At 46.4% G+C, this 72,089-nt stretch overlaps 1 protein-coding gene across 1 annotated transcript; it reads right to left on the reverse strand.

The window, feature by feature from the left end:
* Positions 1-6,283: 6,283 nt before the first annotated feature.
* Positions 6,284-48,865, reverse strand: LOC133345183 (uncharacterized). The gene is made up of 5 exons (XM_061555729.1): positions 48,804-48,865; positions 15,897-16,190; positions 14,984-15,331; positions 6,868-6,976; positions 6,284-6,658 (listed from the first exon to the last, which is right to left on the reverse strand). The coding sequence occupies exons 2-5, from the start codon at positions 16,188-16,190 to the stop codon at positions 6,516-6,518; spliced, it is 894 nt and encodes a 297-aa protein (XP_061411713.1). The 5' UTR covers positions 48,804-48,865; the 3' UTR covers positions 6,284-6,515.
* Between the last annotated feature and the right edge of the window lie 23,224 nt (positions 48,866-72,089).

The raw sequence follows: 72,089 nt of genomic DNA on the forward strand, positions 1-72,089 counted from the left end.
TTTCAGAATATTTTGTTTAATGTCATAATCCCGATGAACACCGCAACAAATTACTAAGTAAATATGATTGTTTATAAGTCATAAATAAAAAAGTATTTTTCAGGTTGGATTTGAACGCGTGACCTGGCGAATGCCGCCGCCTTGTGGCTACGGTAGAGTATTGCAGTCCGTGCTCATGGCGAGCCCTTTGGTGGCTTATCACAGTGCAGAATTACTGATATTTTATTTTAAATTCATTAACTTACATGTCATATGTGGAGACATGCATGACATAGCATGTGATACTGTACTGTAACGTATTTGTGTGTCTACTGCACAATAAAGTTTTGGCAGCGTGAGTGACGCTAAAACTAACGTTGCTCCCAGTAATCATTGATCCGTTGAAGTATTAAAATGCATTTTTTTAATACAATAACACATCTTGTATAAATAGTTATAGATTTTTTGTATTGTACGTAACGATGCCCAAAAATACTGCTACAAATGATAAAGTAAAGAAAATAATAGTTTATGAAGTGAATTTATTTAAATATATTATAACGGCGGTTGGATTTGAACCCGTGACCTTTTGACTCCTGACGCCTTGCGGCGAGGTTTGTAAGTACAATATATATAAAAAAACAATAATTTAATTTCGATTTAAAGCTTTCGTGACTGCAGGGATTCATATTCTTGGTTCTTTCGGTAAAGTCACGTAGCAGGGAAATAAAAAATAATAAAAATTAAATAGTACAATTCTTACTATTTCTCACTATTTAATTGTTTATTTTTTATTATTATTTCCTTTCTACGTGACTTTACCAAAAGAACCAAGAATAATTATTAAATAAAAAAGGGGCCTAAGGTCATCACGGTACTGAATGAAGCTACAGGCGGCGCGACACCTTCTCACCTCATGCTAGTGGATTGATTTTGAATGGAAACCCTCCTACGAATTTGGTGGTTCCCGGAACCGACGTTAGACCCCCTTAATAAAAAGTCGAGGGGCTAAGCCCAGTGCGCCACTGCGCCAGTTGATAACCAACGGCACCTCTTCGCCATATAACTGCTACATGTTCTCCGGCCGTACATCTTCGATGTATTAATCGCTAATTAAACAATAACACATCTGGTGTATATACTTTCAGAATATTTTGTTTAATGTCATAATCCCGATGAACACCGCAACAAATTACTAAGTAAATATGATTGTTTATAAGTCATAAATAAAAAAGTATTTTTCAGGTTGGATTTGAACGCGTGACCTGGCGAATGCCGCCGCCTTGTGGCTACGGTAGAGTATTGCAGTCCGTGCTCATGGCGAGCCCTTTGGTGGCTTATCACAGTGCAGAATTACTGATATTTTATTTTAAATTCATTAACTTACATGTCATATGTGGAGACATGCATGACATAGCATGTGATACTGTACTGTAACGTATTTGTGTGTCTACTGCACAATAAAGTTTTGGCAGCGTGAGTGACGCTAAAACTAACGTTGCTCCCAGTAATCATTGATCCGTTGAAGTATTAAAATGCATTTTTTTAATACAATAACACATCTTGTATAAATAGTTATAGATTTTTTGTATTGTACGTAACGATGCCCAAAAATACTGCTACAAATGATAAAGTAAAGAAAATAATAGTTTATGAAGTGAATTTATTTAAATATATTATAACGGCGGTTGGATTTGAACCCGTGACCTTTTGACTCCTGACGCCTTGCGGCGAGGTTTGTAAGTACAATATATATAAAAAAACAATAATTTAATTTCGATTTAAAGCTTTCGTGACTGCAGGGATTCATATTCTTGGTTCTTTCGGTAAAGTCACGTAGCAGGGAAATAAAAAATAATGAAAATTAAATAGTACAATTCTTACTATTTCTCACTATTTAATTGTTTATTTTTTATTATTTCCTTTCTACGTGACTTTACCAAAAGAACCAAGAATACTAATTAAATAAAAAAGGGGCCTAAGGCCATCGCGGTACTGAATGAAGCTACAGGCGGCGCGACACCTTCTCACCTCATGCTAGTGGATTGATTTTGAATGGAAACCCTCCTACGAATTTGGTGGTTCCCGGAACCGACGTTAGACCCCCTTAATAAAAAGTCGAGGGGCTAAGCCCAGTGCGCCACTGCGCCAGTTGATAACCAACGGCACCTCTTCGCCATATAACTGCTACATGTTCTCCGGCCGTACATCTTCGATGTATTAATCGCTAATTAAACAATAACACATCTGGTGTATATACTTTCAGAATATTTTGTTTAATGTCATAATCCCGATGAACACCGCAACAAATTACTAAGTAAAAATGATTGTTTATAAGTCATAAATAAATAAGTATTATTCAGGTTGGATTTGAACGCGTGACTTGGCGAATGCCGCCGCCTTGTGGCTACGGTAGAGTATTGCAGTCCGTGCTCATGGCGAGCCCTTTGGTGGCTTATCACAGTGCAGCATTACTGTGATATTTTATTTTAAATTCATTAACTTACATTTCATATGTGGAGACATTCCGCTCCCCACATACATACACATACATTATAGTGATATCAAATTTGCTTGCGTTCACAATTATATTCCACATTTGTTGGACTTTTCCAGTGCGAACACAGATTATACTGCTCCAAAGTTCCTTTGCCCTGCAGTTCAGGCAATCTAAGCCTCGTCACGAGTCTCCATCAGCATCATAATTCGTAGCACTTACACCAGACATGCTGTCAGTTACACTAACACCATTAGTTATACTATTTTAATTATGCTACACCATTGCGTTCATGACATTGTTTTTATTATTTAACGGTTATTGTTTATGCGAATCTTTCATACATGTGTTGTTATTATGTACCTATGTTGAGCTTCTTTCGCACCGTACGTAGCCAACCGTGCTAATCGGATATGCGGGGTGAAAGGACAACAAACTTAACACAAAAAGCAGTTCTAAAATGTTTACATTTTTATTCCAAATTTCAAAGTGCATAGCTGTTTTTGTTTGCATTACGACTGCATGTATTGTGGTCTATGCAAACATGACTCCTTGTAAAAAAAAGGTGTCAGTTTTGTTGCCAGATAAAAGGGTAAAAAAACAATTATCACATTTTTACACTGGCAAATGAGTTTCCAATGGTGCATAGCTGCAATAGCTTCCTAATATCGGAAATAAGAAAGGAAAAAAATTTAGAAAATCAAATACCACTACTTTCATTAGTTTAACCAAAAACAATAATCTTATATATTAGCGTTTTTTTTATATTACTTTCATTTAGCCACGAGGGGCCTGGGTGGGTGAGATGGATTACAACATGGTGATTGAGGACAACCATTAGTGCTACACAGCCCCGCGTCACGTTTGGACAATGCCCTCTTCAATGTCAAGGTCACGGTGTGGGGAAGTGGCACGCCACCCGTCTGGAACTGGGGAGGGGGAAACATGTTTGGTCGCTTAGGAGCAACACAATCAGCCCGCATTGTCACCGGCAAAAAACCCCAAACAGTGATTCGATGCGTGCAGTCATCTCTCTACAAGTCCCGCATTAACAATTGCATCGGCACTCAAGTGAACATAACTTGTTGTTCAAATCCCGAGTGTAATTGCAACATCACGCGGGCGGTTTATACTTTGAATGGGAAGCGAAGCTGCGTAACGCACCGCGCGCACACATCCCGAAGCGATGTCGTACTGTCTCACGCTGCTATTGCTGCTCCTGCAGTCCCCACCTAATCCTAATCCGCAATGATGAGGACACATAACCATTATCCCCGTTTATCCTTACAGCCATTTGGGTCACATTCCTTACGAGCCAAACGAGGCTGACTTCATGCCCGAACGCGGCGCACTGACTGAAGCAACACAGTTTTTGTACATTTATTGACAGCATCAGAATTTTTATTTTGTAATCTACTCTAAACGCGCGTTGAATCACACGGATATTTGTGTGTGTGTGCGATTCCTTAACGTGTTAATAAATAGAAGTTGAGACATCGCTGGCCTCAAACTCACGTGGCTGTTGTGACAGAGCAGACACCGGAGCAGCGAGTGTCTCCTTTGCTGTCAGCCACTGGCTTCTGGAGTTCCAATTAAAATAGCAACAACAACTCTTACTACTCCACTGATCACATGCTCGAGTCAATAACCTGACTGCCGTGTTATCAATAAGGTGTGTGTGAATTGTACTCTCAAAGGGAGCGGTGGTGCTGAGGTTAGCGCGTTGCGCTACGAAACTGGCGACCCGGCTTCGATTCCCGCTCACGGCCAGCACCGGTGACGATGATCTGATCCGGTCCTGGGCACCCCCTAGGTCGACTCAGCCTCAAATGAGTAACCTGGTGCGGTGTGCAGTAAACATCGCCACTCGGGAGACAAAGGTGGCCGGGCGTGGTGCTGGCCACCCACACGCCCTTCGTGTGCCGTGCCGCCTTCATAGGTGCTGCTCGCTAACAGCACTTGCTCCTTATTCTCTTGATGACCTGCAGTGTTGAGGCGATTGTGGTTCTTAGATTGTTGTTGTCATACCCATTGTGACTACAAATGTAGAGTATGTAAAAAATTATCTTCAAATAAATAGCATCAGATAGTAACTAGCAGTTAAAAATACAAAAATTAAGTTTACGGGGTATCATCCTGCGATGAATACCACAACTTTCAAAACAGGTACAACAACATCTGACAGCACATACGATAACATTAACCTTAATACATTAATACAGAACAGACACGGAGTGTAAGTGCGCAAGACGAGTTAAAAGGTATTGTCAAAATAAGATTGTTAATTTTCTTCATGTTCGATTGACAGATTATTGAAACAAATATATATTGCTCAATCTTGCATGAAAAAGCACAGCAGAGCAGTGTGGCTCCCTTGCAAGATCCTCCCAACAGCTGTATCAGTCGTGGGGAATTGTTTGACCATACTTCACCGCGGGGGTCCGTGTGGGATACTTCAAATGAAGGGATCGGGTCAGACATGGCTCGCCACTGGTGTAAGCCGTGGGTGCTGGGAATCGAATTCAGGTGTCACAGTCCACACATAGCCACTGCTGCATTATACCTGGTACAGCCTCAATGTCATTTAGTCGCAGTTGGGCGTAGAAGGGGGGCATTCGCAGCTATGGCAACAAACCTACGGCGTGAAACTACGAAGTGCAATCTTCATACTTCTGTAGTTGGTACAAACGCAGTGCAAAGGCGCCGGAGAATCACTACCAAAAATAACCGCGTCCAGCAAGGGCTTGGATGATGTTAGTTTTATAGCCATCCTTACACACTCCCTCCACTTACAACTTTTTTCACCAAAAGCATCTTACATCGGCTGTAATGGCAACAACAAGCGAGCCTACACACACGGCCGTCACGGTTGCTTCAGTGATACGACTTTGTGAAGTTTCATGTTCTCGGTGAAAACTGTATCGCACACACACACACTGCTTTGCTACTTTTCAAAGGTTATTTGCATCATGCACGGTACATCAATGGAATGCGGTGCGTTGCCACTAGAATAATTGTGAAAATCATGGGCTTATGGTCGGGGTGTAATCCGAACTGGTTGTTGTTGTTGAAGTGGCTACTGTGCCCAAATGGCAGTCACTCGTCGCCCTTGAGGGCAGACCCCAGTGACTTGGCGTGCCGACTGTTTGGCTCGACTCCAGGTTTCGGTGGTCTGTCTCCTATGGCGCTGTCTTCACAACATTCAGCGACATGCAACGATACCTATACATCTCGCCACGGTGGCGAGATGTTAACTACCTCGCCTGGTATGCAGGCGGTCGTGGGTTCAATCCCGACCCTGACGCCTGCTGTATAGTTGGAGTTTGCGTGTCTCTCTCCTCGTGGTCCGGTTTTTCCTTCCACATTTATAATTATGAACACGCGTTTCGAGTATTTGGCTGCGATAAATGTCTACGTGATAAGCCACTTTGTTGAGCTATCATTATGACCAGGTCACTTCTGAAATAGAGCTATATAGCTCAGTGGGCCTTACCTAGTAAAATATTTTTTTGTTATAGTATAGTTAATTATATACATTTTAAGTGCAGCATGTTAAGTAGCAAAGACTGAAATGTGAAATGTAATTACTCTGCAGAAAAATTGTATCTGTTAACTGTGGTTAACCTTCAGGGTATTATGTACGGCGTGTGTGTGTGTGCCTCATATAACACAGTGTACCTTTAAGTGGTGTATATGTAGTTCTCAGAGTCTCCACTTTGGCAGCTTCAGAACCCAAACCGGGTAACTCGCATGAAATGGATCGTGCAGTTTCCAATCACGAGCCAATCCGATGGTTAACATCCCCAGTAGAATACCACGCCATGTTCAAGCACTTTTCAAAACACGAGCCATTGAAGCCCAGGGGTAGAGAATACTAAAAATGTTAACCACATTCTTTATTCATGCTAAGAGCGGTGGTCTTAAATATATTTGCTGAAGACTTCTGCAAATACAATCACAAGCCTGTTTTATTATTGAATTGCACCCCAGCTTGACAGAAGGAGGCAATTCATGCTCTTGATTTTCTAAATCCCTTGTTTCATGCATCACACGTGGGGCTGGGTGGGGGGGGGTCACAGGGTGCAGGTCTACCGAGTGTGCCACTCGAACGGAGAGGCAGGATGCGTGGTGTGGCAGAGGGTTCCAACAGCCCCCAACGCTGGGGAATGATTCGCCTCGGATCTGTGAATGCGCAGAGGGTCCTGCAGTTTTTAAAACATTACTTTTAAAATATATTTTTTAAACATTTATATGCGTATGCATGTTGACAGCTTTTGCATCTTCAGGATTTACCATCTCTCTTTTACAATTCGTTTTTAAAGTGGTTTTGCACACGACCAATGACTGAATGTTGAGGGTAGAATGTGGGGGGGGGGGGGGGGGTGAGAGACCTCTTTCAATCGTGGTGCGAACCGAAGTAGCGTCTTGAGCCACGATGAGGTGGAGGTGTGGACTGGCGCCCTCCTGCACAGGCCCTGCTGCTGCTGCTGCTCGTGTCTGCTGCTCAACAGACGGACCACACGCGAGCAGCAGGACAAAGAGGCCTTGTGCCCCACATTAGCCCTTTACTCCACCCGACGATATTTGATCATGTGTGTTTGTCATCTCATTGCACAGTGGTTTTCAGATGTTGCCATTCCTGTTTTTTTAGTTGTATAGGATTGTACACTTATTAACCATATTATATGCATTTCTAACGAGCAGTATTTAATGTACGTTCAATATTTATTTGATGGTTGTCTCGTACGTGTGTATGTTGAGCTTCTTTCGCACCGTACGTAGCCAACCGTGCTAATCGAAGGTGTGTAAACGATGTCTTATTTCATGATTTATTTCTGTGCAGCTCCTCGAAGCGATTTTTATTGGTAAAAGTGCCAGATTTAAAAAAAAAGAACGTTTCATTGATTGTCCTCGTCACAAGGGAGGAGGCGACGTGGATCGAGATTGTACCACTGGTGGCTGTGTCATTTACACAATATTGTATTCAACACATTACATTGTAATCCGTCATACTCGTATCTGCCATCAGAAATGTTCAGGCTACACAGTGTGAATAATCTGCCCAGGTCATACATTCTGCAATCACATCCTGCTATATATGGTCTTCAAAACAGTGTACACGTATTTTAAGTTGTATGACCACATGCATTGACAGCAGCATTGGGTTATGTCACAGTCAATGCTTCAGTGGGAGCTCATTAAAGGATAATGCACGTTTCAGTTTCAAGATAGCTCACTGTGATATACAGCATGCGCAGAACCGTGAAGAACATTTAAATAATAATAGGATACTGGTGCATAATAGTAAATTAGTTGAGCTGTGAACACCGAAAACCTATTCTTATTCTGCATCATAGTTGACACTGGAAAAAAGGTCCCATCGATATAACTGCTGGACCCGAGCTAGAAGTGTTCTGATACTTCCATTGCCTTGGAACTGTTCACCCTTTGGCATTCTCAGGTCTCACACTGGTGGTGAGACCAGGCCATACCCCATGAAGAAGGCTGTCTCTGGTGTAGGCCAATTAGTTTTAAGGACAATGCAATTATTATCAGAGCATGTTTATTTGCATGTTTTGCCACAAATATCTGTGGTTAATGCAGACTTGATGCCTTGCAAAACGTATCTATTTTGGTGTTTGAACATCTTAACACCTCCTGTTTTATTGCCAGGAAAGATAAAATCTCTTCTTATTTTTCATCGTTTTGATACGGAAAAAAATGTCCCATAAATACCGACAGCCTCACTGATCCCCCCCACGTTCGCGATGCGTGAGGTCATCGCCGTCCTTGTACCACCGCGATGTCTACGGTGCCTCCCACTTAAGAGCGCGAAGCCACTTGCTGAAGAATGCGAAGCCAACTCATTCCCACCGCTCTGCCCACACCGCGTGCCTCAACATGAGCGTACATCCCGAGTCATCCTCATGGTGGTGGTGATAATTCCTTTAATATCCTCCTTTTGTGTTGCAATCACTCGCCATATCTCAAACACCTCTAGTCAAATAACAGCAACTTACTATTGAACGGCTAAGTTAGCATCTAGCTCCTTAATAAAGGTATTTTTTGGGTTAGATTGCATAAACATAAGTGTGTCGTTAAACCCACCACTACCCTACACAGCCAATGAAAAAGGTTTGTCCTTGATTCCCATATTAATATAGATACTCATGCATAAAATACCATTTTCTTTAAACTCACGAATTATTTATCTTCTCTTCTAAAGGAGTTTCCAAGCTCTTTATCTGTATGAGTGTGCTTGGTTGCCCAGGAAAGCCTCCCCCATCTCATGACTCTTTGCAGGAGGCTCCTGCCAGGGTTTCTCGGGGGCGATGCTCGTTTTGATAAATACCAATTGAGTCATTTGCGGGTATTTTTTTTTATTTGGCAAAATTTGGACCATGACTCTGGCACACACAATGGTCTACTATTGCAAAATATGTCACGGGAACTTTAACGTCCACTGTGAAAACAGATGGCGCTTCAGTAGTAACCAGGGCAGCCGCTGGAGTCGAACCGTGAAGCTCTGCAACAAAATCTTGGCCTGCTAAAAATCAATGTGCCTCTTGAACCCTATCTCATAGCCCCTCTCCATTGTGGACATTGCAGCCTGAAGATAGATGAGGACGGCTGGATGATGGTAAAGAGGTGAAGAAAAATAAATGAAAAAATGTGTAGAGAATAAGTGGAGAAAAGGGGGAGGCTAGCATTAGCTGGGATTGAGTGAACAATGGTAAGTGAATGAGACCAAGTAAGTGGATGTAAAGTATATATATAATAAAAATAGACGTGATTTATTATTATTATTTTATTTTACATTTTTTGTTTTTACATGACTGCATACAGGACTGTAACTGAAAGATACTCGCATTGCAAGCTCAGTTCCGACACAGTGATGCTCTTGGTGATGGTGGTGACAGCGGTGGAAGTGATGCATTACTGTTAATCATCACTTGATGAGGCCCTGGGCGAGGCTGGCTTCATCCAGAGTGTAGCTTACATTGCTCTTGTCAGTCAAGAGTGTGTCCCTCATTTTCTGGTCAGTACACGTGGGTCAACTGATGGTGTCTCCCGCATTGTTATAATCAGTAAATGTGGGTCCATTAAAGGTGTGTCTCGCATTGCTCTCGTCAATGAACGTGGGTCCATCCATGCTGTCTCCCACATTGTTCTCTTCAGCGAATTTGGATTGACCCATGGTGTCTTTCGAATTGGTCTCATCAGTGAACGTGGGTCCATCGATGGATTCTACCACATTGTTCTCGTCAGTGAATGTGGGTCCGTCCATGGTGTCTCCTGCAGTGTTCTCGTAAGTGAATGTGGGTCCATTGATGGTGTCTCCTGCATTGGTCTCATCAGTAAATGTGGGTCCGTCCATGGTGTCTCCCGCATTGGTCTCATCAGTTAATGTGGGTCCATCCATGGTGTATCCCGCATTGTTTTCGCCAGTGAATGTGGGTTCAATGACAGTGTCTCCCGTATTGTTCTTGTCAGTGAACGTGGGTTCATTGATGGTGTCTCCTGCATTGTACTCGTCAGTAAACGTGGGACCATTAATGGTGTCTCCCGCATTGTTCTTGTTAGTGAATGTGGATCCATTGACAGTGTTTCCCGTATTCTTGTCAGTGAATGTGGGTCCATTCATGGTATCTTCCGCATTGTTCTCATAAGTCAATCTGGGTTCATGCATCCTGTCTTCTAAATTGTTCTCGTCAGCAAATGTGGGTTCGTGAATGGTTTCTCCTGCATTTTTCTTTTCAGTAAACGTGGATCTATTTATGATGTCTCCAGCATTGTTTTCGTCATCAAATGTGGGTTCATCCATGGTGTCTCCCGGATTGTCATCAGCGAATGCGGGTCCATTCACGGTGTGTCTTGCATTGTTCTCATAAGTGAACGTGGGTCCTTCCATGTTGTTGCCCGCATTGTTTTCTTCAGCAAATGTGGATAGATCCATGGTGTCTTCCGCATTGTTCTCATCCGTGAACGTGGGTCGATTGATGGTGTCTCCTGCATTGTTCTCTTCAGCAAATGTGGATCGATCCATGGTGTCTCCCGCATTGTTCTGATCCGTGAACGTGGGTCCATCCATCCTGTCTCCTGCATTGTTCTCGTCATCAAATGTGGCTTCATCCATGGTGTCTCCCGCATTGTTCTCGTCATCAAATGTGGTTTCATCCATGGTGTCTCCCGCATTGTTTTCGTCAGTGAATGTGGGTTCAATGACAGTGTCTCCCGTATTGTACTCGTCAGTAAACGTGGGACCATCCATGGTGTCTCCCGCATTGTTCTGAGTAGTTAATGTGGATCCATTGATGGTGTCTCCCGTATTGTTCTTGTCAGTGAACGTGGATCCATCCATGCTGTCTCCCGCATAGGTCTCTTCAGCGAATTTAGGTCCATTGACAGTGTTTCCCGTATTCTTGTCAGTGAATGTGGGTCCATTCATGGTATCTCCAGCATTGTCCTCATAAGTCAATCTGGGTCCATCCATGCTGTCTTCTAAATTGTTCCCGTCAGCAAATGTGGGTTCATCCATGGTGTGTCCCGCATTCTTGTCAGTGAATGTGGGCGTGCCATCACCAAAACTGTATTGTCCGAGTGGGTGTGTATTGTCACCTCTGGGAGGGTGTGGTCTGTATAGTTGTGAGTCGTCAATTCTAAAAGGGCGCTGGCCCAGAAAGTGCATCATGTTGCCTGTGAGAATGTGTTGTCGCTCTGGATCTGTATTGTTACTCTTGACACGGTGTTGTCTGTGTGAGTATGTACTGTCAAGGAGTTGTTTGTGTTTGCGTGTACTGTCGGGTCCATTGATGATGTCTTCCGCATTGTTCTCGTTAGTGAATGTGGGTCCATCCATGCTGTCGCCCGCATTGTTCTCTTCAGCGAATGTGGATCCATTGATGGTATCTCCCGAATTGTTCTCATCAACGAATGTGGGCCTATGCATGATGTCTCTCACATTGTTCTCATAAGTTAATGTGGGTTCATCCATGCTGTCTCCCGCATTGTTCTCTTCGGCGAATTTAGGTCCATTGACAGTGTCTCCCGTATTCTTGTCAGTGAATGTGGGTCTATGCATGGTATATTCCGCATTGTTCTCATAAGTAAATCTGGGTCCATCCATGCTTTCTTCTAAATTGTTCTCGTCAGCAAATGTGAGTTCATCCATGGTGTCTCCCGCCTTCTTGTCAGTGAACGTGGGTCCATTGATGGTGCCATCACCATAACTATATTGTCTGAGTGGGTGTGTATTGTCACCTCTGGGAGGATGTCGTCTGTAGAGTTGTGAATCGTCAATTCTAAAAGGGTGCTGGCCCAGAAAGTGCATCATGTTGCCTGTGAGAATGTGTTGTCGCTCTGGTTCTATATTGTCACTCTTGACACGGTGCTGTCTGTGTGAGTATGTACTCTCAAGGAGTTGTTTGTGTTTGAGTGTACTGTCGGGTCCATTGATGATGTCTTCCGCATCATTCTCGTCAGCAAATGTGGGTCTATTGATGGTGTCTCCCGCATCATTCTCGTCATTGAACGTGGGTCCATTGGTGGTGTCTCTTGCATTGTACTCTTCAGTGAACATGGGTCCTTTGATGGTGCCATCACCTAAACTGTAATGTCCGTGTGGGTGTCTATTGGGACCTCTGGGATGATGTCGTCCGTATGGTTGTGAATTGTCAATTCTAAAAGGATGTTGGCCCAGAAAGCGCATTGTTTTGCCTGTGAGAATGTGCTGTCTCTCTGGGTGTGTATAGTCACTCTTGACACGGTGTTGTCTGTGTGAGTATGTACTGTCAAGGAGTTGTCTGTGTTTGTGTGTACTGTCGGGTCCATTGATGTCTTCCGCATTGTTCTCGTCAGCGAATGTGGGTCGATTAAAGGTGTCTCTTGCATTGTACTCGTCAGTGAACGTTGGTTCATTGATGATATCTCCCACATTCTTCTCGTCAGCAAATGTGGGTCCATTGATGATGCTATCAGCAAAACTGTATTGTCCACGTGGTTTTGTAGCTGCACCTCTGGGAGGGTGTTGTCCGTATCGCTCTGAATCGTCAATTCTAAAGGGGCGTTGGTTAAGAAAGCGCATTATGCTTTCTTTGAGAATGTGCTGTCTCTCTGGCTGTGTATTGTCACCCTCGACACTGTGTCTACGTGGGTGTGTAGTGCCACCTCTGGGAGGGTGTCGTCCGTATGGTTGTGAATCGTCAATTCTAAAAGGACGTTGGCCCAGAAAGCGCATTATGTTGCCTGTGGGAATGTGCTGTATCTCTGGGTCTGTATAGTCACTCTTGACACGGTGTTGTCTGTGTGGGTATGTACTGTCAAAGAGTTGTATGCGTTTATGTGCAATGCCATGAATGGGTCGGTGTTGTTTGTATAGGTTCGAATCAGCGTATCTACGGTGTTGCTTCAGAAAGTGCAATACGCTGTTTCTGAGACTGTGCTGTCTCTCTTGGGGTGTATTGTCACTCTGTCGTGTCTGTGGGTGTGCTCGGTCACAGGTGAGGCTATGTTGTCGGTGTGCATGTGTGCTGCCAAGAGCGAGATTGGGCCATGGATGATGTCTGAGTGGGTGTACTTTGTCAACCCTCAGAATGTGCTGCAGGTATTGTCTCGGTGTAAGATCACTATCAACCCTGAGAATGGGGTCCAGGTGTTGTATGTGTGAGTGTGCATCACCGCTTCTGAGATGGGATGGTTGCCAAACATGGTTTTGTGCTGAGTGTACATTTCCTGTCACCATTTCTCTGGAGGTCTCTTCGCTTCCAGTAATCAGATTGAGTAAATGTTCAGTGAACCTGTCTGTCGATTTGTCAGAAGATCTGTTCGAAGATCTGGCTATAGAACTGGTCGAATAGCTGGTTGTAAGCCAGGAAAAAGATCGGCTGGTAGGTCTGGCTGTAGTACTGGTGGTAGGTGTTGTTGTGAGTCTAGTAATAGAACTGGTTGTAGGTCTGGCTGTAGAACTGGGAATTTGTTTTGTGAGTCCAGTAACAGGTCTGGTGGTAGGTATGGCTGTAGATTGGTTGGTCGGTGCTGGCTCCAGCGAGCACACTGGCCGGTCGATATTGGCCCTGCAGACCTCATCCTAGAGGCCGGCGGGAGTATCGACAAGGGAGAGTGTCAGGGTTGGCAAACATTAGGTATGTTATAATTCATTAAGATAGAAGCTTACACTCATTTTTCATGCATTCATTTGTGTCTAAGGGCTATAAAATACGATTAATCATCATCAATCATTGTATAGCCACTGCAGGATGAAGGTCTCTGCATGTCATCTCCATCCGTTATAGTCCTACCATACCAGAATTAATCCAGCTCCCTCAACTTGAATTGTAAAAAGGTCTCGCGACGTCACTAAAGTGCCACAATGATACACCGCTTACTATAACTTGAAAATAAATGATGAAGTGAACCTCAAACTTGTGTGGGACATCTCGTGATGTACATGCGACATGTGCAGATCCTATGATAAGCACTGTTTTGAATTGGTCAGAATACTGTAAATTCTGCTTGTACAATTTAACAGAGCAGTTCAGTTAAATGGTCCTCCTGCACACATTGATTCACTGCAGTTGCTGTCTTACTTCTTTATCACTCTTTAATGGGCACGACCAATCATTGTGCCCAGGAAATTCACACATTGATGCCCTTCCTATCAAGATGACAATTTCCTGGTATCCCTACTGTGTCCAACAACTACACTGCAGGAGATTTAACATTCTCCTGTTCTCACCTGTTCGACTGAGGAGTTATTTTCTATCATCTCTTTCACCGAGTTTCTACAAAGTTGTTCAATAAAGTCTATACATCTCATCTTATCTGCTGTGCCCTTAGTTTCTGATTTTGGAACTCCCATTGTTTATTTTCCCAAGTTCTTATAGACTTGCTCTATTCCAAAAAGTCGGTCGGTGATTTCTTGCTCGAATGAGCATTGGGGCGATACTATGTGTTGTATTTATCATTCATGTTTTGTTGCTGGCTGCTTTGCATTATGGGGCTTTAGGCCTGTGTTGAATATAGACAATAAAATATTTTTGATTAAATTGTGCCTGTTCATGTAAACACCCGATGTGGAGCTAGAATTCGTTTTAAGTATTTTTAAAGATCACGTGCCAATCCAAAAACCCCATTTAATTTGCAATCCATACTCAGTGTGTGAATAAAAAAAATACTATTAAACTATAAACATAACAATGTTTATTTTCCCAGGTAAGGCCCACTGAGCTATATAGCTCATTTTTAGAAGCGACTTGGCCACAAATGACAGCTCAATGAAGTGGCTTATGTGGAAATTTATAGCAGCCAAATATGTAAATCAGGAGGGAAAAACCGGAGGACCCGAAGAAAAATCCACACAACCAAGGATAGAACATGAAAACTCCAAATATACAGGCGTCAGGGTCGGGATCAAACCCACGACCTCCTGAATACCAGGCGAGGTAGTTAATATCTCGCCACCGTGGCACCCCACGAGGTAGTTAATATCTCGAAGCAACCTGCACTCACCTGGGGGAGCCCGACCAAATCAGGCCGCACAGGTGCATCGCTGGCGCACATGTACAACGCCCGCTCACACTCGTACAGCACCCGCTCACACGTCGTGTTGGCCTCCCGCTCCACTCTTTGCTTTTCCTTCACAGTCATCTCCTTCAACTCCTCTGTCACGGCCTCCAGCACCTCTACCACGGCATCTCGGGTCAGCGTGGCCTCCGAACGCTCGTCGGCCTTGCGTGATGCCGCAGGCCGATGTGTCTTGCAGGAGGGCTGCTCCTTGAGTTTGGCCTCGAGCGTTTGCAGGCCACTCTCCGACTGGCAGTAGTCGAGGATTGCGGCGCGGGCACAGCAGTGGGCCATCTTTAGCCACGGGGATGAACGAATGGACCAAGGAACATGTGGGCAGACAGGCAGATGTTTTAGTATGAAATTGGTGAGAACCTGGTATAACTAAATGAACTGAAACAAGGAAACTTCGTTTCTTTCTCACAGCTCTTTGTCAATCCACTTATGGATGAAATAAATAAGAAGATAATATGCCTCCTTGACATATCGCTCCCTCCACATGAATATAAAAATGTTTCAACACATCCCATTATCTACACGGCATTCTGTGAGTGCGTAATTTAACCAGCATAGGGTTGAACACAAGCAAACTCTGGACCGGTCTAAACGTACAATGTATCACCACAAGTCACGCTGGCTTAAACCAATGCTGGTGATCTACCAGATGTTTATCGGGTAAGGATTTTTTAGATATGGGTCCTAATTCTATGAAAAATCATATAATACATAAATCTATATCGTGAGTGTTTTTGTGAGAGACAATCGCAAATGCGGTTTGGGGAGGCCTTTATCCATCGCCCCAACGCAGCATCGGTGCCTCTCTCACTCACTCTACGAATTACCCCCAGCCAAGCCTCACCATGCAGCACAAGTCCAATTCGTCCTGGGGCTCTGCGTGGCGGAATCTCGTGTGGCAGAAGCACCCGTATCCGGAGGAGAGGTTCTTGGCGACGTCCACCTGCTTGCACCGCAACATCGAGAGGACGGACGCGCGGCCTGCGCTCTCGCGCTGTGCCACGGCCACATTCAGCAGCAGCAGCAGCGGTGGCAGCAGCAGCAGCAGCAGCCTCAGCGACAGCTTCTGCGAAAAGATGGCGCCATAGCTGGAGGTCGCTTTGCCTCGGGTACAACTTGAGCGTGAGGACGTTTCCATCTGGAGAGAGAGAGAGAAGCGGCCACAGAGTGGTTAGGTCTAAGTCATTGGAGTGCTTTATTTTATTCCCAATTATATTCCAGTTGGCTCAAATGGCAGCCGCACACCCTGGTATACGCAGATAATTTTGAAGTTGTTGCCACACCATTTTCGATTTTACAAGGAACGACACGTCCAATAGTTGCTCGTCCTTAGTGAGCAACTGGGATAGAAATTTACAATCAGAGATCATGTGACCACCCAACACTGTGTACTCTTAGACCAATCCCAGGTAGTCAACACCTTTTTACCAATCTCCATTTGCCTCGGCTACACAGAACCCTGCTGCTCTACGCTATTGCATAGAGTTACCATAGTTGCTCATGTTTGATGCGTTGCTGGCAACAGTTGGCCATCTCACTGGCATGGTCACAGAAAAGTGGCACGTGCACAGGGGCTCACATAGTTTTATCTCAAGTTTAGAGTAAAATGACAGGAAAATTAACACACGTATTTCACGACACCAACAGCAGTATGATTAGGATGAAAACATTTACATAGTACCATTATGATAAAAAAAACATTTTTTATCGTATGGACAGGCTGCCTCTTATAACACCATTTCCTTACGAGGCTCTGTCCTGGAGGAAAATTCCTGAACGATTCAAAATTCCTGCGCGAGAACACGCGGCATGCAACACTCCCTGCCTTCTCCGAGCCGCTCGCTCAATCAGTGAAAGAGAAGCGCACGCTCAGTGGTGCTGAGCCAACCAGCGCTCCCGCCTCTGCCCGCCAGCCTTGAACGCTTCCCGTGGAACGTGTGTTTGGTTATTTGACCTTTGGTAACAGTTTTGTTGCTTCATCCTGATTGCAATTTTGACCCACAATGTCTGGGGAAAAAGGCCTGCAAGTGATAGTTCTGGTAATGTGGCTAAACAAAGGAAAGGCATCAGTATGGATGTAAAAAATAAGGTTATACGATGTGCGGAGGTAGGAGAGCGTCCGGTTAGTTACACTAGTGAGTACATAACTTCTTTATATTTTTATGTCATTGTCATTCAAAGTAATTTTTATTTACAAAATGCTTTAATACATGCATCATGTGTACAGTATCATTAAGGCTATTATTTCATGTCATCAAACCCATGTCCGATTTCAAATCTCGCAGTTTTATTTAAAAAATGTAGGGCAATTGTTGATGATGAAAAAAACATTTTACATTTAGTGTATGGTGCACTCATTGGTCATCAGTCTGAGACCCCCCATCGTCACACATCGTCACAAATGTCTGCCTCCCCCCGAGGTGCCCGTGGTCGAGACTGGCGAGGGAGTCGCTGCCAAAGGAGGTGCAGAGCCCCTGAGACGTCCACTGAGGAGATAGAGCAATGAAATTAGCTCGCGTACACCTGCTAGGTCGATTGTAACATCGCGGGGACAGGAGAGCTCTCGTGACTGCAGGAATCCATACTCTTTGGTTCCTTCGGTAAAGTCACGAAATAAAATAAAGTCACAAATCATATAAAACAAATCACGACGTTTCGATCGCTTGTGTTGCGATCGAAACGTCGTGATTTATTTTATTTCTAACTACGTGACTTTACCGAAAGAAACCAAAGAGTATGAATTTAACACGAATTTATGTAATGAATATATCACGTCGCGGTCTGCTTTTCGCTTGCAAGTTTCAAATTTACTGAAATACACCCGTCCTTGGACGGGCAAGAGGCTAGTTACATAGTTACACGGCCGTGATTGGATCCTAAAACCGTATTCTATAACAACTCCACGCAAAAATCTAACCGCTATGAATAATGGGCAATGCCAGAAACGTCTCCCAATATATTCTCTTGTGTGTTGAGTTTTTTGTACAATGTGATTTTTGTTGCAATGACTAATAAAAAAAAACGTTAAAGCAAGAGTGCAAGTCTGTGTCGTTACGAATGTAACTGAGACTTGACGCCCGAAATTAAGTAAAAAGTCGCGTGAATGGACAGGGGAGTTTGCATTTGAACGCGCGACCTATCTACTGCCGCCGCCTTGTGGCTACGGTAGAGTATTGCACTCCGTGCTTAATGTGAGCCCTCTGGTGGCTTATCACAGTGCAGAATTACTGATATTTTATTTTTAATTAATTAACTTACATGTCATATGTGGAGACATGCATGACATAGCATGTGATACTGTACTGTAACGTATTTGTGTGTCTACTGCACAATAAAGTTTTGGCAGCGCGAGTGACGCTAAAACTAACGTTGCTCCCAGTAATCATTGATCCGTTGAAGTATTAAAATGATTTTTTTATATACAATTACACATCTGTATAAATAGTTATAGAATTTTGTATTGTACGTAACGATGCCCAGAAATACTGCTACAAATGACAAAGTAAAGAAAATAATAGTTTATGAAGTTATTTTTTAAAAACATATTATAACGGCGGTTGGATTTGAACCCGTGACCTTTTAAATCCTGACGCCTTGCGGCGAGGTTTGTAAGTACAATATATATCATCCGGTCACTGACTCAATCACCCTATCACACACTCCTCCACTCGTTTACTCAAACACTCACCCATTTACTCACCCACACGCTCACCACCATGCAGGTCACCTCACTCTTTTCAGCTTTATCAGTTTACACTGCTCCACTCTGGAATCCCCACCCGGTCTTCCTATTTCCCCAAACTCTTGCAACAATAAACTTGATCAATTTAAGAAACGTGTTGCTATGTTTGCGAGTCCAAGTTGTAGGACTGCACCCTGGGTTGTGCGTGGTTCTCATTGGTAGGAGATTCCCTTCGCTGTGTTGCACGCCAGTGGCTGGGGGCTGCCTGGGGCCTTTGACGTGTGAGCCCTTCCCAATGTGCACCGGCAAACATTTATCGCTCGGTGACCCCAGTGTTTATTGCCCGTCTACGCGTGGATACCTGAAGCCCGTGTCACTCCACTGCTGGATGAGTCCCGCAATGAAGCTACAATCAGTACATCCACTTTGCTTTTGCACTCTACCTGTGTAGTGCCATAAGAGGGGAGGGACTGCTGGGGGCTCTGGAACCCCAGACAGTTAAGCCCCTTGGCGCCACCAACGGGGGAGCTGTGTGTGTTCTGTGGGATATCTGGGGGCGCACACAACCCCACCCCTAGTTGGGGACGAGGCATAAAAGGGCAGCTCCCTGGCCGGTCGGAGCCAGTCACAGCTCAAGACCCAAGACCCACCAGCCAGCCAGCTTAGGACCCTGGACCCCCTCGTCCCGCTTGTTCTTGTAAGGGCCGGGACGCTGTGAGGGCCAGTGGTGGGACTCTGAGACTCCCGGCTCTAAGTCCTTGTAAGGGCGAGTTCCGAGGAAGCCAGAGTCTAGACCCGCACCTTGGCTGGGTCGGGTCAGGTAGCCTCCCCTAGGGTAATTGTAGCCGGAGGATCCGAGAGCGTAGCCAGTCAGGCACGCTCGGAATAGGCTGTGTCCATAGGCTGTAACAGAGTATCAGGACTGTTGGAGTGTTGTATCGTAATAAAGAAGTTACCTCTACAAGTGTCTCCGGAGCCCATTACATATGTGCTCAAGTTCACTGGCTAAGTGACGCTGGTCGGAGATGCAGCGGATTATTTTTTTCTGACTGAGGACGACCGCTTGTGTTGCGATTAAAACGTCGTGACATATTATTTATTTTCCCTACGTGGCTTTACCGAAAGAACCAAAGCGTATGGATTTTTGCAGTCACGAAAGCTTAACATCAACACCCAAATAAGATTTTGTATATGAACAGCAACGACTTAACTATCTCCATTTTCCCAATGCTACCCACCAGAGATCCTTCCTGTATATACACAACAGCAAGCTAATTATGGCACCATACTTTCAGTCCCTATTCGTGACACACTTGACTCCCAATCCTCATATAAGATTGCAATATAATTTCTGCATGAGGGCCCATCAAAAAGTGTTGAGAATGGACACTTTTTTCCTAAAAAACTATGTAAAATTGTCTTAATTCAAAGTCCAGTATAGTACTATTCGTGGCACTCGTAAGTGAACTTCATTATTGCTCATGCTAATTATTACAATGTTAACTATTTATATTCTTAGGTTTTTTCGGTAAAGTCACGTAGGTAAAAAAAATTCAATTAATAAAAGTAAAATAAAATAAAAATCACGACGTTTCGGAGGCAACACAAGCTTCCGTCTTCAAGTGGAACCGTCACAGTCCGACAGCTGTATCAAGTAAATGAGAGATTACAGGAGATACCAGTCCGTATATATAATGGTTGGGGAGGGGCAGGAATGGCCCACTTTTTATTATTATGGTAAGGTGCGGTTTGAGACTATGAATAGACTGCATAACAAAAGACTGAGCCTTTATTATGGAGAGGTTCGGTTTGTGACTACGCCTAGCCTACATAACAAAAGTGTGAAAAAAGAAAGCTAAACCTGGTAGAAAGCTAAACCTGGTAAAACAAAACTGGCTGTCCATCAGTAACCTGCAATAGTTTTCTGTCAAATAAGATGGTCCAAATAAGTGTAGTTAAATCTTTTTTGCATGGTTAAGCACATCTTTCCAATGATTAAAGGTGTGGCTTGAGACTATGAATAGACTGCATAACAAAAGACTGAGCCTTTATTATGGAGAGACCAAGGTGCTCTGCAAACCTCCTGGCTACCATCAAAGGTTTGTACACGAAGCCATACAAGTATACAAACACAGACATAATTTCAACCGTGATGATGGTTACAAACTGAGTAATCATTGGAAAGATATGATTAAACATGCAAAAAAGATTTAACTACACTTATTTGGACCATTTTATTTGACAGAAAACTATTACAGGTTACTGATAGACAGCTAGTTTTGTTTTACCAGGTTTAGCTTTCTACCAGGTTTAGCTTTCTTTTTTCACACTTTTGTTATGTAGGCTAGGCATAGTCACAAACCGAACCTCTCCACAATAAAGGCTCAGTCTTTTGTTATGCAGTCTATTCATAGTCTCAAACCGCACCTTACCATAATAATAAAAAGTGGGCCATTCCTGGTCCTCCCCCCCCCCCCTCAACCATTATATATATGTAGTGGTATCTCCTGTAATCTCTCATTTACTTGATACAGCTGTCGGGCTGTGGCGGTTCCACCTGAAGACGGAAGCTTGTGTTGCCTCCGAAACGTCGTGATTTTTATTTTATTTTACTTTTATTAATTTTAATTTTTTACCTACGTGACTTTACCGAAAAAACCTAAGAATATGAATCCTAGCAGTCACGAAAACTTCAAATCTGGAGTTAACTATTTACCCAGGAAGGCTTCATTGAGTGTCAAGCCTGATTTTTGAAGGAAGTTTCCCATTGCATTGAGATATGTGGCAATTGCATTATTGAGCATTTGGCTCGGTGTGAGTAGAACCCAGAGAGACCCCCCCCCCCACCTTGCACATGGGGAAATAGCACAACTCTGCATAGATTATACCCACACTCGATAAATAATTCAAACCGAGTTGTTTTCTTTTTACCGTTGTACTGTATAGAATTATTAAGTATAAATGCATTTTTATATTAAACTATTCTGAAAGATGTGTCATTCATTTGCAAATGAGAATGTAATGTCGCAGATGCGACCACAGGCCAACTTGTATCTGTATCTGCATGTAGTTTCTGGGCCTCTTCCATTCACCAACCCGCATTCACCAGCGTGGTGAAGTATGATTAAACAACTCCCACGACTGACATGGTGTGGGGGAGGCCTCTATCAAACGCTGCATCGACAAGGGGCTGATATGTCACGACATTGTATGGTAAGACCGTTCTCTAGCCAACACAAGAAGTCTACGTAGAAAGACGATGCGGCACACGTGTACACGATGTTTGTGTGCGTACGTTCAGTGTGTATCACGTGCACAATTATATCAGGTCGCGATTATGCTCAAACATCACGAACAACTCTCGACGTCTCCAGAGCCTGAACATTTCAAGTAGACACTGACCCTTGCCACGATTTGTATTGTACCAGGTAAGGGCCACGGAACCATGTAGCTCTATTTCAGAAGCGACCTGGACACAAGTGAAAACTAAACGAAGTGGCTTATGTGGACATTTATAGCAGCCAAGTGCTCTAAACTCACGTTTCTAAATGTGGAGGGGAAAGCCGAAGGACCAGGAGAAGAATCTATGCGACCACGGGGGAAATAAAAATATACAAATACAGAGCAGGCGTCAGGGTCGTGATGGAACCTGCACGCTGCTGTAGGCCTGGCGAGGTAGTTAACATCTCGCCACCGCGGCGCCCCTTATTAAAAGCTTAGCTGTGTCTAGCAAGGTTATTGACGCATATCACTCGACTCACGCAACCACAAGCGATGTATTAAACAAATAAAACAATAATAAAGTAGAGAGGCGCTACTGACATTTAACAATGTTCTTAATTTAAAGCTTTCGTGGATGCAGGGATTCATTTTCTTTGTTCATTCGGTAAAGTCACGTAGAAGGGAAATAATAAAATAATATTCATATAAAACAATAAAAATTCTCACGACGTTTTGACTGCAACACAAGCAATCATCAACAGGTGTGAAATCCACAAAGAAAATTTGAAAAAAGTGGCAGTTTTACCTAATGTCAGCACCAAGGACAGCGATTTGGCAGTTTGCCAGATGGACGATTCCATCTATGTTCGGAAAAGAGGAGGGGGGAGCAGAAAATGGAATGCGGTCTGAAAGTCACCGTAAGCGTGAACACAATTGTAATATTGTGAATTACGGCGGGAGACCACTTGACGGGAAGCACACATTATTAACTCTTTCCTTGGGCACAATAACACGTGTGGACAACTACAGCTCACGCTACACGTTCCACCCAGCCACACACACACGGGCTCTCCAGCCCCGTAGCTTCCAGGGGAACCTACAGACCCACCCCAGCTTGGGTATGGGTCACGACCACTGGGTCCCGCAGCCTGGCCCTCACACGGACGTCCGGCCCCGGGTCCCAAGGTCCCGCCTCTGAGCCACACAGGGTCCCGGCCCTTACAAGGACAGCGGGACTAGGGGTCTCAGGGCCCTATCTCTTCCTCCTCCGTCTTCCGTCTTCACTGGTCACCAACTCCCCGAGCGCCCGCGCGCATCGCCTTTTATAGTCCTCCGCTCCCGGGGAGACGGAGCCTATGCGGACGTCGATGTGAGCACCACCCTAGTTGACCAATCACCACGCGCTGCCACACGATCCCTTTTCCCAGCTCGTGTCAGCACACACAACCAATCAGCACGCGCTGCCACACGATCCATCACTGTCAGCGCGCGTCACCACTATACAGCCAATCACCACGCGCTGCCCCACGATCCCTACTGCCAGCGCGTATCACCCCTACACAATCAATTAAGACCCGAAATGGTTGATTAAATCCTTCCAATGATTGCTAAGCCAGAATCGATCTTCTCGGTTGAAATTGTCTCTGTGTTTGCAAATGTGGATAGCCTCATGAACGAACCTCTCATGGTAGCCAGATGGCTTGCAAAGAACCTCCAAGACAGAGGTTCTTTGCAAGCCATCTGGCTATCATGGACTGGGTTAAGGTTAGGGTGGTTCTTTCTGTAAAGTAACGTCGATAGAAAATAAAAATTATCAAATAAAATAAAAATACTAAATAAAAATATGATATTTAAAATAATAAAAACTAAAAACCCACATTGATATTTTTGGTTCTTTCAGGAAAGTCACGTAGTTAGAAAATTTAAATAAAATAAAAGTAATGAAATACAATTTTTCTTTTAAAATAATAAATTAAAAATAATAAAAGCTTTCATTATTTTCAATTCATGATTTGTATTTTAAATTTTATTTTATTTTCTATCGACGTAAAGAATATGGCGTGGAGATGCTGAGAGTCAGTGCGGTTGGTAAGGTGTGATTGGGTTGGTGAGTGAGGTTGGTGAGATGCGTGGTGAGTGTGTCGGTGAGCACGTGGAGGATTCGCCTCCACGGCCGCCTTTGTCTCCCCCAGTGGCGATGTTCACTCCACACCGCACCAGGTACCCATCTGAGGCTGAGTCGACCTCTCACTCTCTCACTGTCTCACTCACACTCACGCACTCACAGCGCGAGTTCGCGTTGTCAGGCGATATAAAATAATTAATATTTCATGCCAGTTGGTTCCGAAGTGCGACTTTGTAATTTGGGCGTTCGTAAGTCGAGGACTGTCTGTGAATAAAGATTCCGATTGTGGATGTGGGGCTTTAACCGTGGGGTGAGCTTGGCCCGATCCGCGGGGCGTGGCTTGACTGACAGTGGGCGGGGCATAGCCGCGAGGGGCGTGGCTTATCCAGGAAGTGGGAGGAGTCTCGCGCCTACGTAGGGGCGTGCAATAACCAAAGGGGGCGTGGCGTGTCACCCTGCGCTGACCAATCGCAGAGGAGAACGCGAACCCTGGACTCCAACCCCGACAAGCGCGCTCCTTTTAAAGTTAACAACAACATTGTTCAATGTAAGTAGCGCCTCTCTACTTTATTGTTGTTTTATTTGTTTAATACGTCACTTGTGGTGCCGTGAGTCGAGTGATGTGCGTCAATAACCTTGCTAGGACACGGCTAAGCTTTTAATCAGGGGCGCCGCGGTGGCGAGATGTTAACTACCTCGCCAGGCCTACAGCAGCGTGCAGGTTCCATCACGACCCTGACGCCTGCTCTGTATTTGTACATTTTTATTTCCCCCGTGGTCGCATAGATTCTTCTCCTGGTCCTTCGCCTTTCCCCTCCACATTTAGAAACGCGAGTTTAGAAGAGTACTTGGCTGCTATAAATGTCCACATGATAAGCCACTAAGTTGAGCTGTCATTTGTGGCCAGGTCGCTTCTGATAAGAGCTATGAAGCTCTGTGGGCCTGACCTGGTAAAATAGAAATAGTTTATAGTTTAGTTATAGTTCATAAGAACTCGTGGCAAGAGTCAGTGTCTACTTCAAATATTGTTCAGGCTCTGGACACCTCCAAAGTTATTCGTGATGTTATACATTTGGTTCGTTTTGAGCATAATCGCGACCTTAATAAGTATTACGTGATGACACACGCTGAATATACGCGCACACACACATCGTGTACACGTGTGTCGTGCCCTCTATTGTCTACAACTCTACATAGACGGCTTGTGCTGACTAGAGAACGGTCTTAACGAACAATGTCGTGACATGTATCAGCCCTTTGTCGATCCGGCGTTTTGATAGAGGCCTCCCCCACACCATGTCGTTCGTGGGAGTTGTTTAACCATACTTCACCATGCCGGTCAATGCGGGTTTGGTGAAGTGAGGAGGCCCAGAAACTATATGCAGGACACGAGTTGGCCTGTGCTTGCATCTGCAGAATTACAATCTCACACATCTTCAAGGAAAGTTTAATACTTCTAGAAATACATTTATTCTTGAGGATTCCATAAAGTACTGTGGTAAAAAGAAAACAACTTGATTTGAATGCTTGTTGAACAGGGAATGCTTTGAGTTTGTGGGTTGCATCTATCTGTGCTGAGTTGTGTTATTTCCCCATATGCAAGTTGGGGTCTTTCTGGGTTCCACTCACACAAACATCTCAATGCAATGAGACCTTTCTGAAAATGCAGTACTTAGACTCAATGAGGCTTTCCTGGGTAACTAGTTAACATTGTAATAATTAGCATGAGATAAAATGACGTTGACTTATTAGTGCCATTAGTAGTACTATACTGTACTTTTATTGAAGACTATTTTACGTAGTTGTTTGTAAAAAAGTGTCCATTCTCAAAACTTTTTGACGGGCCCTCGTACAGAAATGATATTACAATCTTCTTTGGAGATTGCGAGTCAGAGTGTTGTGAATAGTGGACTGAACGTGTGGTGCCACCATTATATTGTTGGTGTATTTATACAGAAAGGCCTATTTGGTGGGTAACATTAGGAAAATGGAGGTAGTTAGTCATTGTTGTTAAACAAAATCTTATTTGGGTGGATGAGAGGAATAAAATCGTACATGATAGGAACTGCAATATTGTGGAGTTCTGGTATAATGCGTTCTAGTATATATGAATGTTATGTCACCTTAAGTATGCCTTTGTGAGTACACACATGACACCGGGTGACCTTTGTCTTTTGTTTCAGATGTGCGAGAACATCTCCGCTGCTGCTAGTCATAGTGGTGCTGGGAGAATCGCCTTGACCATCGATGGCGCTTCACCAGCACCAATCTTAACCCCAGCTCAATCCGATCGAGTTACGAGAGGAAAAAAACTAATCGCTTGTGACGTTTGTGGGAAAAAATTCCAACTGGCATGGTGCCTAGATTCCCACATGAAAACGCACAAAGAGACCCATGAGCAGTGGTGCGGCACATGCGGACGAAAATTTGATCAGCCAGGAAAATTAAAAAGGCACATGAAGACCCACGAAAAGGATTATTTGATAAAGGGTGCACCAGGCTTGGTAAACAACGGCAGTTTTGCCAATGCGGTGTTGAAGCCACCGTCGCCCTATGAGATGTGCTCATTCTGCGGATTTTTATGTCCTATTGAAATCTTGAAAACTCATGAAAGTCTTCACGCACAGTTTTTGTACAGACCGAAGCCTGAACATGATTACGCTTCGACAAAAGATAGTGGCGTTAAGATAAATGACATGAAATCCAATTTTCTTGAATGCTTTGGCCTAGTTCCACGTCAACAAACTGCTTCATCAGTCAGTGAGAATAAACCATACGCTGCTCTCGATCCTATTACGAGCATGAAAGTATTGATGGCCTTGCAGCAGAAGAAGGAAAAGCGAAGGGGACGTAAGTCCATTAAAAGAAGAAAGACCACCACCAGCGTAACCAATTGCAGCAGTAGCAACAGCCAGAATTCGGACATCAAGAGGATGGACTGCACGGAAGCAGGAGGCTGCGTGGAGCAGAGCATCCCCAAGGTGGATGAACCCAACCTGGCACCTTTGGGTACGTCCGAGTAATGCACACACTACATTTCATTTGGGTGTAATTCATAATTTCACAAATGAAGTAATGTACGCATGTGCTGACCATATTTGTATCCCAGTGCTGAGGAGTCTAGAGATCTGATGTGGTGCTGCTCGGATGTTGGGTTAAACTCTGGGTTTCAGTCACTGAGCCATGACTAAACTGGCTTCTCATTGATGGTCTTATCCAGTTACCAAACACTTCTTCCAGCAAACACTTCTGTTGTTGCGTGGCACGTAGGAAATTGCAAAACCTCCGAGTGTATAAAAAACGGTCACGAAGGGATGTCATGAGTAGTGCAATGATATTTCCTTCCACAAGCTGTTCTCTTACATGAGGTGGTTCACTGCTGTGTGAGAGTTGCACAGGGATACTTCATCTCATGATATGGAACCAATAGCACGATTGGAATGAAACTGAGCAAGATACATTGTTTGACAAATTCCAAAAAGTGTCTGTTAATTTCTTAACCGGGGTAAATTTGATTTAAACAACTAGGTCAATTTAGGGAACATTGTTAAATGAATAGACCGAGTCATTTCCATAATGGGAATTTCCTCTTCATTGTACTAACACCTAACTTCCATGCACATTTACTCGTTCTATTGCAGGTAATTATTGCTAATTAATGAGCTGTAATAGAATAATCTGGCTTAACCACCTCAGTGTTAAATTATAGTTGTTGCTCTGCATCAATATCAACCATACGAAGAAGTGCAAAATGTTGGGGCTTCAAAATGAGCCCCAAAAATGTGTTCTTTTGATATATTTCAGGAAATCGGTTTCTTGCTTTTCTACTATTTATACGTATTTTGAACTTCTTTCGTACCATACGTAGCCAACCGTGCTAATCGGAGGTATTTGTTGCTGGCCATTTGGCTTTTTGGGCCTTTGGGCCTGAGGTCAGCAACCGTGATTGATAACACGTCCCATGTACATAGTGATGTTATGGCATCCACTGCATGGTGATGAATAAATGATGGATTAGCGCGTGCGTGTGCTCAATGGTGGATGTCTTGTGTTCCAGAGGAAAAGCCCTTCCCGTGCAGTGACTGCTCGTACAGAGCGACACAGAAGTCGCAGCTCAAGAGACACGTCCTGAGCGTTCACCACGTGCCCTTCGATAGCGCGCTCGACTCCGACTGCCCCAAGAAGAGAAGGCGGCTGGCTGGGTGCCAAGACAGCGGCCCAACTACAGATTTGGAGCGCGCACGATGCACACGGAGAACTTCCTGATGATTTATTTCATCCTGAGGCTGAGGTACCACGTGTGGGGCGATGAACTCAAGGTTTTGTGCTGCGGACATTTCCATGATGAAATTCCGTCATGTTCACTGCTGCCGAGGTAACCTCTATTTTAGTCAATTGCTGTATTTTCTTGTATACAATATATTTAATAAATTGCCCTAATTTCATAACAAAGTTTTTTTGGGTTGAATCGCGTAAGTATAAATTATATAATTGATTAGTAATCATTTAATTTGTATGTTTCCTCTATAAGTAATGATAAATGTAAGATGTCTTCTTCTTCCACGCGTTTGGCCCACTCACGTGAGGTCCGCCGTCCTTGCCACCTTCTCCACACCGCCCCGTCCCGCGCCATCTCTCCCTCCGCTCCACGGGCCACCACGTTCGACCGCATCACCACATCGCCCCACGTCTTCTTCTGCCTTCATCTCCTCATCTTACAATCACAATCACTTAATAACACGCTTCCAGCCGCACTAAGCCTGTAGCTGTCAGAGCGGTTAAAATTATTTGTATTTCTGTCAGTTTCAATGGATTCGCGAATTTGTGTTGGCCAGTAATAATTAGTTTTACACAAAACTTAATTGTTATCAAAATAATTTGAGTGTCTTCGATTTAAAGCTTTCGTGACTGCAGGGATTCATCTTCTTGGTTCTTTCGGTAAAGTCACATAGAAGGGAAGTAATAAAATAATAAAAAGAAAACATAATAAAATAATATAATAATAATATAATAATATTATATGATAAAATAAAGTAATATTATTATGTTTTTTATTTTTTATTTTATTACTTCCCTTCTACGTGACTTTACCGAAAGAACCAAGAAGATGAATTTGAGTGTCGTTGTTGGAAAGCATGTTCTGCAACTTCCAACAGTTATGTTTAATAATTATTTGGTGTTCTTTTAGTCTTACGCTAATGTTATGTCCCTTCTGTCCAATATAACATCTGCCACATAAGCAATTAATCCGATACACACCATATGTTGATAACTTAGGCAATTCATCTTTAGTACCAGATTAAAAAGAAAAAACTTGTGTACCATTCCAAATCTTACTTAGATTTTTTGCTTTTCCAAAACTAGAACTAATTTGTCAGTAACTGCCGCGATATGTGGTATTTTAATAGTTTTAATAATCTGATCGCTTTCAGCAGTATTGCTTTTCGATCTAGGTTTGGTATTCACTGCTCTGTTAATTTGAGCATTATTGTAGCCATTCAATCGTAGCGCTTCTTTGACATGTTTAATCTCTCTCCTCAGACTTTCACCATCTGACATTGTTTTAGCCTGATGTATGAGCGTCTTGATGAGAGATGATTTCTGTGCGGGGTTCCCTTTCGGTAAACGTAGTGTGTTATTTTACCATTTAGGCCTCGTCCGAGCAAAATATCCAGCAAAGGGAGTGTGTTATTCACCTCCATTTCCATGGTCAACTGTATGGCCGAGTTTTGTTAATTGAGATGATTTAGACCAGAGCCGGCCCAGCCACTAAGCGACCCTTGCAATTTCAAAGGGTCCCGTGGCCAGCAGAGGGCCCCCTAGAGTCACTGCTAGCTAGTGGGTGAAAAAAATCATACATCAAAGGGGCCTCCAACCAAATTTTGCTTAGGGCCCCCAAAGGTCTAGGGCCGGTTCTGATTTAGACATTCATTCATTAAGTGTATCATTACCATGTGGGCAGACAACAACTAAACCAAAAAGATGGTTTTAATGTACTTGAAGCAAGTGCTCTTGCTTAAAAGTTTCCCATGTACAGATTCGCTACAGCAGGAGATAAAGGAGAGCCCATTGCTGCTCCTTCCTTTTGTTTAAAGAAATCACCTCTCCATAGGAAATAAGTCTGTTAGAGGCCACGGGGGGGGGGGGGGGGAGTTTATCGTTGTGTTTGTCGCTGCGAGCAGACGGTGCGCAATGGAGAGCTTGCTCAGAGCGGAGCTGGGCACGGACTCGGCGAAGCCGCTGGGCGCTGCGGCCAGTGGAGGCTGCATCAGCACCGGGCAGAGCTACGAGACGGGGCGTGGACACGTGTTCACCAAGATCAACGCCAAGAGCGGGGCACCCTCCTCTACACCTCCTCACCATGCCACCTCGCCTCCTCACTACGCCACGTCACCACTTCACCTCCTGTCATTAATTCATCTTTCCACGCGCACCAGTATCACTCTTTTTTTCGCTGCGACTACTACCACCACCGTGGTGAATGTTGCAGTGAACTTCACCTCGTTGATTTCCCCCTCCACCCACGTTAAGGGACTCGGTCTACCAGACACTTTGACCACTTCGTCTCTTCCACTCCGCGTCCAACCACCGCGCCTCACTGCAGTTCACAACAACGCACTCAACTAAACAACTCAGTCACCCACTCATCCAGTCACTAACTCAATGACCCTATCACACACTCATCCAGTCACCCACTCATCCAGTCACCCACGCATCCAGTCACCCACGCAATCACCTTATCACACACTCATCCAGTCACCCACTCACTCAATAATTATATCACGCACTCATCTCGTCATTCACTCATCCAGTCACCCCTTCATCCAGTCACCCCTTCATCCAGTCAACCCTTCATCCAGTCAACCCTTCATCCAGTCACCCCTTCAATCACCCACACATCCACTCACCGACTTATCCACTCACCGACTCATCCACTCACCCACTCATCCAGTAACCCATTAATCCAGTAACCCATTCATCCAGTCACTCACGCATCCGGTCACTGACTCAATCATCCTATCACACACTCCTCCACTCGTTTACTCAAACACTCACCCATTTATTCATCCACCCGCTCACCACCATGCAGGTCAACTCACTCTTCTTTTTAAATCCTTTATATTAAGTTCGCGTGCTTGCTTGCTTGCTTAGGACCGTGCAAATCTTTCGGTCGTTTTTTAACCCACTTCCCGTGATCCAATCGAGCTGACATTTTCCACACAGACTCGTTGTGCCAGACAATTATTGTTCGTGAAAAAAAATTCCCAAAATTTTACACTTTTTAGGCAAAATGTTTTTATTTTACATATATTCAAATAGAACTAATTCATGGCTTTGGCTGAACGTCAGAGTGTAAGAGCCAAGAGCGTAACCCCTCCACAGGCCGTGGCGGAGTAGCGCAGTTGGTAGCGCCCTCGCTTCCCATGCCAAAGGTCGCGGGATCGATCCCCGCGTCCTCCACAGGCGAATATATTTTTAAATCCTTTATATTAAGTTCGCTGCCACGCATATAAAGGATTTATAGTGAAAAACTTTGTTTTTACGGGTTATACTTATTAGCTTCATCAGTTTGCACTGCTCCACTCTGGAATCCCCACTCGGTCTTCCTATTTCCCCAAACTCTTGCAACAATAAACTTGATCAATTTAAGGAACGTGTTTCTATGATCTTAATTATCTAATTACTCATTGGACAGTTATGTATTATTTTTTGTTGTTGCTGGCCGCTTGGCGTTTTGTATTGTGTGGGGTTTGCATAGCTGTCAACCCCTTATCAGTGCCTACCTTATTACAGACCAATTCAGACCTTGTTGGTCACCCCGTGCCCCTTATAAATCTCAACGTTCATCCTACAAAGTCCCATCACAAGGGAGAAGCACACACAAATAGACTTAACACAAATGTTGCCCGTTTTCAAACGGCTGTGTGCCGTATGGACCTGAAAACTCACTTCCCCCCAACAGAATACGGGTAAACCGTGTGGGTTGACAGCTACGGGTTTTGTTGTGTTTGCAAGTCCAAGTTATAGGAGTGCACCCTGGGTTGTGCGTGGTTCTCATTGGTGGGAGATTCCCTTCGCTGCGTTGCACGCCAGTGGCTGGGGGCTGCCTGGGGCCAGTGACGTGTGAGCCGGTCCCAATGTGCACTGGCAAACATTTATCGCTAGGTAACCCCAGTGTTTATTGCCCGTCTGCACGTGGATACCTGCAGCCCATGTCACTCCACTGCTGGATGAGTCCCGCAATGAAGATACAATCAGTACATCCACTTTGCTTTTGCACTCAACCTGTGTAGTGCCATAAGAGGGGAGGGGCTGCTGGGGGTTCTGGGACCCTAGACAGATAAGCCCTCGGCGCCAGGCGCTAGGATCCCAGGCACCCCAGACAGTTAAGCCCCTTGGCGCCACCAACGGGGGGGGGCTGTGTATGCTCTGTGGGATATCTAGGGGTGCACACAACCCCACCCCTCGTTGGGGACGAGGCATAAAAGGGCAGCTCCCTGGCCGATCGGGGCTAGTCACAGCTCAAGACCCAAGACCCGCCAGCCAGCCAGCTTAGGACCCTGTACCCCCTCGTCCCGCTTGTCCTTGCAAGGGCCGGGACGCTGTGAGGGCCAGTGGTGGGACTCTGGGACTCCCGGCTCTACGTCCTTGTAAGGGCGAGTTCCGAGGAAGCCAGAGTCCAGACCCGCACCTTGGCTGGGTTGGATCAGGTAGCCACCTCTCGGGTAATTGGAGGCGAAGGACCCCAGAGCGAAGCCAGAGTAGTGTACCTAGGCTGTGTACCTAGGCCAGACATGGGCAAGGTACAGCCCGCGGGCCGTATACGGCCCGTTGGGCTTTTTAATTCTGCCCGCCGAACTTGTCCAAATTTTTTAAATTAAATTAAATTTTACCTTCCTCCTGTAATGCCCCCATGTCCCCAATAGATGGCGCACTTTGACTGGGAGAGAGAGAGAATATTCATATGAGCAATTCATGTTTCTATTGAAAGTAAGTAAACAGTTATATTTGGGTACAGTATTGTTTTTGGAAGCATTCACTGTAATATCGTATGAACGTTTACTTCACCGCATCATCGTATGAATGATGCGAGAAGAGATTAACGGGTTCTTATGTTAGCGATTTACGTACTCGGCGCTTTCGCTCTCTAAATTACGGCTTGAATGAGGGGGAGGGGTATGACTACATCACAAAATTAATATCTTACTAGGACTTTAATATAAAAAAAGTTATATACATAACTGTTACGCTTTGTGTAATTCAACAAAACAAACAAAACTTAACTCCGAGTTCTCTCCGAATTTCACGAGTCCGTTCTAGACCCCACAGTTTTTTAAAAAAAGTTTTAAGCACAGAAAACATAATTAAAGTTTGAAAAATCATTAATTATACAAACTTTTCAATCATTTCCTTCTTCACTTCGATTTAAATTTTCTTTAAAAACTTCTTCTCACCAACATTACCACTCATTACCACTTTTTCCGAAAGCAAGTTTGTAAAAGAATACATGGTACAGACAGCAGACATCTTGTGTCCGGAGATCAAAAGCAAATTTGAAAAAGTCAGTTTATCACGCAGGACTGTGACCCGCCCGTGTGGAACTGATTGATAAAAATATAGCCAGTCAATTAAACATAAAGTCTGATTCCTTTGAATTATATTCACTAGCACTGGAAGAAAGTACGGACGTAAAAGACACTGCTCATCTCCTCATTATTATCCGAGGCATTGACGAAAGTTTTGCGATAACAGAGGAGTTTTTGACCATGGAGTCCCGGAAAGGAACAACGCGGGGAGAGGACTTGTATAACCAGGTATCTGCTGTCATCGAAAGAATGACGCTACCTTTGAGTAAACTTGTCAATGTCACAATGGATGGATCTCCCAAATTTAACTGGAAAAAATGTTGGGCTGCTGAAAAGAATCCAGGATAAAGTGAAAGAGGAAAATCCTGTCCAGGATCTTATTTTCCTTCACTGCATCATCCATCAGGAATCCCTGTGTAAGTCTGTATTGCAGCTTAATCATGTCGTGAATCCAGTCGTAAAACGTGTGAACTTTATACGAGCAAGGGGACTTCAGCACCGTCAGTTTATTACGTTCCTGGAGGAAACTGATGCGGATCATCAGGACTTGCTGTACCACTCTCGTGTCCGCTGGTTAAGTTTGGGGAAAGTGTTACAACGAGTGTGGGAGCTGAAAGAAGATATCATCGCATTTTTGGAGTTGATGGGGAAATCTGACGAATTCCCTGAGCTAAGCGACAAGAACTGGCTTAGTGACTTTGCGTTTGCTGTGGACATATTTTCACACATGAATGAGCTGAATGTGAAACTGCAGGGGAAAGATCAGTTTGTTCACGACATGTGCAAACATGTGAAAGCCTTCAAATCCAAGCTCACTTTGTTCTCCGGACAAATTGCGAACAAATCTTTCGCTCATTTCCCCATACTTGCCATGCAGGAAGAGGCACCGCGAAACGCAAAAAATACAGCAAATCACTTGAGGACCTGCACGGAGGATTCTGCCATAGGTTCTCTGATTTCGAAAACATTGAACAGTCACTTCAGCTGGTGTCCTGCCCCCTGTCACAAGACCCTGAAACAGCACCACAGGAGCTACAGTTGGAACTGATAGATCTTCAGTCTGAGTCCGTCCTAAAGGAGAACTTCAACTCTAGTAGTAGGTTTTTACCCTTTTAAACTGGTACAAAACTGACACCTTTATTCAAGGCATCATGTTTGCAATGACCACAACACAAGTAGTCAAAAAAGCTAACAAAAAGAAGCAACTCTGATAATGATCATAATATGCACTGTCCTTGAAGTTGATTGTTCCACACCCGAGACGGCTTTCTTTAGAGCCTAGTCCCCATTGGTGTTGGACCAGATGACACCAGAAGGCGTACAACTCAAACACAGTGCAATATCAGAGTATTGAGAGCTCGGGGTAAGCATTTACACTATGAGATCTCTTTTACCAGTGGCAAAATATAGTAGTAGGTTTTTACCCTTTTAAACTGGTACAAAACTGACACCTTGTTTGCTTTTTTGACTACTTGTGTTGTGGTCATTGCAAACATGATGCCTTGAATAAAGGTGTCAGTTTTGTACCAGTTTAAAAGGGTAAAAACCTACTACTATATTTTGACACTGGTAAAAGAGATCTCATAGTGTAAAAGTTCAACTCTGTTAAACTGAATGACTTTTATGCTTCACTTAACAGAGCCACGTTTCCAAACCTCCGGAGGACTGCACAGAAGATACTGACTTTGTTTGGCTCGACTTATGTGTGAGCAGACATTCAGCGTCATGAACGCCAACAAAGCCCGTCACAGATCAAAGTTAACGGATCAGCACCTCAGATCTATCCTGAGAATTTCCACAACAAAAATAACTCCAGACTTGGATGCACTGGCAAAAATGGGAGATCAACAACACTGTTCCCACTGAAACTGAAAGTGATTGTGTTGCTGCAGCGAGGTTGGAGCCACATCTCCATCACACAGCCTGCGTGGCTGCTCTAACCTGTTAATGTAGATGATAAAAAAGTTCAAGTGAGGTAATTGGTTTGGGCGCAGGCCTCAGTTGTTTTCATGATGTTTGATCAGTCACGTTACGACATGTTTTTGTATTGTTCATGTTCGTCCAATTTGTTAAATTGCCTTGCAAATAAATGCTTTGCTACCTGTTAAAGGCCAAATCCTTTCATGTAATAATTTTTACATGTCATTTATATTAGTTCACACAATCACTCCATCCATCTGTTTCTGGCCCGGCCCCTCTGTCAAATTTTAGAACCCATTGTGGCCCGCGAGTGAAAAAGTTTGCCCACCCCTGCACCCACCCAATCACACCTGGCACCATCGACACGCCACAAGAGTGGCGACCAATGTGTGGGGTGTAGATGCTGCCACCTGCCGGCCACCAATGGGGCGTGTCGATTTTGACTTAAACTTTCGTGACTTCAGGAATTCATATTCTTGGTTCTTTCGGTAAAGTAACGTCGACAGAAAATAAAAATAATCAAATACAATTGAAATACAAAGGAAAAATATGAAATTTAAAATAATAAAAACAAAAAACCCACATTCATATTCTTGGTTCTTTCAGGAAAGTCACTTAGTTAGAAAATGAAAATAAAATAAAAGTAATGAAATATTTTTTTTATTTTAAAATAAAGAATTTTAAATAATAAAAACTTTTATTGTTTTCAATTCATTATTCATATTGTAAATTTTATTTTATTATTTTTATTTTCTATCGACGTAAAGCAGGCATGTCCAAATTCCGGCCCGCGGTCAGATTTCATACGGCCCGCAGCTTCGATCTTATTACGTGTTATTTATGGCTCGCTATCTCTGTCAGAATAAATAAATCATAAAACTTCCTCCTTCCGCCACACGGTGGCAGCACCATTCTAATGCCCTCTGGCTTTGCATACGTGCCGCGAACCCTTCTCGAATTATTTCTGCCATGGCGACTGCAAAAAAAAAAGAGAAAAGTTGACAGTGAGGGCCGCCGCTTTCAGGAGCGGTGGGAATTATAATACTTCTTCACTGGAAATCGAGGCAATTGTGTTTGTCTAATTTGTAAAGAGACGGATGCCTTGTTTAAGGATTTCAACATAAAGAGACACTACAAAACTAAACATGCTACAACATACGACAAGCTAACAGGGAGTGACCGCGCTGAAAAAGTGAAGCAACTCCGTGCTGCTCTGGCATCGCAACAGTGATTCTTCACGCGGGCCTGTGAGTCAAAGGAAAACATCACCAAAGCCAGCTACGAAGTGGCCATGTTAATAGCTCAACATGGCAAACCTTTTACTGAAGGTGCATTTATCAAAGACTGTGTCATGAAAATGGTGGAGAACATTTGCCCCGAGAAGAAGCAAGAATTTATGAATGTTTGCCTGGCACGCAACACTGTGGCACGGAGAGTTGAGGACATATTGTCAGATATTCCGAGACAACTGGGGGACAGGGGAGTGGCTTTTGATTATTTCTCATCAGCCTGCGATGAAAGCACCGATGCATCTGACCCTGCACAACTACTTATGTTTTTAAGAGGAGCTGATGACAACATGAACGTGACAGAGGAGCTGCTTGACCTCAAAAGCTTTAATGGGCAAACCAGAGGAACAGATTTTTTCGTTTCTGTTTGTGAAGCTGATGATATGAAACTACCATGGAGTAAAGTTTCTGGGATCATTACCGATGGTGCACCTGCCATGGCTGGTGAGCGAAGTGGATTGTCCACACTGATCTGCAATAAAGTCAGCGAAGAAGCAGGCAACGCTTTTAAACTTCACTGTATCATTCACCAGCAGGCTCTCTGCGCCAAACAACTCAAATTTGACGATGTTATGAAACCAGTGGCAAAGGCAATCAATTATATTCGCTCTAAAGCTCTATACCACTGACAGTTTCAGCAGTTCTTGCGTGATACCAGGCTGAATACGGTGACGTAATATATCACAACGATGTGAGGTGGCGAAGTCGGGGGTCCGCACTGCAGCGATTTTTCTCTCTCAAAGAGGAAATTGAACATGTTTTGGGTGAGAAGGGACAGCAATGGAAGAACTGTCCGATCCTGTATTGTTGGCAAATCTGGCTTTTTTGGTTGACATAACGAAGCATCTGAATGCGCTGAATGTTAATCTTCAAGGAAAAGATGCAGTGGTGAGCCAGCTATATGCTCACATCAAGGCCTTTGGAACCAAACTGCAACTTTTCCAAAGACACTTGTCCCAAACAGAGCCCTGCACTGCGCACTTCCCAGCTTTGAAAGAGGTCATTGACAGTTTCCCACAGGACAACATCGGTGCGCAAATGAAGAGTTATGCAACAGCTATTGCATCTCTTTCTGTGGAATTTAACAAACGCTTTTGGGACTTTGCAGTTATTGAAAAGGACATGTTGCTTTTCTCTTCTCCCTTCTCCGTGGACCCTGATGATGCTCCTCCACAGCTGCAGCTGGAGCTCATTGAGCTGCAGTGTGACGATGAGTGAAACACCAGCAGTGTTCTCTTGTTCACTTTTACCAGCAGCTGGACAAAAGCAGGTTTCCAGAAATTCGGTCATTCGCTAAGAAAATGCTGAGCTTATTCGGCTCCACATATTTGTTTGAGCAAACATTCTCAGTCATGACCTTAAATAAGAACCGATTGAGGTCAAGGATGAGTGAGTCCCACTTGCGTGGCATTTTACGCATCTCAACCACTGCCCTCAAGCCAGACCTGGTCTCTTTACTGAAATCTATATCTCAGTATTACCCTTCTCATTAGTATCAGCAAGTTATCTGTTCCTTGATCAATCTGAAATTGAGTGTTTTGAACGGTAACATATGTCACTATTAACACTGAAAAGCCTAAAGCACACTAATGCACTTGGACTTATGGCACTTGTTTTATTAAACTCTTGAATAAGATTTGGTTATACTGTAACTGTTGATGTTATGTACCTGTAGATGTGACACAAACTATTGCTTTCTGAAAGATCTTGTAAAAGGCAAGGGCAAAATTCACTCATTTAAAAGTTTAATGATAACAGACCACTTTGCATTACTTATAACTCCTGTTTAAAATGTTCATGAGGTAAAGATATTAAACTCATGGAAATTTAAGGTATTCTATACAGTTTATTCAATGTTTTCTGACTGAATGAAAGGCAGAATTGTGTTTTTAGAGTTGTTCACGTCTGCCTGAATGACTTATATTTGGTTACATTGTCATTTGAAAAATAAAGGTAATTGTGACAATGAAAATTGTTTTATAACAGTGTGTATTTTCACGTAACTTTTGTGGTAAAAAAATGTCGGAAGGAACTATTGGCCCCCGGGCATCTTTACTTTATCAAATTTGGCCCTCTTTGCAAAAAGTTTGGACACCCCTGACGTAAAGAATATGGCGTGGAGATGCTGCCATCTGCTGGCCACCAACGTGGCGTGCAGATGCTGCCAGGTGGGATTTGAGAGGTGAACGCGGTTGGTGAGGTGTGATTGGGTTGGTGACTGAGGTTGGTGAGATGCGTGGTGAGTGTGTCGATGAGCACGTGGATGATTCTCCTCCACGGTCGCCTTTGTCTCCCCCAGTGGCGATGTTCACTCTACACCGCACCAGGTACTCATCTGAGGCTGAGTCGACCTCTCACTCTCTCACTGTCTCACTCTCACTCACGCACTCACAAGCGCGAGTTCGCGTTGTCAGGCGATATAAAATAATTAATATTTCATGTCAGTTGGTTCCGAAGTGCGACTTTGTAATTTGAGCGTTCGTAAGTTGAGGACTGTCTGTAAATAAAGATTCCGATTGTGTTCTTAGGTTTTTTCGGTAAAGTCACGTAGTTAAAACATCAAAATTAATAAAAAATAAAATAAAGATCACGACGTTTCGGAGGCAACACAAGTCTCCGTCATCAGGTGGGACCGTCACAGCCAGATTAGCTGCATCAAGTGAGGCACTGATTCAAGATGTAATCCCTTAAAAGCGAGTTGAGGGGGGAGGAGAGGGAGGGGGAGCTCATCAGAATGTGGTAGCCAATGAATGGAACGTATCGGGAGGGAGGGGGGCGGGGCCAAAAGGGTGGGCGACGGCGTGGAAGCGATTGTGCGCAAGCGACTAACTGTTACACAACGCCAACGCATTGGACAGAGAGGGGGGAGGGGGAGGCCTGATACACATGATAGAAAAGAACGAAAATGCCCATGTTTATACCAATGCTGGCTGAACAATGAAGAGATTACTGTTAAAGTTATTCGTGATGTTATACATTTAGTTCGTTTTGAGCATAATCGCGACCTTATATAATTATTATGTGATACACACGCTGAATATACGCACACACACATCGTGTACACGTGTGTCGTGCCCTCTATTGTCTACAACTCTACATAGACGGCTTGTGCTGACTAGAGAACGGTCTTAACGAACAATGTCGTGACATGTATCAGCCCTTTGTCGATCCGGCGTTTTGATAGAGGCCTCCCCCACACCATGTCGTTCGTGGGAGTTGTTTAACCATACTTCACCATGCCGGTCAATGCGGGTTTGGTGAAGTGAGGAGGCCCAGAAACTATATGCAGGCACGAGTTGGCCTGTGCTTGCATCTGCAGAATTACAATCTCACACATCTTCAAGTATAGTTTAATACTTCTAGAAATATATTTATTCTTGAGGATTCCATAAAGTAGTGTGGTAAAAAGAAAACGACTTGATTTGAATGCTTTGTTGAACAGGGAATGCTTTGAGTTTGTGGGTTGCATCTATCTGTGCTGAGTTGTGTTATTTCCCCATATGCAAGTTGGGGTCTTTCTGGGTTCCACTCACACAAACATCTCAATGCAATGGGACCTTTCTGAAAATGCAGTACTTAGACTCAATGAGGCTTTCCTGGGTAACTAGTTAACATTGTAATAATTAGCATGAGAGAAAATGACGTTGACTTATTAGTGCCATTAATAGAACTATACTGTACTTTTATTGAAGACTATTTTACGTAGTTGTTTGTAAAAAAGTGTCCATTCTCAAAACTTTTTGACGGGCCCTCGTACAGAAATGATATTACAATCTTTGGAGATTGCGAGTCAGAGTGTTGTGAATAGTGGACTGAACGTGTGGTGCCACCATTATATTGTTGGTGTATTTATACAGAAAGGCCTATTTGGTGGGTAACATTAGGAAAATGGAGGTAGTTAGTCATTGTTGTTAAACAAAATCTTATTTGGGTGGATGAGAGGAATAAAATCGTACATGATAGGAATATTGTGGAGTTCTGGTATAATGCGTTCTAGTATATATGAATCTTATGCCACCTTAAGTATGCCTTTGTGAGTACACACATGACACGGGTGACCTTTGTCTTTTGTTTCAGATGTCCGAGAACAACTCCGCTGCTGCTAGTCATAGTGGTGCTGGGAGAATCGCCTTGACCATCGATGGCGCTTCACCAGCACCCATCTTAACCCCACCTCAATGCGATCGAGTTACAAGAGGGAAAAAACTAATCTCTTGTGACGTTTGTGGGAAAAAATTCCAACTGGCATGGTGCCTAGATTCCCACCTCAAAACGCACAAGGAGACCCATGAGCAGTGGTGCGGCATATGTGGAAGAAGATATGATCAGCCAGGAAAATTCAAAAGGCACATGAAGACCCACGAAAAGGATTATTTGATAAAGGGTGCACCAGGCTTGGTAAACAACGGCAGTTTTGCCAATGCGGTGTTGAAGCCACCGTCGCCCTATGAGATGTGCTCAGTCTGCGGATTTTTATGTCCGATTGAAATCCTGAAAACTCATGAAAGTCTTCACGCACAGTTTTTGTACAGACCGAATCTTGAACATGATTACGCTTCGACAAAAGATAGTGGCGTTAAGATAAATGACGTGAAATCCAATTTTCTTGAATGCTTTGGCCTAGTTCCACGTCAACAAACTGCTTCACCAGTCAGTGAGAATAAACCATACGCTGCTCTCGATCCTATTACGAGCATGAAAGTGTTGATGGCCTTGCAGCAGAAGAAGGAAAAGCGAAGGGGACGTAAGTCCATTAAAAGAAGAAAGACCACCACCAGCGTAACCAATTGCAGCAGTAGCAACAGCCAGAATTCGGACATCAAGAGGATGGACTGCGCGGAAGCAGGAGGCTGCGTGGAGCAGAGCATCCCCAAGGTGGATGAACCCAACCTGGCACCTTTAGGTACGTCCGAGTAATGCACACACTACATTTCATTTGGATGTAATTGATAATTTCACAAATTAAGTAATGTACGCATATGCTGACTATATTTGTATGCCAGTGCTGAGGAGTCTAGAGATCGGATGTGGTGCTGCTCGTATGTTGGGTTAAACTCTAGGTTTCAGTCACTGAGCCATGATTAAACTGGCTTCTCATTGATGGTCTTATCCAGTTACCAAACACTTCTTCCAGCAAACACTTCTGTTGTTGCGTGGCATGTAGGAAATTGAAAAACCTCTGAGTGGATAAAAAACGGTCACGAAGGGATGTCATGAGTAGTGCAATGATATCTCCTTCCACAAGCTGTTCTCTTACATGAGGTGGTTCACTGCTGTGTGAGAGTTGCACAGGGATACTTCATCTCATGACATGGAGCCAATAGCACGATTGGAATGAAACTGAGCAAAATACATTGTTTGACAAATTCCAAAAAGTGTCTTAATTTCTTAACCGGGGTAAATTTGATTTAAACAAGTGGGTCAATTTAGGGAACATTGTTAAATAAATAGACCGAGTCATTTCCATAATGGGAATTTCCTCTTCATTGTACTAACACCTGACTTCCATGCACATGTACTCGTTCTATTGCAGGTAATTATTGCTAATTAATGAGCTGTAATAGAATAATCTGGCTCAACCACCTCAGTGTTAAATTATAGTTGTTGCTCTGCATCAATATCAACCATACGAAGAAGTGCAAAATGTTGGGGCTTCAAAATAAGCCCCAAAAATGTGTTCTTTTGATATTTTTCAGGAAATCGGTATCTTGCTTTTCTACTATTTGTACGTATGTTGAACTTCTTTCGTACCATACGCAGCCAACCATGCTAATCGGAGGTATTTGTTGCTGGCCATTTGGCATTTTGGGCCTTTGGGCCTGAGGTCAGCAACCGTGATTGATAAAACGTCCCATGTACATAGTGATGTTATGGCATCCACTGCATGGTGATGAATAAATGATGGATTAGCCCGTGCGTGTGCTCAATGGTGGATGTCTTGTGTTCCAGAGGAAAAGCCCTTCCCGTGCAGTGACTGCTCGTACAGAGCGACACAGAAGTCGCAGCTCAAGAGACACGTCCTGAGCGTTCACCACGTGCCCTTCGATAGCGCGCTCGACTCCGACTGCCCCAAGAAGAGAAGGCGGCTGGCTGGGTGCCAAGACAACGGCCCATCTATGGATTTGGAGCGCGCACGATGCACACGGAGAACTTCCTGATGATTTATTTCATCCTGAGGCTGAGGTACCACGTGTGGGGCGATTAACTCAAGGTTTTGTGCTGCGGACATTTCCATGATGAAATTCCGTCATGTTCACTGCTGCCGAGGTAACCTCTATTTTTAATCAATTGCTGTATTTTCTTGTTTACAATATATTTAATAAATTGCCCTAATTTCATAACAAAGTTTTTTTGGGTTGGATTGCGTAAGTATAAATTATATAATTGATTACTGATCATTTAATTAGTATGTTTCCTCTATAAGTAATGATAAATGTAAGATGTCTTCTTCTTCCACGCATTTGGCCCACTCACGTGAGGTCCGCCGTCCTTGCCACCTTCTCCACACCGCCCCGTCCCGCGCCATCTCTCCCTCCGCTCCACGGGCCACCATGTTCGACCGCATCACCACATCGCCCCACGTCTTCTTCTGCCTTCATCTCCTCATCTTACAATCACAATCACTTAATAACACGCTTCCAGCCGCACTAAGCCTGTAGCTGTCAGAGCGGTTAAAATTATTTGTATTTCTGTCAGTTTCAATGGATTCGCGAATTTGTCTTGGCCAGTAATAATTAGTTTTACACAAACTTCATTGTTATCAAAATAATTTGAGTGTCTTCGATTTAAAGCTTTCGTGACTGCAGGGATTCATCTTTTGGTTCTTTCGGTAAAGTCACATAGAAGGGAAGTAATTAAATAATAAAAATAAAATATAATAAAATAATATAATAATAATATAATATAATGATATAATATGATAAAATAAAGTAATATTATTATGTTTTTTATTTTTTATTTTATTACTTCCCTTCTATGTGACTTTACCGAAAGAACCAAGAAGATTAATTTGAGTGTCGTTGTTGGAAAGCATGTTCTGCAACTTCCAACAGTTATGTTTAATAATTATTTGGTGTTCTTTTAGTCTTACGCTAATGTTATGTCCCTTCTGTCCAATATAACATCTGCCACATAAGCAATTAATCCGATACACACCATATGTTGATAACTTAGGCAATTCATCTTTAGTACCAGATTAAAAAGAAACTTGTGTACCATTCCAAATCTTACTTAGATTTTTTGCTTTTCCAAAACTAGAACTAATTTGTCAGTTACTCCCGCGATATGTGGTATTTTTATAGTTTTAATAATCTGATCGCTTTCAGCAGTATTGCTGTTCGATCTAGGTTTGGTATTCACTGCTCTGTTAATTTGAGCATTATTGTAGCCATTCAATCGTAGCGCTTCTTTGACATGTTTAATCTCTCTCCTCAGACTTTCACCATCTGACATTGTTTCAGCCTGATGTATGAGCGTCTTGATGAGAGATGATTTCTGTGTGGGGTTCCCTTTCGGTAAACGCAGTGTGTTATTTTACCATTCGCTATAGCAGGAGATAAAGGAGAGCCCATTGCTGCTACTTCCTTTTGTTTAAAGAAATCACCTCTCCATAGGAAATAAGTCTGTTAGAGGCCACGGGGGGGGGGGGGGGGGGGAGTTTATCGTTGTGTTTGTCGCTGCGAGCAGACGGCGCGCAATGGTGAGCTTGCTCAGAGCGGAGCTGGGCACGGACTCGGCGAGGCCGCTGGGCGCTGCGGCCGGTGGAGGCTGCATCAACACCGGGCAGAGCTACGAGACGGGGCGCGGACACGTGTTCACCAAGATCAACGCCAAGAGCGGGGCACCCTCCTCTACACCTCCTCACCATGCCACCTCTCCTCCTCACTACGCCACGTCACCACTTCACCTCCTGTCATTAATTCATCTTTCCACGCGCACCAGTATCACTCTTTTTTTCGCTGCGACTACTACCATCACCGTGGTGAATGTTGCAGTGAACTTCACCTCGTTGATTCCCCCCTCCACCCACGTTAAGGGACTCGGTCTACCAGACACTTTGACCGCTTCGTCTCATCCACTCCGCGTTCAACCACCGCGCCTCACTGCAGTTCACAACAACGCACTCAACAAAACAACTCGGTCACCCACTCATCCAGTCACTAACTCAATGACCCTATCACACACTCATCCAGTCACCCACTCATCCAGTCACCCACGCATCCGGTCACTTACTCATCCACTCACCCACTCACGCACTCATCCACTCACCCACTCATCTAGTCACCCACTCATCCAGTCACCCACTCATCCAGTAACGCAATCATCCAGTCACCCACGCATCCGATCACTGACTCAATCACCCTATCACACACTCCTCCACTCGTTTACTCAAACACTCACCCATTTACTCACCCACCCGCTCACCACTATGCAGATCACCTCACTCTTTTCAGCTTCATCAATTTGCACTGCTCCACTCTGGAATCCCCACCCGGTCTTCCTATTACCCCAAACTCTTGCAACAATAAACTTGATCAATTTAAGGAACGTGTTTCTATGATCTTAATTATCTAATTACTCATTGAACAGTTGTGTATTATTATTTTTGTTGCTGGCCGCTTGGCTTTTTGTATTGTGTGGGGTTTGCATGGCTGTCAACCCCTTATCATTGCCTCTCTTATCACAGACCAATTCAGACCTTGTTGGTCACCCCGTGCCCCTTATAAATCTCAACGTTCACCCTACAAAGTCCCATCACAAGGGAGAAGCACACACAAATAGACTTAATACAAATGTTGCCCGTTTTGAAACGGCTGTGTGCCGTATGGACCTGAAAACTCACTTTCTCCCAACAGAATACGGGTAAACCGTGTGGGTTGACAGCTACGGGTTTTGTTGTGTTTGCGAGTCCAAGTTATAGGACTGCACCCTGGGTTGTGCGTGGTTCTCATTGGTGGGAGATTCCCTTCGCTGCGTTGCACGCCAGTGGCTGGGGGCTGCCTGGGGCCAGTGACGTGTGAGCCGGTCCCAATGTGCACCGGCAAACATTTACCGCCAGGTGGCCCCAGTGTTTATTGCCCGTCTACACGTGGATACCTGAAGCCCATGTCAATCCACTGCGAGATGATTCCCACAATGAAGATACAATCCGTACATCCACTTTGCTTTTGCACTCTACCTGTGTAGTGCCATAAGAGGGGAGGGGCTGCTGGGGGCTCTGGGACCCTAGACAGATAAGCCCTCGGCGCCAGGCGCGAGGATCCCAGGCACCCCAGACAGTTAAGCCCCTTGGCGCCACCAACGGGGGGGCTGTGTGTGCTCTGTGGGATATCTGGAGGCGCACACAACCCCACCCCTCGTTGGGGACGAGGCATAAAAGGGCAGCTCCCTGGCCGATCGGGGCTAGTCGCAGCTCAAGACCCAAGACCCGCCAGCCAGCCAGCTTAGGACCCTGGTCCCCCTCGTCCCGCTTGTTCTTGTAAGAGCCGGGACGCTGTGAGGGCCAGTGTCGCCAGAGTAGTGTAGCCAGAGTAGTGTATCTAGGCTGTGTACCTAGGCCAGACATGGGCAAAGAACGGCCCGTGGGGCATATACGGCCAGTTGGGCTATTTAATCCGGCCCGCCGAACTTGTCCAAATATTATTAAATTAAATTGTACCTTCCTCCTGTAATGCCCCCATTTCCTCTATAGATGGCGCACGTTGACCGGGAGAGAGAGAGAATATTCGTATGAGAAATTCATGTTTCTATTGAAACTAAGTTAACAGTAATATTTGGGTACAGTATTGTTTTTGAAGCATTCACTGTAAAATCGTATGAACGCTTACTTCACCGCATCATCGTATGAATGATGCGAGAAGAGATTAACGGGTTCTTATGTTAGCGAATTACGTACTCAGTGCTTTCGCTCTATAAAAATTACTATGACTACATCACAAAATTAATATCTTACTAGGAATTTTATATAGCAAAAGTTATATACATAACTGTTACGCTTTGTGTAATTCAACAAAACTTAACTCCGAGTTCTCTCCGAATTTCACGAGACCGTTCGAGACCCCACAGGTTTTTAAAAAGAGTTTTAAGCACAGAAAACATAATTCAAGTTTGAAAAATCATTAATTATACAAACTTTTCAATAATTTCCTTCTTCACTTCGATATCAATTTTCTTTAAAAACGTCTTCTCACCAACATTACCACTCATTACCACTTTCTCCGAAAGCAAGTTTGTAAAAGAATACATGGTACAGACAGCAGACATCTTGTGTCCGGAGATCAAAAGCAAATTTGAAAAAGTCAGTTTATCACGCAGGACTGTGAATCGCCGTGTGGAACTGATTGATAAAAATATAGCCAGTCAATTAAACAAAAAGTCTGATTCCTTTGAATTATATTCACTAGCACTGGATGAAAGTACGGATGTAAAAGACACTGCTCAGCTCCTCATTTTTATCCGAGGCATTGACGACAGTTTTGCGATAACAGAGGAGTTTTTGACCATGGAGTCCCTGAAAGGAAAAACGCGGGGAGAGGACTTGTATAACCAGGTATCTGCTGTCATCGAAAGAATGACGCTACTTTTGAGTTAACTTGTCAATGTCACAACGGATGGATCTCTCAAATTTAACTGGAAAAAATGTTGGGCTGCTGAAAAGAATCCAGGATAAAGTGAAAGAGGAAAACCCTGTCCAGGATCTTATTTTCCTTCACTGCATCATCCATCAGGAATCCGTGTGTAAGTCTGTATTGCAGCGTAATCATGTCGTGAATCCAGTCGTAAAACTTGTGAACTTTATATGAGCAAGGGCACTTCAGCACCGTCAGTTTATTACGTTCCTGGAGGAAACTGATGCGGATCATCAGGACTTGCTGTACCACTCTCGTGTCCGCTGGTTAAGTTTGCGGCAAGTGTTACAACGAGTGTGGGAGCTGAAAGAAGATATCATCGCATTTTTGGAGTTGATGGGGAAATCTGACGAATTCCCTGAGCTAAGCGACATGAACTGGCTAAGTGATTTTGCGTTTGCTGTGGACATATTTTCACACATGAATGAGTTGAATGTGAAACTGCAGGGGAAAGATCAGTTTGTTCACGACATGTACAAACATGTGAAAGTCTTCAAATCCAAGCTCACTTTGTTCTCCGGACAAATTGCGAACAAATCTTTCGCTCATTTCCCCACACTCGCCATGCAGGAAGAGGCACCGCGAAACGCAAAAAAATGCAGCAAATCACTTGAGGACCTGCACGGAGAATTCTGCCATAGGTTCTCTGATTTCGAAAACATTGAACAGTCACTTCAGCTGGTGTCCTGCCCTATCCTGAGAATTGCCACAACCAAAATAACTCCAGACTTGGATGCACTGGCAAAAATGGGAGATCAACAACACTGTTCCCACTCATCCAGTCACCCATTTACCCATTCAATCACCCACGCATCCACTCACCCACTCATCCACTCACCCACTCATCCATTCCCTTCGCTGCATTGCACGCCAGTGGCTGGAGACTGCCTGTGGCCATCTACGTGTGAGCCGGTCCCAATGTGCACCGGCAAACATTTATCGCTAGGTGACCCCAGTGTTTATTGCCTGTCTCCACGTGGATACCTGAAGCCCATGTCACTCCACTGCTGGATGAGTCCCGCAATGAAGATACAATCAGTACATCCACTTTGCTTTTGCACTCTACCTGTTCTATTGGTGGCCGAATGCGAATCTAAATGTGCATACGTTGGAGACTGGTTTAGGCGCATAGAAATCAAACCAATTGACCCATGACCTTTGCCCCATAAACTTTTGTACAATTGTAGATGTGCATTACAGCTACTTTAGCCGGGTGGTTGTGGCTATGTATGCCTGTAATTCACGACTGCGTGGAGGTGAGGGTTGGTGGATTACAAAAATGTTGCGAAAACTCCCACCCCGTTGGTCGTCAAGGAGGTAGAGAAGGCGGTATCGAAAAATGTGGACTCCGCCTGTTCCATCTCTTTTTGTGATAGAGCGTTGGCCCCCCATTTGCTTGGATTTCTCCAGGTGCTCCGATTTCCTCTCACATGTAAACACTCATTAATCTTGATTTGAAGCTTTAGTGACTGCAGGAATCCATACTCTTTGGTTGTTTCGGTAAAGTCACGTAGGGAGAAAAACTAATAATGGTTCACGATGTTTCGATCGCCATACAAGCAAATCGTCGAAGCGCCGGTTGGCTAAAGCACAGCAAGTTGGCACAGTCGGGGGCACAGGTAGTGCATCAGCCACTCATCTCGGTCATCTCAGTCAGTCGACCCGTGGCACCTGCTGGGTCTGCCCGTAACGTATCGACGCTGAACACGTGGCCTCAACATGCACCTAGCCTGGCACAAGCGTCGTGGTGACGTCACTGCCACTTCGTGGCGAATGGCGGGTGTGTGTGTGTGGATAAAACTCAGCAAGTTGGCACAGTCGGGGGCACAGGTGGTGTATCAGCCACTCATCTCGGTCATCTCAGTCAGTCGACCCGTGGCACCTGCTGGGTCTGCCCGTGACGTTCGACGCTGAACACGTGGCCTCAACATGCACCTAGCCTGTCACAAGCGTCGTGGTGACGTCACCGCCACTTAGTGGCGAATGGCGGTTGTTGTTGTGTGTGTGTCTGTGGATAAAACTCAGCAAGTTGGCACAGTAGGGGACACAGGTGGTGCATATGCCAGTCATCTCGGTCATCTCAGTCAGTCGACCCGTGGCACCTGCTGGGTCTGCCCCGTGACCTCGTGCCAGCGGGCCTTCGACACTCAACACGTGGCAGCCTCAACGTGCACCTCGCCTCGCACAAGCGTCGTGGTGACGTCACCTCCACTTTGTAGCCAATGGCGGTTGTTGTTGACGACGTCGCCTAGGCAACGCCGCCCCGCCCCCCTGTGCCCGCCTCGCTCTGTGCACGCGAGGAGGCGCCAATCCGTGACGCGGCACTGAACGCGGCGCGTCACCGCTCAGCGCGGGTTGGGCCCTCGGCCGCGTGCACGGCAGGCGCACGCTCGCTAATGTTTACTCTTTTACTCGCGTTTGTGTTCCTCGTCGTCGTCTTTGTTGTTGTTGTTAAAGGTGAGGTGAATGATGATGATGATGCGCGACGTGTGTATTGATGTATACGCGCAGTTTATATGTTTAAACGTGATAGTAGGTTAGGCCCCAGAGCCCTTTTTTCCTAGTGAGCTTTTTATGCACCAACCTCAATTATTGCGCTTTTGTTAATCATTAATATTTAACAGGAATAATTTACTTTAGATAGATGATCAAGCTACGATATTTTGCACAACAGACGATGGCAAAATTGTGGATATTGTGCGATATGTGCCACTGAAACCGGAAGAACTCAATAATGATGATGACTCGTGTTGAGTGTTTAATCTGCAAGCAATGAGCCCACCACAGGTTCGGAAATCTTAGAATGGAAACAGTGAAATTAGTGAAACTATTTTTGCTCTGCCATTTGATTTAAAGATACGACTCTTCAAAGGGCTTTGGTTGTAGTTAGCAATATTTGAATTTCTATTTGGTTCTTTCGGTAAAGTCACTGAGAAATAAAAATAAATTAAATAATAGAATACGACGTTTAGATTGCGACACAAGCAATCATCATCAGGTTGTCTCTCTGCTTGTGTGTCTATGTGTGTGTCTATGTTGTGTGTCTTTGTTGTGTGTCTCTGTGTTGTCTCTCTCTGCTTGTGTGTCTATGTTGTGTGTCTCTGTGTTGTCTCTCTATGTGCGTCTCTGTGTGTGTCTCTGTGTGTGTCTATGTGTGTGTCTCTGTGTTGTCTCTCTCTGCTTGTGTGTCTATGTTGTGTGTCTCTGTGTTGTCTCTATATGCTTGTGTGTCTATGTTGTGTGTCTATTTTGTGTGTCTATGTTGTGTATCTCTGTGTTGTCTCTCTCTGCTTGTGTGTCTGTCTGTATGTATGTGTCTATGTTGTTTGTCTATGTTGTGTGTCTATGTTGTGTGTCTCTGTGTTGTCTCTCTCTGCTTGTGTGTCTGTGTGTCCCCGTGTCTGTGTTTTGTCTCTCAAATTTAGACATCTTTGGAAGAATGTAATCAACCAGGTGAGGTGCTGACTGTTGTGTTAGCCGACTCTCTGTATTGCATTGTATTTCTAAGTTCACTTGGTTTGTTTTCTACCTGATGACGATTGCTTGTGTTGCAATCGAAACGTCGAATTCTGTTATTTAATTTATTTTCTTTATACGTGACTTTACCGAAAGAACCAAGGAGTAATTCCTGCAGTCACGAAAGCTTCAAATCAAATATTTGAATTTGTTTAAAGGAACTGTATTCTCTTACATGTTTTGTATTCCTAGGCATTAAATGTGTACTAAAGATTCAGACTAATTGTAAATCTAATGGGACCACTTTAATCGATGTCCGTTAATATTTGTAGGCGTGGTAAGGTTTCGAGACACACTTGGCGATGTGAATGAGATGGGGCTGCGTGAAATGCAGTCCGTGTTCTTCCTCGTCCATTTGCCTTCATTCAAACGTCAACATTTGATCTGCCTGTCTCTGTCATTAAGGCCACAGTATCTCTTAGTTCTTGCAAGGTAAGCTGGATTCATTCTCTTTTCGACATATGTCCCACCAAATTCTGTAATAATAATGTTCCATATTCTTGGTTCTTTCGTTAAAGTCATGTAGAAGGGAAATAATAAATTTCTAAAAATATAAAACAATAAAAATTCTCACGTTTCGACTGCAACACACACCTGATGATGATTGCTTGTGTTGCAGTCGAAACGTCGTGAGAATTTTTATTGTTTTATATATTTTTTATTTTATTATTTCCCTTCTACGTGACTTTGCCGAAAGAACCAAGAATATGAATCCCTGCAGTCACGAAAGCTTTAAATCAAAATAATGTTCCAGTTTCTCTTTCTGTTTTTAAATATAGATTTAAATAAATATACATAAAAAAATCCACAAATCTGGCTGCCTCCTGATGATACTGGTTGCAATTACTGGCGAAACGTCGTACTCAGATTGTAAATGTTGTGGCTACGCTCTAACACACAACCGGTGTGCTGTACTGGTAACGAATTGGCATGTTCTGTTTAAGTGACAAACCTTACTAATTGGCTGTGTCGGGTGGTGGTGGGTTTACCGACATTTATATATTTACGTGATTATACCCAAAAAAAACCTGTATTATGTAAAAATAGATTTATTTTTCCCCTTTCTTTTTGGTTAGTTTCAAATCTCTAACGCCTTTCAAATTGTTCTGATGTACAGTGCTACATTTCAAATTACTATCATGTATGCAACGGGTTGTATTGCTTCTTCCAGAAATCTACTTTCCCGAGTGGTTGTGCATTTGTCGCTTGTTTCAGAGGTTCGCGATTCAAGCACAGGGGTCGCCCTAGTTAATTCTGTGGGTGTATTAACCAAAACTGCATTTCCATATGTTTCACAAATAATGTAAAAACAAAAAAATCCCGTGATATGATTCATAAATGAGGAGGACATGTGTGCCGGCGTCACCATCGAAATTTGCCAATCTCATAAATTACTGGATTGGGTAAAACCACATTTATGTATGTTGAACTTCTTTCGCAGTGTACGTAACCAACCGTGCTAATCAGAGGTGTGGAGAAGGACAACAAACTGAACACAAAAAACAGTTCTAAAGAAATTAGTTTTCAATCTATATTTAAAAGTGCATAGCTCCAGTGGCTTCCTAATATCGGAAGGAAGAGCATTCCAGTTGGCCGCAGAAGCGAGTGATGCGGTGACTGTCTTTGTTAGATGGCTCGCCAAAAGCCGCTGCTGCTAGGATGATCCACCAACCCCATCTCTCGATTGCAATCGTGCTTTGCCAGCACACCGTGCATTCGCCGTTGAACCACTCGTCCATCACGTGTTCCATCATCGCAACTACAGCATTGCGCTGCACCTGTGGCCACCACGGTTGCTCACTTTGCTTTGCTTGTTTAGGTGATCGGCAAGGCCAGGAAGGCGAGCGGGAGGCGTTGGACCGTTATCTGGCTCGCATCGAGTGCGACATCAAGCAGGAGGTGGAGGGCCGGCTACACAAGATCAAGAAATACCTATTGGAGTCGTTCCCCTTGCCAGGGACGAGCGCCGATCTTCGCCAACAGTTCACGACACAGCCGGCGGCCGAGATGGTGCTGCAGGTCTTCCAGAACGCCGAGGACATCTTTGTGAATAAGCTGAAGGAGGTGGGGGCCATGGCGTCTGGACTTAATGCAACAAAATTACCGTGCGAGATAATTCATGCATCTGCTTAGATTTGTCAAAGATTTTCCACAATACATTTGTCCTCGGAATTATTGAATGAGTGATAATCGCCATACGTTTCAAGTCTGTGGATACTTCCACCAGTATCAAAATACTTGCTCTACCACTGAATTAACACTCTATAACATTTAGGGTCATCGCTTTTACAAAATTCAGTTACACGTTGAGACAACAGTAAGAGTGGGCATTGAAATCGGTCAGACATCTATGCATGTTTCACCCTCTATTTGTCCTAAGAGTGCGAAATGGCTGCACGTGGTTTGGCTCCTTTGTTGTCTCCACCGACAGTGTGTGCAGGACTTCCTGCGGCAGGTGAAAGGGGACACGCTGGCCCGGAAGCTGTTTCAGTTGGCTCTGTGCTGTGGCTCGCTCGAGACTCTCCGTGACCTCGTGGTCAAGGAGAAACCGGCCGCGTTTCTCGGCAACATCAGCACTCCCGACACCAGACCGATGATTGCTTGTCCTCCGGAGAGTAAGGTGACAAATTTGTATTTACAGTAGACTCTCGATTATCCGCGCTAATGACGGGGAGGATGGCTGCGGATGATTAAAAATCTCCGATGATCCAAAAATATCTATTTTCTGCGGATCTCTATGCCAAAAACTAACGTTCAACCGATTGATGCACGTGCTTGGTGATCAAACTTTCCTGCTAATTTGACCAAGTCCAACATAGGCTCAACTTTCATGCGACGGACATTACTCTCTATGTTCAGAGTGGGATGGAATGTGCTTCCCTTTACTGTGTGGACCAGAGGTCACTAGAAGCGAAGTCAGAGGTAGCTTTGTGATGTTCTCATTCTGTGGGCCATTCTCCAACACGACGGGTTCCGCTGCTCTGTGAGAGTTCCGAGTGGATACTCCGTCTCATGGCACGATATCTAAAGAACAATCTGAATAAAATGTAGTTTCTTGTATTGTACATAAGGGGTCAGACCACGGAGGACCTTCAGAATGCTGAGTGTGAACTTGAAATTTATTCTGGACTGGTACGGGGGATAGTTGAACAGTTGGAATATTAGGGCGATATCGTTTTGCATACGGGTGTGAGTGAGATGTCTGCCAGCGTTTTTTTGAGTCCATAATCGAGATTTTTGGGTTAGATCATGTAAATATGCACTCAATAATACGCGTAAATATGCACTATTTATTCGACCTAATCCAAAAATCTCTATTGCGGCTAATATTGGTCGCGAAGGCCTTCGTGTTAAACTTGTTTTTTTCAGTCTTCTGGAATCTGGCGATGAAACGTATCGGGGAGTCGTAGATGAGACGTGGGGGTGGGGGGGCGGTTAGAGAGTTGCAATTGTCGAGCCTATTGGAGCGAGTTACAACATCATTGTCCTCTCTACAATGGCATTGCTCCTCTCCTTCACAGAGGCGGTAGCCGAGCAGCTGGTCCGTCTGCTGAGCCACGCAAGTTACGATGGCAGAGCTCCTGGGCCTGCCCGCGCTGTCACGCGTGGAGAAGCAGCTTGCCGAGCACTTTGACTCGCGCGACCTCCCCAGTCTGGGCCTCGGCTCCTTCTTGGACATCCTCCATCGCAACACCCAGGTGCGTACGTGGCGTGCGTGAGCCCTCCCGCCTCCAGCTGGTAAGAGACAGTACAGCAAGTAGGTGTGCGACGCTGCCCATGCAAAGTTGGAGTTTGCTTCCCGCCTCTGAGTGGCGCGCAAACTTAAGTTCATTTCCGAAATTGTGCGCAGTAATATTAGTTTATTATTAACTTAAAACTCAGTTGTCGTTAACTCGAATATGTTTGAGTGTTATTTGTGCTTATGTAATCACTGCCAATGCAGAGCACAACAAATTATCAGGTAAGATGCATGGGTTTTCTCTTGTCACTCTTAAAAAATTCACGTGAATTTGGCAAACATCCCAAAAGTAGAGAAAAAAACACCTTTAAAAGTGAGTGTACAAAAGTTACATTAAGGAAAAAATGTTCATAACACTATATATGCAAGTGGCCGGGTGGCTCAGAGATAAAAGCGGTGCATTGTCAATAATGAGGTTCTGGGCTTGAATCTGGATTTTGACCGCTTGGGATTAAACCGAGTTTTCAAGTCTAGCAAGTTGATCGTCCCAGCCCTGTCAACAGTGACTGCACAAAACATCAATCTTATTAAACTTGTGTTTTGCACTTCATTTTCCTATTACCAGCTCTGAGAATAACAATTTCAGCTTGACTCTCGTGCTCCGCACAATCTCATAGCACAGCTAATGTGAAAGCGTTGGCTCCTATTGTGTAAAAGATAAAAGGCCACCCACAGCATTTTAATGACACACGGGCTGCATGGCTATGCGAGATTTACGAATGGATTATTCGTCTCTTGACAAGACGCCGATAGCACATTTGGAAGAAAAAAATTGAGAATGAATTTTGTTTTAATATGCAAACTTAAATCTCTAATATATTATTAGTTTTCGTGCACTGCATTGTGAGAAGCAGCTCCATGCGTATCTTTCAGCATTAAGCCGGTGTTTGCCTTGCGATCGCCTCGGTGTCAACCAACCGATGTTGACGGATTTGTTGTGTCTGTGGCAGCTGTTGGAGGAGACTGGGTTGTGATCTCTGCCCTGGGCGGATCTGGAGCCCCGGCGGGAAGCTTCTGCCCCAAGCGCGACGAGCTGCTGGAGTTCATCCGCCAGTGCGGCAGCTTCGACCCCGCAGCGGTGAGACGCGGGCCACTGCAGGGCCCACCGGGGCGGCTCGGAGATGGGGATAAGGATTTGTAGATATAGGGCGCTCGCTGAAATAAACTCGGCAACTCAAAGCGCCGTACAGCAACGTCTCATCTCAACCATTCCATTGCCCTGCGGCAGTCTCGCCTCCCCAATGGCAGCTGTTCTTGTTTGACACGTGGTGCGTGCACTAGCGGCCTTTGAATGGACATGTCTGCCAGTAGGGAGCGATGTTCGATTTTCCTACCTGGTTTTTCCTCGATAAAGTAATTTGCAAGTATTTTATCGGATTTGGCAAATCTGGAACATGATGTAGTTACACGTGGCCAATTAATTTTTTAAATACAGTGTCATTGGATTATTATCCTACATTGTGAAACATACCACTTTGTTTATGGTGAATAAACTGGCTAAATTAACCAGGGTGTATGCTGGGCTTGAACCGAGAACTACCACTCGGCCATGTTTCCATAACTTCGTGCAGTCACATTAACGCTGTTCACGTCGTACGCAATGGACACTTTATTACTAGCATCACATCTGGCCCTGTTTGGCCCCTAGACCATTTTGAGAAGTCTTGTAAGGGCGGCGTATTACAGTTTGATTTTATATCGTCACGGCAAATATCCAATGGAAAACCACCCATTCCGTGGAGGGCCTTCGCGCTGACACGGATCGGATGCGCCAGCGGAAAAGGGCTGCTAGCAACTCGGCCGCCTCCGAATGAAAGAGAGAGGGTTCCAGGTCTCAGTGTTGTTTGCTGTGTGCTCTGCAGCTGCCGGCTGTGGACTGCGTTGTGGGGCAACACTAATAAGTTCCTACTGCAACCTTTTCACGGCCCCGTAACCAACCTTTATGAAACTGGCGCAGAAAGCCAAGCCCGGTAGCGGCAGCGGCGGTGCCCATCGGTGCGCTGTATTGTACGAGACGGCGCTGTGTGCTCGCGAATCGAGGTTTTGCAGCCCCTCCTAAGTGCCCCCCTCCTCACCCCTCTGGTCACCTCGTGATCTGCCTGACCGCCACGGGTCGCTCCTCAAAATTGTTGTGAGTTGGTGACAGACACTTGGGGTTCTTTAATTTTTCACATCAAAGGGTCAGTGAGCATCACCAATATGCCATCGGGGAGCCAATCTGAAGATTGTGTGTGTAACACCCCTCTGGCAGTCCACTGCCTGATGAAGGTCTTGCCACGTTGTTTTGGTCATGGGGGTTGTTGCACCAAACTTCACCATGCTTGGTGAAGGGGGCGGGGATTAGGCTCAGGACTGGTTCAGATATCAGTCACCACTGACGTTAGCCATGGCCCGATACACCTGTATTTTGGTGTTGAGCGTTAACATAACAATTAACACTTAACATGACGACTTAAGGTGGTAGCCACCTTTTCTAACTTAACTAATACACGAGGATATTACATTACTGGACCAGGACAGCCCGACATGCTGCCTGGTCCACTAACGGAGACCGGAGAGCTTCATCCCAGAGATGACCCAGCAGCATAGCAGAACAGCGCTGACCAGCCCAGCTCTCCGTCCACACACCGCTTATAACCACTCCGGCGTGGCCAGTGTCGTTCTGCAACACTACACTTAGTGTCCATTGTGTGTACTAAAATAGCTGTACCAACGGTAATTTGATTATTCACTTCCATGCAGCATGACGTCAATAGCTATCCAAACGATTACAATGATACATTTCGATTTAAAGTTTTCGTGACTGCAGGGTTCTTTCGGTAAAGTCACGTAGAAGGGAAATAAAATAGTACAATTTTTACGTAATAAAATAAAATTATATCGACGTTTCGGCCACAACACAAGCAGCCGTCCTCAGGTGAAGGACAGAGCTGTCGGAAAAACAGCGTCCTAATGAACACTGCTAAGCTTGGCAGCGTATTTTAAGCTAGGTGGGAGGAGCAGAGTGCCTTGACAAAGGAGTTTACATATCAACAGAGGAATTTAGCATATTGACGCTAAAGAACTGCAACTACCCTACGACCATATTTCATATTTCTTTGGTGTTCTTTTAGTCTCGTGCTAATCATTCGTCCTGTTTGCCCAACATAATAGAACAGCAAAGACATTCAATAGTCCCTTTCGTGGGTTTCCATATGCCTTCTGAATTTGCCTGGCTGATTAAAGTTTCGTCCGCAGATGCCACACCATTGGTCAGGGGTCTCCTTGTGCGTTCTCATGTGGGACTCTAGGCATGATGGCAGTTGAAATGCTTTCCCACAGACTTGGCAAGAGATTTGTTTTCTCACTCTAGTGACTATCGGAGTGAGGTGGAGTCGAGACCGGTGCTGGCGAGGCGTGGCATTTAACAGCGTGCGCCTTCGTTCCATGCGCGGTTGCTGTGATAGCAATAACTTCGTTGCACGCAGGTGCGCCCTTTGCAGAAAGTGCCATTGTCTGCAACTCTGCCTCCTCACCACCAGGACTCGACAAGCTGCCAGTTGGAATGTTTTCCTGCAGACGTCGCAAGAGATTCGTTTTCTCACTCTAGTGACTCTATCGGAGTGAGATGGGGTCGAGACGGTTGCTGGTGAAGTGCCATCGATGGTAAAGGAAATTCTTCCAGCACCATGACTCACAGCCGAGTTGCTGGCTGATCAAATCTTCGTCCGCATATGCCGCACCATTGGTCATGGGTCTCCTTGTGCGTTTTCACGTGGGATTCTAGGCACCATGCCAGTTGGAATTTTTTCCCACAAATGTCACAAGAGATTCGTTTCTTCCCTCTAGTAACTCTATCGGATTGAGGTGGGGTTAAGATGGGTGCTAGTGAAGCGCCATCGATGGTAAAGGAAATTCTTCCAGCACCATGACTCACAGCCGAGTTGCTCTCGGATATCTGAAACAAAAGACAAAGGTCAAGCGCATTACACCTGTGTCATATGCGGACTCACAAATGCATACATATGTAACGGCGTAAGTAGCGCAGGAGACGTTTGACGGAGGCAACACGTATTTATTAATTAATGGGTACTATACAGTACGTAGCGCACCCTAACACAGGAAGGGGTAACGGCCCCTTCACCCGGTCTATCCGAGACAGTGTCCCTCGGCTAACGTTTCCCCGTTAGCTCCTACACTCCTCTAACCCAGACCATCCTAGTAGAGGCTAACTGACCTGGCCCAGCTTCGGCTCAGGTCCGACCCTCAGCCACACGAGCCTGGCCCTCACAAGTGTAGTGGGTTCGAATTAGGTGCACACACACGCAGCTTGGAGGCAACACTATTTATTAAACGGTAAGTAATATAACACTGTACATGAGGTGGTGACCACCTTCCTCAACTCACTAACACTCTGGAACGCGACACAGACTGGACCAGGCAGGCAACGGCCTGCCTGGCCCAGGACGACGACTCGGGACTTGACGACCGATGATGTCTTCACTTCGGAGTACAGTACAACAGCCTCGATCTGCGTTCACACAACGCTTATATCTGCTCTGGCGTGGCCGGCTCCACCCAGGCGTGGCTGGCTCAGTCCAGGCCACGCCTCCCTTCCCAGACCACGCCTCCCTTCCCAGGCCACGCCTCCCTTCCCCCACCTCTGGGAAGGTCCGGGTCCCTCCACCACGTGACCCCCCAGGCACCCCCTTGGGGCTCCCAGCCCTCGTACGGGCCGACACAGTAGTGACCGTTCTATGTCACTACACAAGGACACAGACCTCACTGCTCTGAGGTCGCCCCTGGCTTGCCCTGCTCGGCTCTTATAAGAGCAGCGAGTCAGGGTAGTCCCAGGGCTAGCTAGCTGGTCTTCAGTCTTCACTGGTTCTTCTGCTCCAACGACTGCCTCGAGCTCTCTCGCGCACCGCCTTATATACCCAACTGCCCCCCCGAGGGGCGGGGCTGTATGCGGACGTTGATGTAGACACCCCAACATAACGGCTTGCTACACCCCTCTACGTAATACCTCTACACATAAGTTGACACGATTCATTATAACAGATTCATTATAACAGAACTCCTCAATAGTGCAGATCCTATCTATTTTACTCCTTATCCACCCAAATAAGTACCCTTTGGTTCTTTCGGTAAAGTCACATAGGTAGACTTTACCGAAGGTAGTTTGTAGGGCTGATCAAACCTTTTATCGCAGATGTTGCAGCTTTGACCACCAGTCTTGTGCATTCTCATGTGGGACTCTAGGCACCATGCCAGTTGGAATATTTTCCTGCAGACGTCGCAAGAGATTCGTTTTCTCACTCTAGTGACTCTATCGGAGTGAGGTAGGGTCGAGACGGTTGCTGGTGAAGTGCCATCGATGGTAAAGGAAATTCTTCCAGCACCATGACTCACAGCCGAGTTGCTGGCTGATCAAATCTTCGTCCGCATATGCCGCACCATTGGTCATGGGTCTCCTTGTGCGTTTTCACGTGGGATTCTAGGCACCATGCCAGTTGGAATTTTTTCCCACAAATGTCACAAGAGATTCGTTTTTTCCCTCTAGTAACTCTATCGGATTGAGGTGGGGTTAAGATGGGTGCTAGTGAAGCGCCATCGATGGTAAAGGAAATTCTTCCAGCACCATGACTCACAGCCGAGTTGCTCTCGGATATCTGAAACAAAAGACAAAGGTCAAGTGCATTACACCTGTGTCATATGCGGACTCACAAATGCATACATATGTTACGGCATAAGTAGCGCAGGAGACGTTTGACGGAGGCAACATGTATTTATTAATAAATGGGTACTATACAGTACGTAGCGCACCCTAACACAGGAAGGGGTAACGGCCCCTTCAACCGGTCTATCCGAGGCAGTGTCCCTCGGCTAACATTTCCCCGTTAGCTCCTACACTCCTCTAACCCAGACCATCCTAGTAGAGGCTAACTGACCTGGCCCAGCTTCGGCTCAGGTCCGACCCTCAGCCACACGAGCCTGGCCCTCACAAGGACACAGACCTCGCTGCTCTGAGGTCGCCCCTGGCTTGCCCTGCTCGGCTCTTATAAGAGCAGCGAGTCAGGGTAGTCCCAGGGCTAGCTAGCTGGTCTTCAGTCTTCACTGGTTCTTCTGCTCCAACGACTGCCTCGAGCTCTCTCGCGCACCGCCTTATATACCCAACTGCCTTCCCGAGGGGCGGGACTGTATGCGGACGTTGATGTAGACACTCCAATGTAACGGCTTGCTACATCCCTCTACGTAATACCTCCACACATAAGGTGACACGATTCATTATAACAGATTCATTATAACAGAACTCCTCAATAGTACATATCCTATCTATTTTACTCCTTATCCACCCAAATAAGTACCCTTTGGTTCTTTCGGTAAAGTCACGTAGGTAGAAAAATAAAATAAAAAATAATATACAGTGATCCCTCGTTTATCGCGGTTAATGGGGACCGGAACCCCTCGCGATAGGTGAAAATCCGCGAAGTAGGATTGGCCCCCTAGGAATTTCCGTATGTGTGTGTGTGGGTACCAGAATGTTTAAAATATGTATATTTATACTTTATATATATATTTTACTTAAATCTATTTAATTATAAAACCTTAATATTATACGTTCACTCTCTTTCTCTCTCATACGATACGTATTATGGTGTTCTACACTCACCAATGACAGTAGTATCTTGAGACTTGACTCCAGTAATGACGACGATGACAATGACGACGATGACAGACCTGTGCAGTTCGATGAATGTGATGATGAATGATGATGGTGTTACTGCACAGGTGAAGTACCGGTGAGGACGCTTGACACCGAGGTTGAGGCACACGTGTATTTATTTTACAAGTCGTCACGACAGGACAGCACTAGAGGGGGTATCGGCCCCCTCACCCGTATAACTGGGGATACACCACTAGCTATCCCTAACCTACCCCGAGTCCTCCACTAACGGGCTAGGGGAGGCTGTCTGGCCCGACACTGGTGAGTCGGGCTACGGTACCCGGAATCCCAGAGTGCTGACTCTGGTTCACGGGACCACGCCGCTGGCTCGGTCCTGCGCGGCCCTGACAAGGGCGGCGTCTCAGGGGAGTCCAGGGCTCTAGCTACCCGGGTCTTCAGTCTTCCCTTCTTCGTTCTAATACTGAGCCCCGAGCTCTCTCTGTCATCCCCTTTTATACCCCCTCCAGGATCACAACCCCGGGCAGCCCTACCCCCAGGCTGCCCGATGCGGACGTCGTTGCGGGCACCCCCCCCCCGCTTACTCCCGGAGCTCCGCCCACTGTGTTTGTTCGCCGTTTGATCTTATGTACAAACAGCCCCTCCATAACAGCCCTACATCACCCCCCCCTGCATAGCTCGCAGCCGTCCCAGCTGCAACAATTTCAATAAAGGTACCTTTACCCCTTGACCCTCGTGTGTGCCTCATTTTTTTTTCAACAGAACGCGAATTGAACAACAACAATAACCATACCCCTGAAGGGAGTATAAACCGACGCGCCCCCCCCCAAATAAATACGAGATCCGTAAAAGCAAAGTATATACATTCGCCAGGAACCCCCAGCGCACACACAACACACACACAACACACACAACACACACACAACACACACACAACACACACACACACACAACAACAACATGCCAGGAGCGCCCCACCAACGCAGCGCACAGCAACCATAACACGTGAAAATATTCAAAAAACAAAAAAAAAAAAATTCTTCTTTCTGTGCATTACAAGAGTCTGCGCATTCGTGCGCGCGTCCTTGCCGCAGGCCCGTCACATGGGCCAACCCCAGATGGCGGGCCATCCGGTGGCAACTGTCCCTTTCGAGGTGAGTCCACGATTGAAGTGGCGAGACCCTCGGCATCCCCCGTGTGGGTTGTTGGGCGCGAGCCCGTCATTCCTGATGTACCTGGGGGCGGAACAACCGGCAAGACGTCAGGCGAGCGCAACAGAGACGGACCCTCCGAGTCGGTCGACCCCCCACATGTTTGGCCCTGCGTGTGTGGAGTGGGGCCTCGCACCGCAACGAAGGGTTTCAGCCTAGAGGGGTGAACGAACCACCGGCGCTTCCCCCACTTGATACGAACGCACTGAGGTCGCAAAACCTCGACCACCTCGACGGGGCCCCGCCACGGCCGCACCAGCTTCGAGGAGGTCGCGAGTGGTACCTGGGGACAGTGCAGCCATGCCCTGTCCCCTGGCTTCCACTGCAGCACGTGCGCGCGTGCCAGTCTGAGGCGCTCATTCGCCTTTTGACGCCTGTCGGAATTTAGCCTGGCAGCCTCCCGTGCCTCCGTGAGTTTTTCAAGGTTAAATTTAACGTGTTCGTCCAATTTTGTCTTACCCAGTGGCGCGGGGATCTGCAGCTGTGCCCGAACAGGTGGGTCATGTTCGCGGCCATACATAAGAAGGAAGGGTGAAAATCCCGTTGCAGCATGGGGGGCCAATCTATATGCTGCCAGGACCCCTTGAATTTGCAAGTCCCAATTGGTCTGTGACTCCGAAACCTGGTGCGACAACATAGACGTGATGGTGCGATGCAGACGCTCGACCATCCCGTCAGTCTGCGGGTGATAGGGAGAGGTACGAATTTTCTTCGTTCCCAGGAGATCACAGACCTGTTTGAGGAGTTTCCCGGAAAAAATTTTACCCTGGTCGGTCAGCAGCCGCTCCGGAGCACCTTTGTCCATGACGTAGCCTTGGACAAAGGCGTCCACGATGGCTGCTGCCGACTGATTGGCCAGGGGCCAGGCCATAGGCCAGCGCGTAAAGTACTCAACCCCTGTTAACAAATATCTATTGCCCCTAGGGGTGGCGGGAAATGGGCCCAGGATATCCAGCGCTACAAGTTCGTTCACCCTGGAGACTGTGATGGACTGCAACGGCGGGTTCGACTCCCGTGCTGGTGGTTTGCGCTGCGCACACCGAGGGCATGCTGCCAACAGATCCGTGACATCCCGTGTCATGCCCGGCCAAAAAAAATCAAGCTGGAGCAAGGCGAGGGTCTTTTGGGTACCCAGGTGGAGGAGGCGCTCATGAGCAGCCCACACCACCTTACCCCGTAACCCAGAAGGGACCACCAGCCGGTGACGGTGGGATTTTCCGTCCCAATGCATAAGCAACCCCGCGTGCATTTCCCATGCGTCGGCATCACCCGTCCCACGCCCCCTCTCCCCGGCGCGACGACGCAACGCGAGGAGGGAGGTATCCTCCTTTTGGAGGCGCCCCCATTCATTAACGGGTAACCCAAGCAGGGAATCTCTTCCCTGTTCCGCGGTATCATCGGGGAGCGATGTTTCATCATCGGCGGCTGCCGCCAGGACTGGAACCGGCACGTCCTCTGCTGGCCTGCAACGCCCCGACCCCAGGAGGCATGCACATTCGGAGGCGGTTGGCATGCGTGACAGAGCGTCCGCGTTGGTGTGGCGAACGCCCTTACGTTAGGTGGTTTCGAAATCGAAATCCTGGAGGACCTCCAACCATCGGGACAATTGTCCCGATGGCTGTTGAACCTTCAGGGCGTACTGCAGTGCCGCATGATCTGTACGGACGGTGAAATGCTGACCGTACAGATATGGGCGATACTGTTGGATGAAATAGACAATTGCCAACAGTTCCCTACGGGTGACACAATATCTTTGCTCCGCTGGAGACAACACCCGACTGCCGTACGCAACCACCCGTTCCACGCCGTCAACCACCTGGGAAAGCACGCCTCCAATACCCGTGTTGCTCGCGTCGGTGTCGAGCAAAAACGGCCTCGAAAAATCCGGGTAAATCAAGGGAGGAGCTTTCACCAGGGCGTCCCGAAGGGAGCAGAAAGCAGCATCCTCATCCCGACCCCAGTGGAACCGAACCCCTTTAGATGTTAAAGCGTGTAGGGGCTTGGCAATCGTCGCAAAATTAGCGACGAAGCGTCGGTAATACGACGCGAAGCCAATAAAACTCCTCACCTCTCCCACCGAGGTGGGAGTCGGCCAGGAGCTGACACACTGCGTTTTGGCGGGATCGGTAGCGATACCCGAGCGCCCCACGATGTGCCCCAAATAACGCACCGACTCGCGAAACAATTGGCATTTTTGGGGCTTAAATTTCAAATTAGCAGCCCGCATCTTTTGGAAAACCGCCCGCAACCTCTGGAGATGTTCGTCAAAAGTTTTTCCAAAGACAATAACGTCATCCAAATAAATCAGGCACGACTCCCATTGCAATCCAGCCAAAACCAATTCCATCAATCGCTGGAAAGTTGCCGGCGCTGAGTGTAAGCCCATCGGCAACCGGTTGAATTGGAACAGGCCGTGCGGTGTACGGAAAGCAGTTTTAGGCTTTGAATCATCGTCCAGAGGAAGCTGCCAGAATCCCGAAAGTAAATCTAGTGTGGAGAAGAATCGCGCTCCCGCCAAGGCGTCCAGCGATTCGTCCATCCGTGGGAGCGGGTATGCGTCGGCCACCGAAATTTTATTAAGGCGCCGAAAATCCACGCAAAACCGCAACGAGCCGTCCTGCTTTTTAACCAGGACAATCGGCGCTCCCCAAGGGCTGGTGGAGGGAGAAATGATGTCGGCGGCTAACATGTCATCGACAGCCGATTTGACATGGTCCTTTTCGGCGGGACTCAACCGAAACGGATTTTGGCGAATTGGCGCGCTGTCACCCGTGTCAATATGGTGACGCAGCAGGTGAGTACAACCCAAATCGTATTTATTCCGACTGAAAACGTCGGAAAATTCCTTCAGTAGCGATCTAAGCTGTTGGCGCTCTGAATTGGACAGGTCCGTCGATCCCGCACAAAGCGCGTCGAGCCACCCTTCATCGCTGTCCGAATGCGGGTGCGTCCGGGAAACAGTGCCAACGTGGTTCGCGACAGGTTCCTCGCAGGGCACCGGCGTCGCGTGAGCGAGCACCGTCCCTTGAGGAACCACTACTGTCTGCGACCCCACATTGAGGACCGCGATGAAAGGGTCCCCGTCCCCTCTTACGACGGTCTGGGCCGGAATTAAATGAGGTCCATTAACCCCGGCCCTAGACGGTCCCAGCATAACACCCTGATCCCCAACGCCCTTAGCGAAGGGCCTACGAAGTTTCAGAGGCACTAACATTTGAGCTCCCGGCTGCACACGAACTGTTTTAACGACGAACGCCGGTACTGTTGCGAACGCCGTCCGAGCCGCAGCAGGGGAAGGCAGGAACGCCATGCGTCGCCCCGACGGAAGCTCAATGCATCCTTGGTCGATCAAAATACGAATCGGCATTTTGCCTAAGAAGTCCGTCCCCAGCAGGCACGGAACCGCCAGCGAGGAGGAAACAAAAATCGGCCCCGACAATTTGATGTCCCCGATAGAAATTTGCGCTCGAATCTGTCCCATGATGCCGAGAGAGCCCCCGTTAGCGGCATAGAATGGGACGTTAACCGGCAGTAAAGGACGGCTCTGTACAGGTAGAATATTGTAAATTAGCTCCGAAATGATTGTCGCCGATGCCCTCGTATCGACTAGGATGCGTACTTCTACCCCGTCAATGTGTCCGACCACGGCCGACGACCCCGACGACGCGGCCACCACGCGATGGGCTAACACGGACCACTGCCCGGGCTCGATTTGAGTCCCCGCAGTGATCCGTGTTGGCCCGTCGCAGCGCAACATCGGCCCCCCGTTCGTTGTGGTGCGAGAGTGTGCGACAGGTGAGTGCTTTGGCCAAACATGTGTGGTGCCGCGACTCGCCGGATCATGTTGCTGGAACTTGGGAGGAGGAGGGCCGGCGTCCTGACGAGGCGTCGTCCCGCGCTGTCGAGGAGAGCGGCACCCCGAGGCGACGTGGCCCCGGACGCCGCAGTTGAAACAACGCGGGAGCGCCGTCGGAGATGATGGACGGTCGAAGCGGCTCGACCCGTCCCGGCCCGACCGTGCTCCTGTCGCCTGTTGCCGTCGGTGGTCGACGGCGTAGAGCTCTTCCGTCGGAAGGGTGGCTGCAGCCACCGCACGCCCGGCCGATGCCCTGCTGGCTTTCCGCCGCAGTGACAGAAGGTTGGCGTGGAGGAGCCGCGCAGCCTGGAGAGAAGTCATCTCCGCGTCCTCCTGTGCGACGACAGCGATGTCGAGGTCGTCTGCCAGGAGGAGGATCTTTTCCGTGACCATCGCGTCCACGCGGTCGTCGTCCATACGAGGAAAGGCCGTCTTCGCCATCGCCAGGAGGCTCGTCCGGTATGCCAGGGGCGACTCCTTTTCACCCCGCTTGCGATCGTAAAACTGCTGTCGGCATTCAGCTGAAGGTCCATAGACCCCGCCCAGCAGCTGTAGCGCCATCGGCAGCGTAGAACGCTTCTCCCTCGGCGCCGATGTGAGGGCGGCGAGCGCGTCGCCGTCGAGGAGCGCCGGCAGCGCGCAGAGAGCCTCATCGTCCGACCAGTTTGCCATTTCTTGGTGGGCGAGGAAGCGTCGCCGAAAGCCGCCCCAGTCTCCCTCCGCGCCGACAAACTCCTTAAGCGGGGGCAGTCTCTGGTGTAGCGCAGCGGTTGTTGTAGAACCCCGCAGATTGTTGTCACCACGACTCGGCTGTGGCTCGGCGCGAACGGCCGATGGAATCGCCTGTCGCAGCTGCGATGACGCACCCTCCGCCGGTGATGACGCGGCAGCTCCAGCGAGGCCGATGTCGGAGCCGATGTTCAAGCTGGCCACGCCCTGAGCAGCCGCCGCGTCGATGGCGGGAAATTCAAATTTCGACTCTTCTGAAATGGCGGGAAGGCGCCCCGGTCGTCGGCTCCCCTCGCCCCGTGGTGGACCACCAGCCCCCAATCGCGTGATGGTCTCCAGCGTGGCGGCAGCGGCATACAGCAGCTCCGCCAGCCTTTCGTGGGCCAGCCGTAACGCGTCTGGCTGCGGCCCCTCTTCATTCCGATGCCCCGGTAAGAAGGCGTCAGGCCCCGGCTGCACCATGTCTTGTGGAGCCGTCTCGGGCTCGACGATCTCAGCAGTGTTTTCCTCCTGCGGTACTCTGGCCCAAGCTGTATTGCGCGTTTCCATGTTCGTAGTACTTCTGACTCCAGTTGAAGTACGGGTGAGGACGCTTGACACCGAGGTTGAGGCACACGTGTATTTATTTTACAAGTCGTCACGACAGGACAGCACTAGAGGGGGTATCGGCCCCCTCACCCGTATAACTGGGGATACACCACTAGCTATCCCTAACCTACCCCGAGTCCTCCACTAACGGGCTAGGGGAGGCTGTCTGGCCCGACACTGGTGAGTCGGGCTACGGTACCCGGAATCCCAGAGTGCTGACTCTGGTTCACGGGACCACGCCGCTGGCTCGGTCCAGGGCTCTAGCTACCCGGGTCTTCAGTCTTCCCTTCTTCGTTCTAATACTGAGCCCCGAGCTCTCTCTGTCATCCCCTTTTATACCCCCTCCAGGATCACAACCCCGGGCAGCCCTACCCCCAGGCTGCCCGATGCGGACGTCGTTGCGGGCACCCCCCCCGCTTACTCCCGGAGCTCCGCCCACTGTGTTTGTTCGCCGTTTGATCTTATGTACAAACAGCCCCTCCATAACAGCCCTACACAGGTATAATGAGGCCTTTAAATCAGTTTGAAAAATCCGCGATGCACTGAGGCCGCGAAACTTGAACCGCGAAGTGGGGAGGGATTACTGTATCACGACATTTCGATTGCAACACAAGCAGTCGTCCTCAGGCGGAAAAATAATCCAGCAGTAGAACTGCTGAACCAGCGAGAGAGCTGTTACAACAAGAGGTTAAATATGTGGCGAAGGGCAAGCAGGTGGGGTCTGAGCTGGAAAGGAATTCCATCCCCAGATGCAAGCATGTCAGTTGTGTTAATGGTGCGTTCTCATGTGGGACTCTAGGCATGATGGCAGTTGAAATGCTTTCCCACAGACTTGGCAAGAGATTTGTTTTCTCACTCTAGTGACTATCAGAGTGAGGTGGAGTCGAGACGGGTGCTGGCGAGGCGTGGCATTTAACAGCGTGCGCCTTCGTTCCATGCGCGGTTGCTGTGATAGCAATAACTTAGTTGCACGCAGGTGCGCCCTTTGCAGAAAGTGCCATTGTCTGCAACTCTGCCTCCTCACCACCAGGACTCGACAAGCTGCCAGTTGGAATGTTTTCCTGCAGACGTCGCAAGAGATTCGTTTTCTCACTCTAGTGACTCTATCGGAGTGAGATGGGGTCGAGACGGTTGCTGGTGAAGTGCCATCGATGGTAAAGGAAATTCTTCCAGCACCATGACTCACAGCCGAGTTGCTGGCTGATCAAATCTTCGTCCGCATATGCCGCACCATTGGTCATGGGTCTCCTTGTGCGTTTTCACGTGGGATTCTAGGCACCATGCCAGTTGGAATTTTTTCCCACAAATGTCACAAGAGATTCGTTTCTTCCCTCTAGTAACTCTATCGGATTGAGGTGGGGTTAAGATGGGTGCTAGTGAAGCGCCATCGATGGTAAAGGAAATTCTTCCAGCACCATGACTCACAGCCGAGTTGCTCTCGGATATCTGAAACAAAAGACAAAGGTCAAGCGCATTACACCTGTGTCATATGCGGACTCACAAATGCATACATATGTAACGGCGTAAGTAGCGCAGGAGACGTTTGACAGAGGCAACACGTATTTATTAATTAATGGGTACTATACAGTACGTAGCGCACCCTAACACAGGAAGGGGTAACGGCCCCTTCACCCGGTCTATCCGAGACAGTGTCCCTCGGCTAACGTTTCCCCGTTAGCTCCTACACTCCTCTAACCCAGACCATCCTAGTAGAGGCTAACTGACCTGGCCCAGCTTCGGCTCAGGTCCGACTCTCAGCCACACGAGCCTGGCCCTCACAAGTGTAGTGGGTTCGAATTAGGTGCACACACACGCAGCTTGGAGGCAACACTATTTATTAAACGGTAAGTAATATAACACTGTACATGAGGTGGTGACCACCTTCCTCAACTCACTAACACTCTGGAACGCGACACAGACTGGACCAGGCAGGCATCGGCCTGCCTGGCCCAGGACGACGACTCGGGACTTGACGACCGATGATGTCTTCACTTCGGAGTACAGTACAACAGCCTCGATCTGCGTTCACACAACGCTTATATCTGCTCTGGCGTGGCCGGCTCCACCCAGGCGTGGCTGGCTCAGTCCAGGCCACGCCTCCCTTCCCAGGCCACGCCTCCCTTCCCCCACCTCTGGGAAGGTCCGGGTCCCTCCACCACGTGACCCCCCAGGCACCCCCTTGGGGCTCCCAGCCCTCGTACGGGCCGACACAGTAGTGACCGTTCTATGTCACTACACAAGGACACAGACCTCACTGCTCTGAGGTCGCCCCTGGCTTGCCCTGCTCGGCTCTTATAAGAGCAGCGAGTCAGGGTAGTCCCAGGGCTAGCTAGCTGGTCTTCAGTCTTCACTGGTTCTTCTACTCCAACGACTGCCTCGAGCTCTCTCGCGCACCGCCTTATATACCCAACTGCCCCCCCGAGGGGCGGGGCTGTATGTGGACGTTGATGTAGACACCCCAACATAACGGCTTGCTACACCCCTCTACGTAATACCTCTACACATAAGTTGACACGATTCATTATAACAGATTCATTATAACAGAACTCCTCAATAGTGCAGATCCTATCTATTTTACTCCTTATCCACCCAAATAAGTACCCTTTGGTTCTTTCGGTAAAGTCACATAGGTAGACTTTACCGAAGGTAGTTTGTAGGGCTGATCAAACCTTTTATCGCAGATGTTGCAGCTTTGACCACCAGTCTTGTGCATTCTCATGTGGGACTCTAGGCACCATGCCAGTTGGAATGTTTTCCTGCAGACGTCGCAAGAGATTCGTTTTCTCACTCTAGTGACTCTATCGGAGTGAGGTAGGGTCGAGACGGTTGCTGGTGAAGTGCCATCGATGGTAAAGGAAATTCTTCCAGCACCATGACTCACAGGCGAGTTGCTGGCTGATCAAATCTTCGTCCGCATATGCCGCACCATTGGTCATGGGTCTCCTTGTGCGTTTTCACGTGGGATTCTAGGCACCATGCCAGTTGGAATTTTTTCCCACAAACGTCACAATAGATTAGTTTTTTCCCTCTAGTAACTATCGGATTGAGGTGGGGTTAAGATGGGTGCTGGTGAAGCGCCATCGATGGTAAAGGAAATTCTTCCAGCACCATGACTCACAGCCGAGTTGCTCTCGGACATCTGAAACAAAAGACAAAGGTCAAGCGCATTACACCTGTGTCATGTGGACTCACAAATACATACATATGTAACGGCGTAAGTAGAGCAGGAGACGTTTGACGGAGACAACATGTATTTATTAATAAATGGGTACTATAGAGTACCTAGCGCACCCTAACACAGGAAGGGGTAACGGCCCCTTCACCCGGTCTATCCGAGGCAGTGTTCCTCGGTTAACGTTTCCCCGTTAGCTCCTACACTCCTCTAACCCAGACCATCCTAGTAGAGGCTAACTGACCTGGCCCAGCTTCGGCTCAGGTCCGACCCTCAGCCACACGAGCCTGGCCCTCACAAGGACACAGACCTCGCTGCTCTGAGGTCGCCCCTGGCTTGCCCTGCTCGGCTCTTATAAGAGCAGCGAGTCAGGGTAGTCCTAGGGCTAGCTAGCTGGTCTTCAGTCTTCACTGGTTCTTCTGCTCCAACAACTGCCTTGAGCTCTCTCGCGCACCGCCTTATATACCCAACTGCCCCCCCGAGGGGCGGGGCTGTATGCGGACGTTGATGTAGACACCCCAATGTAACGGCTTGCTACATAAGGTGATACGATTCATTATAACAGATTCATTATAACAGAACTCCTTATCCACCCAAATAAGTACCCTTTGGTTCTTTCGGTAAAGTCACGTAGGTAGAAAAATAAAATGAAAAATAATATATCACGACATTTCGATCGCAATACAAGCAGTCGTCCTCAGGCGAAAAAATAATCCAGCAGTAGAACTGCCGAACCAGTGAGAGAGCTGTTACTACAAGAGGTTAAATATGTGGCGAAGGGCAAGCAGGTGGGGTCTGAGCTGGAAAGGAATTCCATCCCCAAATGCCAGCATGTCACTTGTGTTAATGGTGCGTTCTCATGTGGGACTCTAGGAATGATGGCAGTTAAAATGTTTTCCCACAGACTTGGCAAGAGATTTGTTTTCTCACTCTCGTGACTATCGGAGTGAGGTGGAGTAGAGACGGGCGCTGGTGAGGCGTGGCATTTCCCAGCATGCGCCTTTGTTCCATGCGCGGTTGCTGTGATAGCAATAACTTTGTTGCACGCAGGTGCTCCCTTTGCAGAAGGTGCCATTATCTGCAACTCTGCCTCCTCACCACCAGGCAGT

The sequence above is a fragment of the Lethenteron reissneri genome, chromosome 3, assembly GCF_015708825.2.
Source record: "Lethenteron reissneri isolate LAM-NWPU_2019-01 chromosome 3, ASM1570882v1, whole genome shotgun sequence".
In the NCBI taxonomy this organism is placed as follows: Eukaryota; Metazoa; Chordata; class Hyperoartia; order Petromyzontiformes; family Petromyzontidae; genus Lethenteron; species Lethenteron reissneri.

Coding starts and splice junctions, on each gene's coding strand:
- LOC133345183 (XM_061555729.1), bottom strand. CDS start 16,190: ATGGAAACGTCCTCACGCTCAAGTTGTACCCGAGGCAAAGCGACCTCC. Junction 15,332..15,896: donor AATTGGACTTGTGCTGCATG/GTGAGGCTTGGC, acceptor CCGTGGCTAAAG/ATGGCCCACTGCTGTGCCCG. Junction 6,977..14,983: donor ATTTGGTCGGGCTCCCCCAG/GTGAGTGCAGGT, acceptor TCTGTTGAGCAG/CAGACACGAGCAGCAGCAGC.